This window comes from Grammomys surdaster, unplaced genomic scaffold (genome assembly GCF_004785775.1).
Source record: "Grammomys surdaster isolate TR1022 unplaced genomic scaffold, NIH_TR_1.0 202, whole genome shotgun sequence".
NCBI classification, from domain to species: Eukaryota; Metazoa; Chordata; class Mammalia; order Rodentia; family Muridae; genus Grammomys; species Grammomys surdaster.
The window spans coordinates 2,279,684-2,351,772 of NW_021604647.1; the positions used below are offsets into that span (position 1 = coordinate 2,279,684).

The following is a 72,089-nucleotide window of genomic DNA, read 5'->3' on the forward strand; positions in this document are numbered from 1 at the left end:
ACTAAAGACATTAATAAACAAGTATAATCTCAGGCCAGTGGCATAAATATTTTACAACATTAAGAAAAGGCAAATGCATAAAGACACAAAAAGTACACAAAATATCAAACAAACACGAGCAGGAAAGAAAGTCTTTTGGCATGTCATAGCTAAAACACTAAATATGACAGAGAAAGGGTTTTAAGGCTACAAGACAAAAAATATAAGGTATAGATAAAGGAAAACCCACCAGATAATAGCTGATTCCTACTTGGAAACTTTAAAAGCCACAAGATTCTGTAACAGTGTATTCCAAGTTCTAATTACCATAGATGCCTAGACTACTATACCCAGCAAAACCATCTGCAATAGTAGAAAGAAAAAGAACAACTTCATGTTTATCAATACAGTGATACAGATAATACTGAAGGCAATATTTAACAAAAGTGAGAAAGAATATGTCTACAAGACTATAGAAAGAAAACTATGACTGCTTAAGCTCAAAATATGACTAAGTACGCAAACTGAAATCAACAGATGCCCTTCCATAATAACTTTAAATAACCAGGGAATCATGTATACAATCAACAGACATGGGCTAGCAGAATATAAGAAAAAAAATCTTTCTGTTGTCTACAAGAAATTCTGCTTTAAAGATAGAAAACACCTTAAAAGGAAAGGATGAATAAAATATTGCTACTGAATATTACAGGAAGTAAGCAGGTGATGCATACTAGTGTACAAAAGCAATAACAAAAAAAAAACTTCCAACAAAAAGTAGTCATAATAGATAAAGACTTCATTCTACAAAAGGAAAAATTAATAATGAAGGCATTACTATCCTAAACACATATAGAACAACCTTTAGTGATTCAAATTTCATAAAGCATACTATTGTCACTTAAGATGTAGATTAACTCAAACTCAGTAGATGATTTTATTACATCAGTTTTTCTATTAGTCAGGTCATCTGAATAAAAGTAAGCATAAAAACATCAGAAGTAAATAACATTATGTATAAATGAACCTTATACACATCTGCAGAATATCAGAATCTTACACACACACACAAACTTCTACACAGGATTCCATGGAAACTTCTCAAAAATAGAGCATACCCTGGGACACAAAATATTTGTAAAGAAAAATTCAAGATTTTTTCAAGAGAAAGAGTGTTTAAGACTACAAAAGAAAAAATATAAATTACAAATAAAGAAAAAATCCTACCCAAATAATAGCTGATTTCTATTTGAAAACTTTGAAAGCTGGAAGATACAAAAAGTCAGAAAATTTTAAATAACTCCTTGTAGACTATCTGATCATAATGCAGTAAAACTCATGGACATTTCCATTAATTTCATAATTTCATAATTACATAAACCCATGAAAATTAAACAACTCATTATTGTATAATGAATGAGTTCATGAAGAACTCAAGAAAAAAATAAAAATTATGGAAACTAAATAGAAATTAAATAACACAACAAATCCTCTGGCACAAATTACAAAAAATCTCATAATAAAAAATGTATACCTCTAAGTGCTACGTGAAAAAAAATCAATGACTGGTTCAGTTTGAGACCCATGTCAGAAATGGGAGCTCACCTCTGACACTGCTTGGAGGGTCAGGAAGCAAAGGCTGGTGAGCCCAGGGATCTAAGATCAAACTAAACACAACCTCCAAAAAAAAAGTCAATTATAATTCTAATTATATTCTTTTATACTTATAGACAGGAGGTTAGCATAATCATAATCAGAGAAGCTTCATCCAGCAACTGATAGAAACAGATGCAGAGACCCACCACCAAACATTAAAGAGAGCTTGAGGGATCCTGCAGAAGAGGTGGAGTGTGGGACCATGAAAGGTAGCCTTGTTCTTGAGCTAAGGCTCTAAACCCCGGAGACCCTGAAAGGATAGTATGCATTTCGCCTGTTCCCAGGCACCAGGCTCCTATCACTAGCTGAAGTCCCTCATAGATTTGTGTCATGTTAGGGCAACACCCCAACCCCCTCCACAGGTAGAGGACAGGACATGACCTGTGGTCACGTAGGCTCAAGACAGATCTCCCTTTTAATGAGGTACTTAAAGACCTGGAGGCTTAGTCAATAATTTTTTCTTCCCAGACACTCCTCCCTGCAAAAGGTATTTAATCGCAGGCTCACCCTGAGAAGTGGGGTTTGGTTTTACTCATCCACTTTCCTCCATGACAATAAATGCCTTAAAACCATGGACTGCCTCTTTTCATCAGGATCTGCCATGGGGAGCCATGGAGTAGGCCTTCTCCTATAGAGCCGCTGTCTAGTCTCCTGTAGAAGGTCTCTCTGTGCTCCCAGCCATGGCTGCCACCAAGCCCAAGCCCACTGCTGTCAAGCCAAGGACTCTCCCTGTGGGACCAGCTGGAGCTTCCCCCTTTTCTCCCCAGCCCCGGGCTAGATCCAGCCTGCAGGCCGTATTCCATTCTCAGCTCTTTCATGGCTCCCAGCAGCGCCTGGGTGTCTGAAAGCCTGAGAACCAGACAGCCCCAGCCACATCACAGGCCCTAGGAACCCTGAGCCAGCTCCAGCTGTCCTGAACCTCAGACTGTGCTTCCCCACCCATGGAGCAAAATCTCAAGGCTTCCCTATGGGCCCAACAAAGGCATGGAGTAAAAGTACAGTCAACTTCCCACATCCTGCTTCCCCGAGCGGCTGAGCAGGGACAGCACCCCATAACACTACAATGGGGGAAGACTTGCAGGAGCCAGAATGGTCAAGAACATCACAAGAAAATACATAGAAACAGCCAACCTAGGCCCATAGCAGTTCAGAGACTGAAATGACAATCAAGGAGCCTGCTAGCTTGGTCTTCTTGTGGGACTTCTAACTGTGGGAGCAAGGACTGTCTCTGACTTTTTGTCTGCTTTTGGGACTCTTTTCCTCCTACTGGGATGCTTTGTCCAGTCTCAATATGAAGTGAAATCCCTAGGCTTACTACAACTTGACATGACATGTTTGGTTGATATCCCTAAGAGGACTGTCATTATCTGAAAGAAATGGGAGGAAGAGTGGATCGGAGGACAGGGGAGATGGGGAAGAAGGACTGAGAGGAGAGGAGGGAGGAAAAAATATATGAGAGAATAAATATTTTTTAGAAAATCAGAAAGACCAGAAATAAGTAACTTAATAATACAACTTAAGAATTTTGATAATCAAGAAAAAGTTAAACCCAATATCCAAAAGAAGACATGAAATATCAAAGCCACAGTAGAAATTAATAAAATAGAAACAAAAATTAATACTAAAACAAATCAACTGACCTAGGATCTGGTTCTGTGAAATTAACTAGATTGATACACCCTTGTCCCAACTAACAAAAAGAAAGGAAAAGATGACACAACTTAACAGAATCAGAAAAAATAGGGGAACATTACGACAGACACCAAATGGAATACTTTTAAAATTTATGATCCATTAAGTCAGACAATCTAAAGAAAATGGATATATTTCCGAACTCATCCTACCCACCAAATTAAACTAAGATATGAACAACATAAAGAACCCCATAACAAATGAGATCAAACAGTAGTAAAAAGCACTTTGACTAAAAGAAACCCATTCCCAGATGTTTTCAAAGCAGTGTTTTGCCAAACTTTGAAAGATCTACTGTAAATACTTCTTAAATTATTACAGAATACATAAAAGAACACAGAAAATAAAAAAAAATGGGAATGTATACCCATTTATAATGGACTCATTTTAAAACAGGCTATAGATTTAAATGGAGTTCCTGAAAGAAAGAAAGAAAGAAAGAAAGAAAGAAAGAAAGAAAGAAAGAAAGAAAGAAAGAAAGAAAAGAAACAAAAATGGCTGAAATTTCTCACAAAGTGGCCATTATCTTTAACAATTAGGGAACTGCAAATTAAACCACTATTTCATTTCTTCTCACTATTGTCAGAAGGGCGAAATTTTAAAAAGATAAATTAAATTAAAACCTTAGAACAAATGCTGGTGAGGATTGCACACTGGTTTATTCACTCTGGAATTCTCGCATTTATAATGTGGAGAATCCTCTAAAAGCTAAAAGTAACTCTGCCATATAAGCCAGTTATACCACTCCTGTAGGGCATATGGACCGTGCTATAGAACCTGCATAAGAACTAGTTGGGTGTGCTCAAACTCCAGGAAATTCAGAGGCCTGAGACTGCAGGAGTGAGTGGAGTTGCCTACTTTCTGCCCTCTATCCCTGCTCTAGAACATATAACCATGACCCTTTGCTGAGGGCAGTCAGTCATGTAATATAGCACCTAGAATGCCTCTCTATGCTAATGAAGGATTTCAGTATCCTTAGCTTTAAACCAATTTACCTTCTTCCTACATATTCTCTTGCCCTTGTAAGAAAGTATATAAAGTCTGGTTCATTCAGAATAAAACATATGCATTCACGTCCACCTCCAATTAAGAAATATAAACAAGATAAGATTGTCTCAAGACCTGTAACATTAGAGATCACCAAGGGGAAGGCCTTTGCCTTAAAGGGCCAGGACCCTAAACTCTCAAAGAAGGCCTTTTATCTTCTCCTACCCCTCTGCACTTGCTCTTACTCACCCAGATCCAAAACATTTTGGCCTCACTTCCAATGTTTAATGTTTAATGTTGGCCTAAGACTTATAAAAGATTGTGGGTTTCTAATAAATAAATAAATAAATAAATAAATAAATAAATAAATAAATAAAGTTGGTTCTAGATGTATGAGTCATCAGAGCCAAATTTCTCTCAGTGAATTCTAGAAGTCCGAGTCTTAGCCTGCTGACCCATTTTCTCTAATTTGTTCATTTTTAAGCTCTCTGATAATTTTGTGCAGTGTACTTTGATCCTATTCACCCCATCACCAACCTCCTCTCAGATTCATTCCCACTTTCCTACCCACCCAATATCACAGCTTCTTTTAAAAATAAAATCCCACCATGTACAGTTTGATACTCTTGAGTATATATATTTCCTATGGAACATGCTCAACCTACCAAAAGTTGTACCTTTAGGAAAATTGATTCTCTCCCAACAGCTATCAATTGACAATAGCTCTTTAGCTAAGGGTGAGTCATCGTGCCTACCACTTCTCTCAGCATAGGATGTGGTCCACCTTAAACTTTTGTAGGCTTTGAATATGCTGTCAGAACTACTGTGTCTGTGTCCTCTTTCCATCTTGATAGTGTAGGTATTATATAGCTGTTCCATTTAAAACTGAGAATTCTACACTTTTTTCATTTACTGTATCTGCCCAGTTGTGGGTCTCTTTGTTACTTACCATCTACTTGATAGAGATGCTTTGTGAATGAGATTTAATTTATGCACTATGAACACAACAATAAATCATTTGGAGCAAGTTAAATACTATTTACATTTAAGTTCTCCTTATGAAGAACTAATATTCTCAGCCTTATATTCTGCCCTAAGGCCTATAACCTATGAGCCCACAGGTCAGGGCTTGGATAATGATGCCAGGTTTGGATTTTAACTCATGATGCTGGACTTTTATCTAGTCAATCTGAAAATGGCAATGGCGTAATTCATACTGTTAACCCAATCTACTCCTTGTGAAAACCTTTTTCCCACATCTGTGGGCTCATACCACCAATTCAACTCCACCCATCTTCTCCACTGACTTGGCCTTTTCTCTAGACAGGCAGTAAACTCAAGCTCATAACTCCTTCCATACCTGTGACCCAAGGAGTTTATATCTTCCAATGTAAAACACTAGACCCAGAACTAGAAACTCTACTCCCTCACCACTACCTACCTGAGGAATATATGTCCTACTCATGCCTTTCTGTGCCCCTTCCCACCCCTGCTTCTACTATCCCTAGGTAAGATCACTATATTTTCTCTTACAAAATCAATTCCACCCAGTCCTACCAATGTGACTATATTCCCTCTGCTCACACTTAAACCCTTCTCTAGATAAACACTAAACTCACACCAATTCCACCTCTCATCATGATGCTTTTCAAGGAGGAGTACTAGATCCACACCTGTAATTCTACTCATCCCTGCAGCTGGTCTGAGGACCATGAATCCAGTACCTGCTTTCTGTCTTCTCCTTCAGCCTTTTCTCTTCAGATAGGAATCCTAGACTTGTATTGCCAACTCTACCACCACTCCTTGGGTGAAGATAAGTTCAGAGCACATTCTTTAAGATTCTGAAGTTTGACATAAGAACCTTTTAAGATTATGCAAACCTTTGTGAACTTAGAAACTTAGCACAAGTTGAGCCAAGACTATTTCTGACACTCGATTCAGTCTTCAATCCTAAAATTGCTTAACGACCAAATCTCATATAGCCAGTCAGTCACCTGATGAATTAAGATATAAGGCAATACAGCTTCTTACATATACTCAGTCAATAAGATCCAGATGCTTATATCTCATTGAAAAACAGAAACAGAGGACCCCTGTGGCTTAACAAGGGAAAAGCTGGAAGAAGCTGAGGAGGAGGCTAACCTCATAATAAAACCAGCAGTCTCAACTAGCCTGAACCCCTGAGATCTCTCAGACACTGAGCTACCAGCCAGTAAGAAAACACCAGCTAATATGAAACCCCCAAAACATATACAGCAGAGGACTGTCTGGCCTGACCTCTGTGAGAGAAGATGTACCTAACCTTCAAGAGACTTGAGGCCCCAGGGAGTGTAGAGGTTTGGTTGGGTGGGAGTGAAGGGGCTGGGGACATCCTCTTAGAGATGGAGCAAGGAGGTATAGGCTAGGGAGTGGTCAGGATGGACCAGGAGGGGGATAGTGGCTGGACTGTAAAGGAAGATGATAATAATAATAATAATAATAATAATAATTTATTATTATTATTAAATAAATTACAGGAACATGAAAAACTAAAATAACAAGTCTTCCCTCCAAAACATAAATAATCCCAGAGCAATGTCATTGGAGAAAAGTGACTTAGGTTTCATATAAGAAAATAATTTCAAAATGGCAATGAAGAATATGTTCAAGTAACTTGAAGAGGGTGTGAGTAAATGCCAAATGGAAACCACAAAAACATAGTTAAATGAAATGATGAAAAATTCAATATATGAAAGCATAATTTAATCAATTTATACCACTCTGACATAAAGTCAAATTACAATTAAATTTGGAATGAAAAATTTAGGAACTCAAACAATAATTCAAAGGAAAGCCTCATCAATGCAAAGGATTAAGCAGAAGAGAAAATACCATGTCTCAAAGATTAAATGGAAGAGTTGCATCATTTAATCAAAAATTCTAAATTCCCTCCCAAAATGAAAGAAAACTCAACACAAGATTATGTAGAAATACTATATGTACACTAAGTCTATTAAAAATATGTATAAAAGAAACAAACAAGACCCAGATCAAAAACAAGTAAACTATTTTCAACAAAAGCATAGATGAAATTCCTCTAATCCAAACAACAACAACAAAAAAGAGTGACCAAGGTCCAAGAGGCACACAGAAGATGAAACAAAAAGGAACAGAAAAGAAAATTCATATATCATATGATAATCAAGGGGAAAAGATCAAGACATTCAAAGGCAACTCCATCAGAATAACAGCAGATTTCTTTTCTTCTGGTAAAATTTGGAAAAACAGAAGGGATTAGAACAGGGTTCAATAAGTTCTCAAAGACCACAGAAGCCAGCCTAAGTTGTAATATACAGCAAAATCATCACTTGTAAATCACTGGGAAGTGGTGGTGCACATCTTTAATCCGAGCCTTTGAGAGGCAGAAGCAGGCAGATTTCTGAGTTCAAGGCCAGCCTGGTCTACAGAGTGAGTTTCAGGACAGCCAGGGCTACACAGAGAAACCCTGTCTTGAAAAACAAAACAAAACAAAACAAAACAAAAACAAAAAACAAAACAAAAAAATTATTATTACTATTCCCAGTCTGCAGTAAATAATGGATGAAATACATACTAATAAACAGAATTCAAGAACACACCAAAAAGAATATCTACCATGATCACTTGAGTAATACAGACTACAGAATGGAAAACCTTTTTACCAGCCACATATCCAACATGGAATTAATTCATAGGATACATAGAAAACTTAAAAAATAATAAAATAACACCAAGGAAAGCAATAATTCAATTAAAATATGGGCATAGAACAAAAAGAAAAGTTACCAAAAGGTGAAACATGATGGCTGAGAAACAAATTTTTAAATGCTCAACAGCTTTTGCTGTGAAGGTAACTCAAATTAAAGCTACTTTGAGATTTAATCTTATTCCACTCAGAAAAGCAAAAGACTGACTGAATGACTGAATGAATGAATGAGTAAATGAATGTCTCTCAGAGTTCAGAAAACAAAATCTATTCATTGCCTACACTAAATTCTATTTTTCCATTCTTTCTGCTGCAATCTTTTCTGTACATCTGATCACCAATAAGAACAAGGACACTAGTTCTGCCTAAAAGCTTTCTATCCATGTTGGCTTCATTTCTACAGGGGAATGGGTTTATGTAAAATAATCATTGAGTGAATAAAAGGAAGGTTGCTACATGGTCATGGGTCCATGCATAAATAAATGCATAAATAAATGACAATGGACTCTGGTATGGATATGGAGAAAGACGAATACTTATTCATTGCTAATGTGAGTGAAAACTGGTGCACCCACTATGAAAATCAGTGAGAAACTTTCCAAATAGATCTACCATGTGTTCCAACTGTACCATTCTTGGGAATATCCCCAGTGGATTCTGTATCTTATTAGAAGGAAACTTTCTCACTCATGTTCATTGCTGCTCTATTTATAACACCAAGGACATGGTAACAGCCTACATGTCTATCAACTGAGGAATCAATAATGAAAATATGATATATTTATGCAATGAATATATTTAACTATTAAGAAAAATTTGAAAGTAAAGTAAATAGATTGAGCTAGAAATAATCATTCTGAGTGATGTGACCTAGGTCCAGAAAGATAAGTGTCATATGCTTTCTCTCACATGTTAATATTAGTTTTGAAGTTTCAGATATGTGTATTACATTTGGAATTTATTCAGAGGTCAGGAAATCACTGAGAAGCTATGGATATGTCTTTAAAAAAAAACGAGATAGAACACACTAGTATATAGGGATTAAGGGGGAAAGCAGGACAAGAATGGTTAAATAGAGGTGCAGAGGAGGACAGGATAGTAGGGAGAGTAAGGAAGAGACAAAAAACTCTAAAGCATTTAAAAAAAAGTCATCTGGAACAGTCAGACAGAAAATACCCAGGCTAGCCTGCTGCATGACCAGCCTGAAGCAGGAGCCACTACAATGTTCAAATGTGTGGTAGAGAGATGGGAAAGAAAGAGAAACAGAATGGTTTAAGCATTGTGAAGAGAGGAGAAACTGGAGACCCAAGAGTGGAGAGTAAAAGTCTGATATGTGTAGGCTGCACTGGTACCTGGGGCCATGGTGAAGTCCCCATCCATGCTACCAGTGAGAGTCATGCATGGACCCAAGGCCATGCAGCAACCTTCCTTTCGTCCACTCAATGATTATTGTTCATAAATCCATTCTCCTGTAGAAATGAAGACAACATGGATAGAAAGCTTTTAGGTAGAACTAGTGTCCTTATTCTTATTGGTAACCAGATGTACAGAAAAGATTGCAGCAGAAAGAATGGAAAAATAGAATTTAGTGTAGGTGATGAATAGATTTTATTTTCTGTACTCTGAGAGACATCTGTAAATAATCAAGATTAAAGAAAAGTAAAGTAAATTTCTTAGGCTAAAATGCATGCTATATAAATAAGGGCCATGGTTACATAATTATTGATGCTTTTATTTATCATTTAGTTTTGTTGTCTATAGGCAGCTATTTGTTAATCTTTATTAATTATGAAGCAAGATTCATAAAGAAAAAACATGTTATTTCATGTAAAATCTAAACAATATGAGATATGCTATTTTAATAACTAAAGATATTTAAATGAAAAACAAGGTGAGTATTATGTCAGATATACATACATCAAATAAACACAGATGGTAAGAAAATCCAGCAAAATATTCTTAAAATAAAAATTTTAATGTTAGAATACATTTCTCTAGACAAACACAGGTAAGACTAATTAAAATCAATTATTTTGATGTATAGTTTTTAAATATCTACCACCTTTAAATATTATACTAATTCTGTGTATTCAAATATTTATTTGAGTAGTTAAATTTTTCCATAAAAAGCTAGAAAATACTCAATATTTTCTTAGTCTTTGATGAAATGAGCAAAAATATTCAGAATGATACGCTGCTTCAATTTGAATCACTAATAACTCATTGGTTTTAATAGAAGATATCTCTAACATTCTGGAAATAATGAAATTTTTTTTCTAAACACTATTATTGTCATTTCCTTTGGTCACAAATTAGATTCTCTGGTATCCAGATGACTGATACCTTTGGCGGATTTTGTAGACACCCAGACCCACAACACAGAGGACGACCATGATGATCGCAACCACAGGAAATGCAACTCTGTAGTCAGACAAACACTCGTCCACTATGAGAGAAAACAAATACAATATAGCAGGTAAGATTAGGTGATGACAGAGCAGAAAATAGAACAGTCAAAAGAACAAGAGCTTGGGAGTTAAACATATCTTTTCTTGACTTTTATTTTGTTGATTGGTTGATTGATTGACTGTACTTCTGGGCATCTAATCAAGACTTTATGCCTATAAGACAAGCACTCTACTACAGAGCTATATCCCCAGCACTAGTTATATAACCTTGGGAAGAATAATTTACCTTTGAAATTCTCTCATTCATAAAATAAACATATAGCATATATGAATCCTAAGTAATTACAAAATAACTCCTATCTTTTATTAATACCAAATCATTGTTATCTACATTTCTGAAATTAAGAAAACAGATTTCCAGGAGTGCTCCCTGAGTGCTCCCTGAGTGAGTTCCTATGTTAAAAAAAAAACTAAAACTAAAACAAAAACAAAAACCTTAAACACTACTAGATGCCCAAACATTCTTTCATTCTTTCAGACCATTGCTTTTACTTTATAAAGCATCATTCTCACTCTGAAGCTTTTATTGTATAACTCTTAACTGATATTTAAGAATATCTATCATTATTAGAGCTTAAATGTGAGATTTCATAAACTTGGCACAACTGTTTTGCTTCATTCCTCTGAGAATACCATATTCAGTTAATTAAAATGTAATTAATTTGATCAAAGACTAACCAATATCAACAAGAAAAAAGATCAAGTGAACTGAGAATAAATGGAAACTTGGTAGAATTCTCAGTGAAATGTGGAGTTTGGGAGAATAGATTAAATAAATGAAAAACTAGATCCATATCTTAGTCATAAGAGATAAGATGTTTGTGTGAAGTTTTGAAATGAACCAATCTTTCTACAGTTTTTATAGCCTGAGAACAATTCAATGATGATAATTACAGAACCCCCCCCCAAAATGTAAAACATCCTTGAAGTTATTAATTTCAAGAATGCTGCTCTGCTGAGCATTAATGCGGTAGATACTGCCAATAAAATTACCCATGCTCTGAGGTCAGTATTTCTATTTTGGACAAGCTTCAAGAATAGAATATATAGCTTGATCATGTTAGCCCTTTTTGTCCTGGGAATACTTTTATTCCCACCCATTGATTTAAGCTTGTCTTTAACAACATCAACATGTTGGCAACAAAAGTACATGGCTTGAACCTGAAAATAAACCCCCAGACAGAGTTATTAAATTAACAGGCTGGCAAGCCAAGGATGGGCAATATTCTGCACAGAGCCTTACCAACCTAAGACAAAAGTGCATTGCTTTGAATAATGCATATTCCATGACAGGTAAGGAAGGCATTCTTGTCAGAATGACCTAAGACATGTTCAGTATTGTTAATGAAATAAAACAAGAGGTGGAGAGCTTTGGGGTTGCTTGGCAAGAATCTGACATTGGCCAAGGACAAGGAAATAGGCTGCTTGGCAGGAATATGACATTGGCCAAGGTCAAGGAAGTAGGCTTCAGGCAGGAATCTGACATTAGCCTAGAACAAAGAAGTAATTTCAGGTAGAAATCTAAATCTTAGGCTAGAACAAAGAAGTCATTTCAAGCTGCAATCTAAATATTAGGCTAGAACAAAGAAGTAATTTCAGACAGGAATCTAAATTTTACCCTAGAACAAGCAAATAGTCTTCAGACATGAAAATGACCTTGGGCTAGCAAAGGGAAGTTGGCTCAGATATTTTGGTCATTCTGATAAGCCCTTAGAAGCAGTGATCACAGGAGTACTCACGGAATTGTGTTTAATGCCTTGGTTGTTCTTTGACTATTTGTGTTTATTGTCTTGCTTGTTCCTTGACTATTTTCATCTATTGTATTGCTAGACCCTCAACATAGAGTTGTTCTTAATACATGCATGTACTTAAAATGGTATAAAAGCAAAAAGGAGGAGGAGGAGGAGGCATGGGATAGGAGGTTCTAGGGAGGAAAAATGGGAAAAGGGTATGGCATTTGAAATGCAAATAAATAAGATATCCAATAAAAATAAATGTATAAAATAAAATATATGCACCCAAGAAATAATGTTTGCAATAAACTAATTTGGCAGTAAGAAATATTTAGAGGATGTCTTATTTAGAGTTTCTTTTATGAAAAGACTCCATAACCACAGCAACTCTTATAAAAGAAGCATTTCACTGGGGCTGTCTGTCTTATATATCAGAAGTTTATCTCATTATCATTGTGATGAGAAGCATGGCAAGCATGCAGGCAGAGAGGGAGCTAGAAAGGTTGCTCTAGGTTTGACATCTGGATTAACAAGTAGCATGAAGAAAAGGAGTCACTTGTCCTGGTTTGAGAATTAGAAACATCAAAGCCCACTCCTAGTTACCTACTTCCTCCAAAAAGGCCATCCCTACTCCAACAAGGCTATACCTCCTAAAAGTGGCTCTCCCTAAAAGCCTATAGAAACCATTTTCATTCAAACCTTCACACAGGATTATAATATCATATGTCTTATTATCTTGTTATTGCTATAAATTCTTTTCTTCTAGAGCAAAAAGTCTACAACTGAAAAATTAAGCACTGTCATACCTATACTACTAATACTTTCTCTGTGAAAAAGAATGTTCTTTTAATTTATAATCAAATGAGTTGAAAACATAAAATAAAAATGAGGGGCTAGAATGATGGTTCAGAGCACTGGTTGCTCTTCCAGGGCATCCAGTTTTGTTCCAAGGATACTCATGGCACCTCATACCATATGTAATTCCAGTTCTAGAGGCTATAACCCCATCTTCTGGTTTCCATGGGAGCCAGGTATACAAATTGTTAGCAGACATACATACAGGCAAAATATCCACACAAATGAAATAGAATAATATAAAATACAATAAAATAGTAATTTTATAATACATGTTATGATATAACTACATCATTTTCTCTCTTCCTTTTCTTTTCACCAACCACTCATGTATTTTCCTTGCTCTCTCACAAATTCATGGTCTCTTTTTCTTTAGTTGTTGGTACACATTTTCATAAGTATATAAATATAATCTGTTTATTCCTTATGTTATTGGTTTGTATATGATTTCAAGGATGGTCTCTTGGTATTCTATAGCCAGTCATCAGAGTAATCTTTAGGGAAAGCTTCATCTCCCTCTTTTGGCATCCCTTAGTCTCCTGTAGTTCTTAGTGTGTTATTAAGGCCTCCTGAGCTTCCCCTTCAATGTTAGCATGTCTATTTGTGTTCTCCTCACTTTGGGGATTGTTTAGGCACCTGTTCATGTTGATGAAACTTTATGGGTATAGCTTCTCTGACATTTCTTGGAAATACAATCTCACAGAAATCTTGCTCTTCCTCTGGCTTTTACAATTTTTCTGGCCCTTCTTCTGAAATTATCCTTGAGTACATTAATTGGGTGCAGGAGTTGTGCTATAAGTATATAAGCTGGGACTTGGCATCATATAATCTCTTGTTCACTGCATTTTGATTAGTTGTGGTTTTCTGTAATAATCTCCAACTGTTGCAAAAAAGAAGTTTCTTTGATAAAAGGTAAGAGACATGCTTATCTGTGAGCATAAACACAAATATTTAGAATGTAGTTAAAGGTTATCCTAATTTAGTAAAATGGAGGTTATAGATTCTTCCCCAAGGTTATCAGTTTAATATAACCATATAGTTTGCTAGGTTTTAATATCAGCCATGATTTCCCTTTTGCTGAGTGAGTATTAATTTTATCACCAACAGCTCACTGATAGGACTAAGAAAAAAATTGGTACAAGAAAGTAGACTATTGTGACAGATTTAAGCTTTGTTGTTTGGCACAAGATTGAAGAGTTTTGAACTTTGTTTAGAAAAGACATTGATGTTCAGAGCTTAATGTGGTATTCTGGGAACTTGAAAGATAATCAGAAATCAATATAGATTATGGACTCCTGGCGTATTTCAGAGGGAAGCAACAACTTTGTAAGACATATTTATGTGATAATTTAAATTAAGAATCTGTAGTTCTGGTCAAATGGAGATGAGAAATGACTGTGATTAACAAGAAAACAGAACAACTAAAGTCAAAAATTTCCTTTCAAGGGATAATTAATACTTGTCCAAAGTATCATTTGTGGTTAAAAACAGACAAGCATCATTCAGTTAAAATCTTCTGGCAGTATTCCCTCCCTACTTCATGCAATGCAACTCATTTATAACATTGCTCAGGTGACCAAAGAGCTGAGATTAGATAGGTAACGGACTCAGGGGAAAACCAAATACTACTGTTTTGCTAAAGGAATGCAGCAATAAGATTATTCTGCTATACTCATAGATCAGTGTCTTGCTCAGCCATCATCAGAGAAGTTTCCTTTTGCAATAGAAGAGAGCAAATACAGAGACTCACAACTGCACAATGTGCAGAGTGAGAGACCTTGGAACACACAGCCCTAAATAAGTCCCTCCCTTAGGGCTCAGAGAACTATATGGAAAAGAGGAGATGAAAACAGTAATCAAAATATATTGTATGAAAAAATAATTTCAAAAGAAAAATATTGGAGCAAAAAGAGTCTTCAGGTCATATTTTTGACATAAAGGTGTCATGGACAGCACCTTGGACATTTTACCTCAAACACCATATGGCTAGATCAGAGTCCCTGAAGAGAAATCAGCAGAGGCTTTGGTAAAGGTGCACAGTTGTAGTGCATACCTCAGCATTTTAGAGATGCTTGGATGACCCCCAAGGACAGCAGCATCTGTGGGGTGGGGCCAGCCTGGTCCAGTGAGACATACTATGTGTGCTGTGGCACAAACCCTTTGGAGTGCAGATGATCACAAGTTTCAGACTTCTAACATTGAGCTTTACACTATTGGAGTTTGCTTCTTCTTATATCTAACTGTGACTTGCCTTGGCTCTTTCTTCCTGAACTAGGAAATTACGTGTTTTTTTTTTTTTATTTTATTTTACTAAAGCTCATGGTAAAGTTATTTGGGAATTTTGGAGAAATTTTGGATAGTTTCTCGAAAATTTCTGAACACTGGACTTTTTCAGAGAGGATTTGAATTTCTAAAGAAACTTTGAACACTTTAAAGGGACTGAAACTTTAAAGTGTTTAATTTTTTTAAGACTGTGACTTTTAAAAGTTGAGATCTTTTATATCATGATATTATAGTTAACATGACATTTTGGGGACAAATGAGAAGAAAAATGTTGTCATTAAATAGATATGTGTTCATTGTATTAAGAAGGAATCAGTTGTCCTGGATAAGTTTGTTTGGTTGGTTTGTTGATTGGTTGGTTGGTTGGTTGGTTGGTTGGTTGGTTGGTTGGTTGGTTTATCACAGACCCCAACTTCAGCAAGGAAACACTGGGAATGCACAAGCCACTCTGAGCAGACAAGCAAGTATCTTAACTGTAGATCTTCACCACTCCCTCCATTCCTTAAAGTCCAATCTTCAGTCTTATCCCAAGCTCTGTTGTAAATCTTCTTTGGCCTTTCCTCAGGCCCAATTAAAAGGGACTAAACAGATCCTAATGTAATACTCTGATTGCCTCCTTCCTTTGGACACCCTTACCCCATGAGCAGCCCACCGCCATTCTTAAATGTCAGCTCCCAATACCCAAAGATACATTTTACCTGAACCCCCCAATACTTACACCTATTAGAATCCCCAAATGTATTACCTGACAACACATAGCCACCACTCTACTAAGAGCCAGAAATCAAGAAACATAATACCCACACAACAAAGGCAAAAACAAATATCAGCACCTAGAATTACAATATTCCTAATCCCAGATGCATAGATGCAAGCATAAAATCACAACTCATAATACTCAGGACAATATATCAAAACTAGATCTGAGCAACCCTACCATAGCAAGCACTGATTATTCCAACATAGCTGAAGCACAAGAAAAGACCTATAAGCAGCCTCTTAAATGTGATAGAAGTTCTTAAAGAGGAAATGAACAAAACCCCCTTAAAGAAGGGAGATATTCAGGGGCCCTACCCTCTCAAAGGAGAAGGGGATGGGTGTGGAGGGAGGAACTCTATGAAGACAGACCAGAAGGGAGGGCAGTGTTTGGGATATAAATAAATAAATAAATAAATAAATAAATAAATAAATAAATGATTTTAGAAAGAAATTTATGAAAACATGAACAGAGGAAAAAATTAATAAAACCATTCAAGACCTGAAAATTGAAATAGGATCTATACATAAAACCCAAACTGAAGGAAATTAGAAAATTACAAATTTAACCAAAGGAACTTTGGAGGAAAGCACCAACAGAATATAAAAGATGGCACTGAAGATACAAGAGAAGAAATGGATACATTGGTCAAATAAAATGTTAAATCTAAAAGAGTCCTGACCCCCCCCAAAAAAAATCCAGGAATTCTGAAAGACCATGAAAAGACCAATAGAAGAATAGTAGGAATAGAGTAAGAAGAAGAAACTCAGCTCAGAGGACCAGAAAATGTTGTTAACAAAATGACAGAAGAAAGTTCTCCTAACTTAAAGAAGGAGATATCTATAAAAGAGCAAAAAAGCATACAAAATACAAAATAGACTGGAAAAGAAAAGAAATTTCTATTAACACATAATAATCAAAACATGAAATATACAGAAAAACAACAAAAATGATTACTAAAACCTACAATGGGAAAAGACCAAGTAATATATAAAGACAAACATATTAAAATTACACCTGCCTTTTCAATAAAGATTCTAAAAGCCAAAAAATCCTGGAGAGATTGCTATAGACTCCAGGAGATCACAGGTGCCAGCCCAGACTAGTATATTCAGCCAAACATCTAATTACTATAGATGGAGACGAAAGACTTTCATGGTTTAAAAAACAATATGGATCTAGATTAAAGGCCTGTGTCTTTCTACCTCTAGATTTGGATTAGAAGTGTATCTTCCTACTTCAAATTAAGAAAGGAAAAAAAAACACCTCACAGCTATGCCCTACATTTGGGGGTTTTAGTTCCAGATGTAGTTAAGTTGACAAACAAGAATAGCTATCACAACAGACATAATGGAGAGAATGAGACACTTAGAACACTTAGGCCTAAAGTGGGACTTCTCCATCAAATCCCTTCCCTCAGGGATCAGGGAATTCTGAGAAAAATGAGGTAGAAAGAGAGTAATATGGTATATTTTCTTTTTATTCCTTAGAAACTTGTTCTTTACTATTGAAAGACAGAAAGAGAATGGATCTTTATTAGAGATGCAGATAAGATTTGAAGGAGTAGAGGGAAGATGAACTGTAATCAGGATATATTTGTGAGAAAAGTAAATTTTCAACAAAAGAGAAAATGTTGAGTTTTTGTCTTTTATTCTCTATTGTAATGCTACGTGCAAGCCCTCAAGACCTGGAGTCTGCACATAGTCCCTGTGACCCTGCCCCCAAGTTAATTCTAGGTGAATAAAGATGCCAACAGCCAATAGCTGGGCATAAGAGACATAGGTGGAATTTAGGTTTTGACAGCTTGAAGAAAGAGAAGGTCCACGAGGAGGAAGAAGGTGCAGGAAAGAAGGAAGGAGAAGCTGCCATGAGTTAAGGGTCAAGAGAATGTGGCTCTGAGAGCTGCCCAATTGGAGTTAAGAGCAACCCAGATGGCACATAGTTAATAGTAATTAATAACTTGGGGTTATCAATAGAAAAGTATGTTCTAACAGCCTAGAGGGTAAGCTGCTACCCAGTTCTTATGCTATTTAGGGGATTATTGTAACTATAAAGGCTATGAGTGTGTCTTTCATCCAGGAAGTCAATAACCAAAATTGGGGTAGAAACCCAGGGATACTATTTAAATAATTTGATACAACAAAAATATAAAAAGTGAAATCTTTTTATATGTCTTTTTCTCTCAATATATCAACGTGAAATTTTAGTTACATGGAATCACATCTTTACAAGGATTATCTTCAGATGTGAAACAATTGTCAGGGATTTTCCTGCTTCAGTGTTTCTTTTTGCATTTTATCAACTGTATTCATTTCTAATCTTCCATTATTAATTAGTTATACCTCCAACCACCCTTCATAGATTGAAGTCTTAACCACAAAAGACCACAGGATGTGACTATACAAGTTTTTAAGGTCTATATACCATAGGCAAGCACAAATTCCTGACACTATTGATAATACTGTGTTATGTTTACAGACAGAAGCCTAGCATAATTGTCCTCTGAGAAGCTGCACCCAGCAGCTGACTGAAACAGATACAGACACCAACAGCCAAACAATGGACAGAGCTCAGTGACTCATGAAAGAGTTGAGGGAAGGATTGAGTGCTGAAAAGGGGATAGGAACCCCATGGAAAGAACAACAGAGTCAACTAACCATGGTCCTTTGTGGGCTCTCAAAGACTAAACAATCAACTAAAAAGCATACAAAGGCTGAACTGAGGCTCCCGGCATATATGTAATAGATGTGTAGCTCAGTCTTCATGTGGGTCCCCCAACAACAGGAGTGGGGGCTGTCCGTAAAGTTGTTGCCTATCTGTGGTAACCATTTCCCTAACTGGGCTGCCTTGTCTGGTCTCAGTGGGAGTGGATGTGCCTAACCCTGCAGAGACTTGATGTATCACTGTGGGAGTATACCCAGGGGGCCCCATTCTCTCAGAGAAGAAGGGGAGGGGAGGCTGTGATAAAGGACTTGTGAGGGGGTAATGAAAAAGAGGACAGCAATCAGAATGTAAAATGAATAAATAAATTAATAGAAAAAATGTTTAGAGGGTCTCTAATAAATTAAATTAAAATTAATTCAGAGAATACCAGTGTAAATGTGATTAAGACAAGGACATTTGGGATGCAAATAAATAAAATAATTAGTTAATAAAAAAGAAGAGGACAAATTTAAGTACAGTTATAAATCATTTGCAAACTAAGTTATGCCTTAAAAAAAAAAAACCTCTGATACCTATACCTAAAGGGTACTTCATTCTACTACAGAGATACCTGCGAAACAATGTTCATGTTTGCTCCATTTATAATATTCAGAAATTGGAAGCAATCTAGATGTTTGTCAGAAAAAGAATTGAGTTTTTGAATGTGGTACATTTACAAAATAGAATATTACTCAGCCATTTAAAAATTAAAATCATGGCAGTGCAGTCAGGGACATGATTCCTTGTGGTTTCCATCTGTGCTGGGGAGCTGACCCTGTGCCACAGCTCTTCACAGAACAATCCTGCCCAGAGATAGCTTGTCTCCTATGAGTACTGACACACCTAATCTCACAGGTGAGACCACCACTACGGTCCCAATACCTGGCCCAAGTGTAACCTGCCCAGGGCCCAGAGGAACCAAGAACCATGGTGCAGCCAGGGACATGATCCTTCCAGTTTCCATCTGTGCCCAGGAGCTGATCCTGGGCCACAGTTCTCCGAACCCCAATACTATCTAGAGATAACCTGTCCCCAGGAGTTCTGACACACATAAGCTCACAGGTTCACAGGAGACACAAGATCCAATCAGAGACAGCAAGACCAGCCATAGATAACCAGGTGGCTAGAGGAAAGCACAAGAATATAAGCAACAGAAAGCAAGGCTACTTGGCATGATCAGAACCCAGTTCTCCTACCACAGCAAGACTTGGATACCCCCAATACACCAGAAAAGCAAGATTCTGATTTAAAATCACATCTGATAATGATGATAAATAACTACCTTAAAGAAATACAGGGGAACACAGGTAAACGGGTAGAATCTGTTAAGGAAGAAACATAAATCCCTTAAAGAAATACAGAAAATACAACCAAACAGGTAAAGGAATTGAACAAAACCATGAAGGACCTAAAAATGGAAATAGAAATGATAAAGAAATTGCAAAGGGAGAAAACCCTGCAGATAGAAAACCTAGGAAAAGAGTGCAGGAATCATAGAGCTAAGTATCACCAACAGAATACAAAAGATAGAAGAGAGACTCTCAGATGTAGAAGATACCATAAATAACATGGACACAACAGTCAATCAAAATGAACAATGCAAAAAGTTCCTAACCCAAAACATCCAGGAAATATAAGACCTAAAGATAATAGGTATAGAAGACAGTGAAGAATTACAACACAAAGGGCCAGTAAATGTCTTCAACAAAATTATAGAAGAAAACATCCCTAACCTAAAGAAATGTTCATAAACAAACAAAAAGCCTACAGTACCTCAAATAGATTGGACCAGAAAAGAAATTCCTCCTGTCACATAATAATCAAAACACCAAATGCACAGAACAAAGAAAGAATATTAATAGCGGTAAGGGAAAAAGGTCAAGTAACATATAAAAGCAGACCTATCAGAACTACAACAGACTTCTCAATAGAGACTCTAAAAGCCAGAAGATCTTAGATTTCATACAGACCCTAAAAGAACAAAAATGCAAGCCAGGGCTACTATACCTAGCAAAATTCCCAATAGATGATAAAACCAAGATATTCCATGACAAAACAAAATTTAAACAATATCTTTTCACAAATCCAGCACTACAAAGGATAAAAGATAGAAAACTCCAAAGAGAGAAACTACACCCAAGTTATACCAAGAAATTAATCTTCTTACAACAAACCCAAAAGAAGATAGGCACACAAACATAATTCCACCTCTTAACAACAAAAACAACAGAAAGCAACAATCACTGGTTCTTAATATCTCTTAACATCAGTGGACTCAATTCCCCAATAAAAAGACATGCACTAACAGACTGGATACAAAAACAGGACCCAGCATTGTGCTGCCTACAGGAAATGCACCTCAGTAACAAAGACAGAAACTACCTTAGAGTAAAAGGTTGGTTAAAAAAAAAAAATTAAGCAAATGGTCCCAGGAAACAATCTGGAGTAACCATTATAATATCAAAAAAATTCAACTTTTGTCAGGAGCCATAATGGGACAAGCTAATAATTAGCAGGTTATCATCCTGAAATGGCTTGCCTTGGATTATTATATAATCTGTGACAAGTAAGTTATTTTTCAGCAAGGCTGTAGGGACTTATTTTACGGAAGATTCCTGCTATTAATATGCTTTTCTTATTATTATCATTAAACATATGGAACAATCACTAAGCAATAGCACACCCCTTTGAAGCAGATCTCTGCAGATCCACGAAGATGTGGTGATGCTATAGACAAATAGATGACTTCTTAAGTCTTAATGATGATCCTATAAAAATCCCTAAAATTATATCAATGATTATTATTAAGCTCTTTTATAGTGGGACTGCTATTAGGTCCCTGTCTGATAATTAAAACTGCAATGAGAATTCTATCAGTCTCCCAAGTGTCATCAGCTAATTGCTCTTAGATAGTAACCAGATTTTCTCCTGCTCAGAGAACATTCCAAGAGGTTGTAAAACAATTAACCAAAGGTCATTAAAAGGGAACTAATGATTTATTATAGGTGCTAGGACAGAAGATAAAATATTGCCTAGGTTTATTTATACAAAACTTCACTAATTTCTTAGTTATAGTTTGAAACCTTCAGTGAACCTGTGGAGCTAGACGGGTGATGGATGTTTAGCCAGATAATTACTCCTAATGGATATGTATGTAAACATTCTCTGTTGTAAATTCTATTTCAATTTATGATTTGATTTTTGGTGTGAACTTGTGTTGAACTTTGTAATATGTGATCATGTATTCTGAAAGAGATATTAAGTACTGAGGTCAAAGAGATGAGAGGAGATAGAATAGAGAGATAGAATAGAGAGATACAATGGAGAGATAGAATAGAATTTTTTTACCTTTCCCCACTTAGAGTAGTTTATAGACTAGATTTTTTTCCCTTTTCCCAGATAGAAGTTTTCCTTTTCCCCACTTTAAGACCTTTCCACTTTTCTCCTTAGATAGCTTTCATAGGAAACTTTTAACAACTTAGTAATAAATGCTGTAACACATCTCTAAGTGTCTTTTCTTGCTGTGATTTCCAACTAGCAGGGTGAAAATTAGAGCCAAGCAGTTCCAGCTGAGATAGAACAAAGGTTGTTTACTTAATCCTTTGCTGTTTTTAGCATGAGGTGATAAGTGCAAGAAACTGCAGTTTCTGGCCTCAGAGGATCACAGAAGGCAGGTCAGATACAATAGCATAGTAAGTAAACTTTTCTAGCATGGATAAGTAAACTTTTATTATTCAGCAACCCTAAATATTTCATAAGACCAAAGTCTTACCCCAAATCTCATAAGACCAAGTCTTATCCCCTGCCGACCCTCTTCCCACTCTGCTGCCTCAAGAACCAAGAAGAAGAAGAAGACTCCCCCCCCCCCCGCAAGCTGGGGCTGTCCCCGAGCAAGCTTTCAACCAAAAGTAATAAAAAAAAGAAAAATAAGGATGAGAAATGACGCTTTATACTCATCAAAGAAAAAAGCTAACAAGATGAACCCTCAATTCTGAACATCTATGCACTAAATGCAAAGACACACACAATTGTAAAGGAAACACTAATTAAGCTCAAAGCACATGTTGAACCTCACACAATAATAGTGGGAAACTTCAACACCCCACTCTCCCTAATGGACAGATCATGGAAGCAGAAACTAAACAGAGACACAATTAAACTAACAGAAGCTGTGAACCAAATGAGTTTAACAGATATCATAGAACATTCCACCCATAAACAAAAAAATATACTTTCTTCTTAGCACCTCATGGTACTTTCTCAAAAACTGGCCACATAATTGGTCACAAAACAGGCCTCAACAAACACAAGATTGAAATAATCCCATGCACTCTGTCAAAACACCACTGACTAAGGCTTCAATAGCAACAAAAACATAAAACCCACATACAAATGGAAAGTGAACAACTCTCTACTCAAGGATAACTTGGTCAGGGAAAAAGAAAGAAAGAAGTTAAAGACTTTTTAGAATTTAACAAAAATGAAGGCACAGCATAGCAAAAATTATGGGACACAAAGAAAGCAGTGCTAAGAGAAAAAACTTATATCTCTAAGTGACTCCATAATGAAAATAGAAAGACCATACTGTAACAGCTCAGCAGCACATCTGAAAGCTCTAGAACAAAAAGAAGCAAATACATCCAAAAGGAGCAGACTATAGGAAATAATCAAACTCAAGGCTAAAATCAACCAAGTAGAAAAAAAAGAGAACTATACAAAGAATCAACAAATCCAGAAGCTGGTTCTTTGAGAATATCAACAAAATAGATAAGCCCTTAGCCAGATTAACCAGAGGACACAGAGACAGTATTCAAATTAACAAAATCAGATGTTAGAAAACAGATATAACAACAGAAACCAAAGAAATTCAAAAAAATCATCAGATCCTACTAAAGAAGCCTATACTCAATATTACTAGAAAATCTGCATGAAATGGATAATTTTCTAGACAGATACCAGATATCAAAGTTAAATCAGGGTCAGATAAACCATCTAAACAGTCCCATAACACTAAATAAATAGAAGCAGTCATTAAAACTCTCCAAACAAAAAAATTTCAGAACCAGAGAATTTTAGTTCAGAATTCTATCAGACCTTTAATGAAGACTTAATATCAATATTTTTCAAACTATTCCACAAAATAGAAACAGAAGGAACTCTACCTAATTTGTTCTATGAAGCCATGTATGCTCTAATGCCTAAACAAAACAAAGACCTAACAATGAAAGACAACTTCAGACCTATTTCTCTTATGAATATTGATACAAAAATACTCAATAAAATTTTTACAAGCCAAATCAAAATCAAGTAGGCTTCATCCCAGGGATGCAAGGATGATTCTATATATGGAAATTCATCAACATAATCCACTATATAAACAAATTCAAATAAAAAAACCCACATGATCATCTCATTAGATGCTGAAAAAGCATTCAACAAAATTCAACACCCCTTCATGTTAAAAGTCTAAAAAGGATCAGCATTTCAAGTCCCATGCCTAGGCACAGTAAAAGCAATATACAGCCAACCAGTAGCCAACATCAAACTAAATGGAGAGAAACTTGAAGCAATCTCACTAAAATCACTAAACTAGACAAGGCTGTCTATTCTCTTCCTATCTATTCAATGTAGCACTCAAAGTTCTAGCCAGACCAATTAGACAACAAAAGATAGTCAAAGGGATACAAATTGGAAAGGAAGAAGTGAAGATATCACTATTTACAGATGATATGATTGTATGCTTAAGTGACACCAAATATTCCACCAGATAACTCCTACAGCTGATAACTTCAGCAAGGTTAGCTGAATATAAAGAAGCTGGATATAAAATTAACTCAAACAAGTCAGTAGCCTTCTTTTACTATAAGGATAAATGTGCTGGGAAAGGGAATAGGGAAAGGACATACTTCACAATAGTCACAAATAATATAAACTATCTTGGTGTGACTCTAATAAAGCATGTTAAATATATGACAAGAACTTCAAGAAAAGCTCTGAAGAAAGAAATTGAAGAAGCCTCAGGAGATTGGAAGATGCCCCATGCTCATAGACTGGCAGGCTCAACATATTAAAAATAGCCATCTTACCAAAAGCAATCTACAGATTCAATGCAATCCCCATCAAAATTCCAACTAAATTCTTCACAGAGATAGAAAGAGCAATTCTCAAATTCATTTGAAACAACAAAAAGCCCAGGATAGTGAAAACTATTCTCAACAACAAGAGAAATTTGTGTGTGTGGCGGGGGGAGGGATCATCATCCCTGACCTCAACCTCTACTACAGAGCAATAGTGATAAAAACTGTATGGTGTTGGTACAGAGACAGACAGGTAGAACAGTGGAATAGAACTGAAGACCCAGAATTAAACCCACATACCCATAATCACCTGATCTTTGACAAAGGAGCCAAAAGCATCCAGTGGAAAAAAAAGCATATTCAACAAATGGTTCTGGCTTAAATGGTGTTCGGCATGTAGAAGAAAGCAAATTGATCTATTCTTACCTTCTTGTACAAAGCTCAAGACCAAGTGGGTCAAAGATCTCCACATAAAACCAGATACACTGAATCTATTAGAAGAAAAAGTGGTAAATAGCCTCGAACACATTGACACAGAGAAAATTTTTCTGAACAGAACAACAATGGCTCAGGCTCTAAGATCAACTATAGACAAATGAAATCTCATAAAATTGAAAAGCTTTTGTAAAGAACACTATCATCAGGACAAAATGGGAAATTACAGATTGGGGAAAGATCTTTACCAATTCTACATCCAACAGAGTGCATATATCAAATATATACAAAGAACTCAAGAAAGTAGACTTCAGAAAACCAAATAACCTTATTAAAAATGAGGTATCATGCTGAATAAAGAATTCTTAACTAAGAAATCTCAAATGGACAAGAAGCACCCAGAGAAATGTTCAACATTCTCAGTCATCAGGGAAATGCAAATCAAAACAACCCCGAGATTCCACCTCACACCAGTCAGAATGGCTAAGTTCAAAAACTCAGGTGACACCAGATGCTGGCAAGGATATGGAGATATAGGAACACTCCTCCATAGATGTTGGGACTGGAAGCTGATATAACCACTCTAGAAATTAATCTGGCAATTCCTCAGAAAATTGGCTATAGTACTATCTGAGGACCCAGCTCTACCACTCCTAGGCCTATACCCAATAGATGCTCCAACATATAACAAGTTCACATGCTCCACTTGTTCATAGCAGCCTTATTTGTCATAGTCAGAAGCTTGAAACAACCCAGATGGCCTCCAACAAAGGAATGGATACAGAAAATGTGGTACATTTACACATTGGAGTACTACTCAGCTATTAAAAACAATGACTTCATGAAATTCACAGGCAAATGGATGGAACTAAAAACAGCATCCTAAGTGAGGTAACCCAGTTACAGAAGAACACATATGGAATATACTCACTGACAAGTGGACATTAGGCAAAAAACTTAGAATACCCATAATACATCTCATAGACCATATGAAGCTGAAGAAGAAGGAAGACCAAAGTGTGGATTCCTAGGTCTCCTTAGAAGGGGGAACAAAATAATAATAGGTGGTAGAGGGAAGGAAGGGTCTTGGAAGGGATAGAGATGGGGAAGGGAAAAGGGAAGCAGAACCAGGTGTGGCAGGAGACAGGGGAGAAGTACAGAGAATCAGGAAATTGAACCAAGGTGTGTAGCAGTGGGAGATGGGGAACTAGGGGTAGCCTCCAGAAAGTCCCAGATACCAGGAAAGCAAGAGGGTTCCAGGACACAATGGAGATGACATTAGCTAAAATATCCAACAAAGGGGAAAGAGATCCCATAAGACCATATCCAGAGGTTAGGCACGGTTCCTGGTTGAGGGATGGGGACACCCATCCATCTCAAATATATTAACCCAGAATTGTTCCTGTCAAAGAAATACAGGGACAAGGAGTAGAGCAGAGACTGAAGGAAAAGCCATCCAGAGACTGCCCCACCTGGAGAGCCATCCCATATGCACACACCAAATCCAGACAGTATTGCTGATGCCAAGAAGTGCTTGCTGACAGGAGTCTGATATAGCTGTCTCCTGAGAGGCTGTGCCATAGCCTAACCAATACAGATGCGGATGCTTGCAGCCAACCACTGGACTGAGCACAGGATCCCAATGGAAGAGTTAGGGGAAGGACTGAAAGAGCTGAAGGAGTTTGCAACCCCATAGGGAAAACAACGATATCAACCAACCAGACCCCTCAGAGCTCCCAATGACTAAACTATTAACCAAAGAGTACACATGGAGGGACCCATGGCACCAGTTGCATATTTAACAGAGGATGGCCTTATCTGACATCAATGGTAGGAGAAGCCTGTGATCCTCTAAAGAATCAGTGCCCCAGCATAGGGGAATGCTAGGGTGGTGAGAGGGGAGTGGGTAGTTTGGGGGAGCACCCTCATAGAAGCAGTGGGAATGGAGGATGAGATAGGGGATTTGCAGAGTGGGAACTGGGAAGGGATATAACATTTGACATATAAATAAATAAAATAATCAGTAAAAAAAAATAAATACATTTTAAAATATCTTTATTAAATTTTTATTTAAAATAAGTTAAAATTTTAAATATAATAACTAACTAGATAAATAAAATCATGAAACTTGCAGGTAAATATATATAACTAGAAATAAGTCATCCTGAGTGAGGTAACTCAGACCAGAAAGATGAATATGAATATTCACTTATATTTGGATATTAACACTTAAGTCATTAATAAGCAAGCTACATTCCATATAAAAACAGAGGGTAGGCCAGGCAGTGGTGGCATATGCCTTTCTTGGGAGGCAGAGGCAGGCAGATTTCTGAGTTCGAGGCCAGCCTGGTCTACAGAGTGAGTTCCAGGACAATCAGGGCTACACAGAGAAAACTTGTCACAAAACACACACACAAAACAAAACAAAACAAAACAAAAAACAGAGGGTAGGTAGAGAATAAGGGACTAGGTGAGAGAAATGGATCTCTCAAAGATGGGGAAATAGAATAAATAGTTATGGAAGGATGGGGGAATGCTGGAAGGAGAAGATAAAATGGGGATGGGAGAAAGAACATGGCTAAGTAAGATAGCTCTTACTTTATGGGGAATAGCTAAAACAAAGGGCCAATTGAGGGGTTATATGGGAACCTAATACCTAGAAACGTCCTATAATGTATACATATCTGAAGGTGATCAAAGTAAAATTTCCAAATAACAAGAGAGAGAGCCACATCTAGACATCTCTAATTATCTAACAAAGCTTTCTGGATAATGTATAAGCTACATCCATCAAGTACTTGGCTAAAGGGGTCCCATGGGAACCCCCAAACAACCCAAGGTATTCCCAAGGCTATTGTTGGTTGTGGTGATTTGAAAAAATGACCCCATTTGCTCATATACTTGAATGTTTAGTCACCAAGAAGTGTCATTATTTGAAAGAATTAAAAGGATTAAGAGATATGGACTTGTAGTAGTAGGTACAGCCTTGTAGGAAGGATGTCATTAGGGTGGGCTGAAGAGATGCAGGTAATCTTCCTTGTCTCTACTTATGGAATCCCACACTCTCTTGTTTCTGTGCTGAGCCAAAATGGCCAGCATTCCCTTCCCCCAGCCTGCAATATAAATGTCTCTGGCCTTTTAAAAGGGCAGACAAAGGGAAGCCCAACCTAGCTTCAGTGCTCAGTTTCTTTCCATGGCTCTGAACATTGCTCTCATTTTTCATGGTAATTGTAACGACTAGCACCTTCCCAGTGTGGGCAGCTCCTGCCTTTGAAGGAGTTAGTATCCTCTCCAGCTGCAAGATTCCGCCTCTTTCTGAACAAATGTTATTGGGTTTGAAGGACAGCACTCCTTTGCCTCCTACCCAATCATGTAACACTAGGGCTTGAGAACCCTACCTTTTGCATCTTCATATATATCAAACCCTTAGACTCGAGCACCACATTTCTAACCTGTAGAGCAGGTTTTTACACCAGTATTGAATTTTCTGGTAATCTCCTTGGGTTCCCTCCAACTGGGCAAAACTTGAGATTTCTTCACAGCAATAGAACAGTAACTAAGAAATTGAAATCTTCATAAACTGATAACAATGGAATCACCAAAACATGGGGGAGACACAGTTCCTACTAGATATCTCTTGCCACCAAGTGAAACTTCCATAATTTAGTTGTTATCCAATGAGGCCCCATAGTAATTCCAGTACAGCTGAGGTTATTACCAAGGCTAATGGTTACTCTCCACAAACTGATGGTAAGGCCTCATTGCTGAAGATAACACTTACACAACTCATTGAACACAGGAGTCAAGCTGTGCCTACCTAGAGCCTTTACCCCCTTAGATTAATAAAATATTACTGGAAGGTGCTCTTCAAGCTACCAAAGGAGAAAATTAAACATCAACCCAGTTACAATCCCTTCCATCCATAGACGTTGTAGAAACTTAAAATTAATAAAAAGCTCCTATTTTGATTTTAAACTCAAATATTAACTTCCCCCAGGGACACATCCTGGGAGAAGCACATTTCAAAAAAACATTCCAGGAAAAAAGACCCAAGATAAGAGTTTATGAGCCCTTAGCACAGTAAAACGTAGATAAACAGAAGCTACTTAAGCTGACTCTATGTTTGTTGTAAAAGATAAGGTGCAAATTTGAGTTACTTAGGAACCAAGCCTGGGAACAGAAACAAAGCTTGAGAACAAATGTTTAAAATCTTTTTAATATTGTCTAAGAAGCAATTAACTGTCTTGTGAACTCTGTATATAAACCACCCTTTACTCCAATTCGGGGTTCCCTCTTGCCTGCAAGCAGAGGGGCCCTGGTGCACCGGCCACTGTCAATTCTTCAATAAACCTCACAAAAACTGCAATGAGTCCTGTCCATGAGTATCTCTGGGGGAGTGCATCCCGTGGGTTTGGATCTTTAGCATCCAACAACGTGACCTGACTACAAGATATGTTGGTGCAATTGTGACACAAAGCTCCCACCCCAAGCCACAACATGGTTGGGGTTCCCTGAGCCTAAAGAAAGATCAAGGACCCTAGGTTGACTGCCGGTAGAACAGTCTTCACAGCTGAGGATTGACTATTGAAACAAACAAACAAACAAACAAACAAACAAACAAACGAAAAGGTAGTTAACATTCTAAAGCCTTCTCGCAGGCACAGCTGGCAGATTCAGGCATCTCCACCCAAGGTTAACCTTCCTATGCTCACTTTGCCCATGTCCTTCACATCTAACCAGGACATGGGACAGATATACGCTCTACCAACTGCTTGCACTAGATTATTCAGCCAATGAGTTTTCTGCAGCCTGGAAGCCCATTCCTTCCTTGTTGCCTAAGGAATGGCCTATCATAATTATTAATCTAAAAGACTGTTTTCACAATTCCTCTACATAAAAGTGATAGAGACAGTTTTGATTACTCAGTACCTACCTTTAATAGAAGTTGTCCAATTAAAAAGATATCACTGAAAAGTCCTGGCACAGGGACTGTTAAATAGCGCCACCTTGTGTCAATATTTTGTACAACAGCCATTGGAGATGATTCATAACAATTTCATCAATCCATTATTTAATCTTTATATGGATGCTATTGGCTAATTCAGGTATGAATATCCTAGAAGGAATATTTGATAAAGTAAAAGAAAACTTGCTTTGCTGAGGATTGCAAATAACCCCTGAAAAAATACAGATAGGGGATTCTATTAAATACCTACAATATACTAAGTGTATAAAGGGATAAGTCACAAAAAAGTGCAAATCAGAAGAAACCAATTAAAGACTCTTAATGATTTTCAGAAGCTACTAAGAGATATTAACTGGCTGTGGCCTGCAATTGGCTGTCTACTCAGTCAAAACTGAGAAATAGCTATGATAGAAGGGAAATTACAGGATACACATCTAGATCATATTTATTAAAACTTGGACTGCATCTTAGTTATCTTGTCCTCTACTCATTCCTCTACAGGACCTCTTATGCAGAGTAAGGTTATATCTTAGAATGGATATTTTTAGCACATAAACAGAGGAAAAAGTTTAAAACCTACATAGAAAGGGTTTCTGAATTGATACTAAAAGGAAAAGTGGGATGTTGACAGTTAGCTTGAATGCATCCAGCTGAAGTTGTGATATCTTTTACTAATGCAGAGATTGCCTTATTATGGACACAGTATGAACACTGTCAAAGAACATACAGTAATTTCTTGGCAGAGATTAAGAACAAATATCCTAAATGCAAGTGACTTCAATTCATAAAAAAGAACTGGATTTTCCCCCTTATAATAAAAAGAACTTCAATTTCTGGAGCCCATACATTTTATACTGATGCTAATAAATTATAAAGACAGGATATAAATCATAAGATATAAATAAAGTGGTTGAGAATCCCTATAAGTTGGATTCAAAATTTTTAATTATATGTAATATTTATGGTTATCAGATTTTCAAGTCTCTTAATATAGAAACTGACTCTAAATATACAGAAAGCATTGTTTTATACAGAGAAACTGCTGAACTTATCCAGGATGATTCTGAATTGACTTCAATATTTACTCAGCTACAACAAATGATCAGAAAAGGGAGTCATCCACTGTATGGGACACACATAAGATCCCATACAGGTCTGCCAGGTCCTCTGGCATAAGGTAATAATGAAATTCACCAGCTTTGATAGGAAGTGTACTAGAGGTGCAGGAACTCCATATAAAACACCATGTTAACAGCAAAGGTTTAAAGAAAGAAATCTCTATAACTTGGCAGAAGCCAAGGAAATTGTGTGGCAATGTCCTACTTGCTCATTATATAACCAAACTCCATTACCCACAGAAAGTAACCCTAAAGATACCTAAAGAAATGAAATTTAGCAAATGGATATGGTCCACTTTACAGAATTTGGTAAACCGACATGTGTCCATCATACTATAGACATATATGCAGGATTTCAATGGGCCACTGCCTTAGCTTCAGAAAAAGCTGATTCTGTATTACACATTTGTTAGAAATTATGGCCATTATGGGAATGCTCATACAAATTAAAACTGACAATGGTCTGGCATATGTCTCTAATAATATGAAGTGGTTTTTTTTAACCTATATTACAGGACAAGCAATTGTGAAGAGGTCTAATTGTACTTTAAAAGAGATGATTAACAGACCAAAGGGGACAGCAAAGACCTCCAGAGAGGCCTTACATAATAATGCTTCATTGACTCTAAATTTTTTTAATGCTAATGAACAAAAAAGACATTGGATTATGGAAAAGAAACTGCTGAACTGAACCTGTTGTTCACACATCAGAATGGAAAACAGGAAATGTGTTATGCAGGGGAAGAGGTTATTCCTATATTTCCACAGGAAAAGAAAGGCTATAGGTTCTTTCCAAGTTGATAAAGATCAGACATGACAAAAGGAGAGACCATGAAGATCTTGGCTATGAACTAGGAAGATAAACAAGATTGACAAGATAGGTGATGCTTATACAATGATACATATGTCTCAATACACAGAGAAAGGTCTGGGACCAGCTGAGATTTAAATGTCTATAATAGCCAATAACTCTTATTGGGTACAAAATTCCCATGACTTATTGTTACAGACCATCCTTCAAGATGAAATGAATGGAAATTTATGTTGTAATTTGATTCTGTGGTCAAATGTGCCCTCTCCCCAGCCTTGAGCAGGCTGGAAAGACCTTGTTTACCACAATAGACCTAGTAATAGGACCTAGGTGGAGTTATCCACCTTGGCTGTACTTACAACTTCCTACAGGAACTTAGAATAGACTGCTCGCTGAGCTTGCCTTGAGACATAATCCAGCTGAGACAAAGCATTGGTTCTCTGGCTGAAACAAAGAATAGGTTTGGTGGGGCTTTCCCTTTAAATAGAAGAGCTGAATACTAAACTTTGAGCCTTGATCAGAAAACTTTGTCTTGGCTTCATGCTTCTCTCGCCTCTCCATCCTTTTTCATTTCCAGCTCTCCTTTCAGGTGAACGCAATTCATCCGTGGCCACAGATGGCTACAATCAAACTAACCTCTAAGAAGGGCAGTTGTCTTTCTTTAATGACCTTCCTTAACTGATCTGTGCACCCTACATGTTCCATGAAAATGTCTTCACAGAGCTATGGGTTGCTTGCAAGTTTTATATATTGCAGAATGGAGAAGGAAAAAAACAGCCTTGACAAGGTTCACTCTCTTGGATGCTGGGAATCTGGGACCATCCATTCTAGCTCTCTGCTTTATCCAACCTCAAGTACATCAAGGTTGTTTTCTCTAAAGACTTGCTTCCAGAACTTTTCCAGAACAACTAAACCATGAACAAATGGCATATAGAAACTGGACAACAAATGATGCCAGCTAGCCTTCCTTTGACAAAATCAGTTTTTCTATTCTCCATTGGGCACCCAGAAAGGAATTCTTTGCCCCAGTTCAGCAAGAAGCAAGCAAAAGAAGATCATTGTCCTAGTCACTTTGGTTGGCGTGGATGGTTCAGGTTTTTTTTTCTTTTACAAATTATAGATATGTTGTCATTTAAAGGGATAATTTTAAAATTTTGCACCTTTGGACATGGAAGAAATTAGAGAGCTTAGACTCAGGAATTTCTACCTTTCCTTTCCTTTCCTCTTATTTGTCCTTCTTTCTTCAGTAAAAGGAGGGGAGAAAAAAAGAGGGATACAGTAATATTATAGAAAAATAAGAATAGGATATTAAATTTACTCTTAAACAAAGCATTGTATAGCCATAATCTTACATTGGTAGAAATCTTTATATTTGATACAAAATTAAAGTTATAATTTCTTACATTGGTGAAGAAATTATATATTGGTACAGTTTTTAATATTTTCATTAGTATAATTCTTTGTATATTGATACAAAATTTAAAATTAATATTATTTCTCTTAGAATGGTACTAGGCCTATGAAACTCATTTGAGAATACAAGGCTTAGACCCAGTCCGTTTAATAACTGTTACTATAAACTACTTATGATGATTGTCTTTGTTAGGTTTTTACTGCTGTGAACAGACCCCATGACCAAGGCAACTCTTATAAGGACAACATTTAATTAGGACTGATTTACAGGTTCAGAAATTCAGTATAGTGTCATCAAGGTGGGAACATGGCAGCATGCAGGGAAGCATGGTGCAGGAGGACCCAAGAGGTTAACATCTTCATCTGCTGGCCTCTAAGAGTGACTTCCAGACAGCTAGGACTAGGGTATTAAAGCCCATGTACACAGTGACATATCTACTCCAACAAGGCCATACCTCCTAATAGTGCCACTTCCTGGCTCAAGAATATACAAAGCATCACAATGATTAAGTAATGCAAGTTAATAGTGAGATAGTAAAACTCATGCTTATATTAGATTTTAATGTAGTTAATTACAAAAGATGTTTTCAAGATTATTTAAATAGTGAATAGCTGAAAATAACCAATGTTTGACAATTTAGTTATGCCAGATAGATAGATAGATAGATAGATAGATAGATAGATAGATAGTCTTCAAAAGCATCAGAGATCTACAGAATGTGACATTAAATGTTATTTCATTATTAAGGATCATCTGACTATGAGACATATGTGCTCCTAATAGTATCCCCATTCCACATCAGGGAAGATAGTGAGCATCATTACCTCCAGGTAGAATTGCTTCAACTGTGGAAAGGGAGCCATATATATATATATATATGGCTTTCTTTTGCAGGGTGGGGATGTCATATGTGATTCCTGTATATATAAACCTGTGTTTCTGTGTCTATATGTGTTTCTTGTGCTTTTTCTATGGCTTGGTTCCTTGTTTGGTTATTTTTGTATTATTCTGATTTGTTGATTTTGGTTTATCTTATCTTATTGAATTGTACTATTGTTCTTTAGATGCCTGCTTATTTTCTACAGAGAAATAAGAATGGTGTGGATCTGGAAGGGAGGGTAGGGCAAAAGGAATTGAGAAGATTAGGGGGAGGAGAAACCATATTCAGAATATATTATATGAAACATCTATTTTCAATAAAATAAAAAAATTAATGACTCCAATACTGCCAACATATTGTTCTTGGCTTTCAACTCCCAGAACTGTTAGAACACAAATTTTTATTACTTAAGATATCCAGCCTGTAGTACTTCATTATGACATGCCTAATCAAGCATTACTCCTAATACTTCATCTACTTAGTTTCAAAATATTTTTATATTTCTGCAGTGCTTCTGCCAGTGGTCATACCTTATTTTTGTTTTGCTAACACTTAATCATAGTGGTCCAAAAACTTAATTTTCCTTGATAATATGTGGATGACTTACATACCTTATTTCAATTGTACTGGAAATCTCCCAATAAATTCCTTGAGTTCTTGTATTCTATTATTTTTATGTAGTCAGGAAACTAACTATGGACTGCTTTTATCCTGTTGTTTGGGATGGATGTCAGCTCACTTCCTTCAGTCCCTCTGTTCACTCTTTCTATTGCCTATGTTTGAAAACAAAGACTATGAAGCAATTCACTCTTATTTATTACAAACAGAAGGAAGTCCCTACAGAATTTTGTTCGTTTATTGAAAGTTTCTTAGAGTGACTATGTGTGTGTTGGATGGGAAGAGGGAGGCAGAGTTAGGAGTCTGCCACAGAAGATCCACCACTCTGTATGGAAGAAAGTAAGCAAAGCTGTGAGAAATGAACATATTCAAGTATTGGTTTACTAGTTATTCCAAAAAAAACTCCTGATCTTCATGGTTGCTGGAATGTTTATCCATGTTAACATGGAGGACAATTTATGTTAGTACAGATAGATAACAGAAGTCTATTAGCCTAAAGAAAGTGGTGGAAATAAAACTTACAATTTTACAAAACAGCTACTGCTCTAGTCTTTACATTAAGCTCTGTCCCTGGTTCCGATATGTTTTGGAAGCCACTTCCACAAACTAAATATACTTTAGTGTGGTCGTTTCTCAAGATGGCTAGTAACATCATAAGTAAACATCTCCAGTCTGTTCTGTAGAGCTTTACAAGAGCCCCTGACACTTTAAACCTGGAGTCTAGAAAAAAAAGTGTTTGACAGTGGACCAAGGAAACCACGTCTCTCCAAGCCAGGTGTGTGCTATTAACTCTGAGTCACTTAGAAGAAAACTAGGCCTTTTAGGCTTTCTTAAATCTTCCATATGCTTCCTCAACCCCTTAGGAATGTGAAAAGAACTAAGACACTTCCAAAAAGATGAAGTGCATTTCGTAAGTAACCATCAACCACAGAGTAGTTGCCAAGATTGCATGAGCTTCCTGCTTAAACTAATGATTGGGAAAACAGAAACTGTTGAAAACTTTCCTTCTTTGATCTACCCCTCATCAAGAGCACTGTGCCTATGGCCCTTGTACCTGTGTCTTTAAATTCCATTCACACAATAGCTTTCTCCTTTTTAAATGGCTGTTACTCATAAAATATAGCATTTAAAGAATTACATATATCTTTCCACTTGATCATCATAAAATTTATTTTTCAGAATTACAAAATCTAGAATGTAGACTTGGGCTAAGGCAGTGACCAAATGAGGAACTTTTTGGTGGTAGAATGGTAGGAGTTTGTGAGAGTTCAATGAGCACATGAATAGCAACAAGAGTGAAGGAACATTGGTCTCTTGCTTAGTAAGGTCTCTTTAACAAACGATTGTTTTTTTCATTAGGAAAACAAACAAACAAAAAAGAGCATTTATGCATCTGCCTGTGAGCATTCACAATGGTAACCAGACATGAGACAGGTTTTGTTCAGCAGATCTACCCCTTTCCTGCTTCACAGAGTTTTTTTTATATATATATACAATTATACAGACAACTGTGTGCCTCATTCTGAAATGTGACTAATGTTAGAGTATGTGTGCAAAGAAGTAAACATTTTTGAGAAGTTAGACATTCTAAGAACAGTTTTGACAGCTTAACTATGGTGGTACTTACTAATTAACCCTAAGACAAAGACAGAAAACAAATGCAGAAACTCTAAGACAGAAAGAAACCCTTCAAAAACACAGGATATAAAACAAACAGCACCTGAATTATTAATTGGACAAATAAAAAAGAGTTTGTTTCCCTAAACAACACCTGGATTATTAATTGAACAAATAAAGAGTTTGTTTCCCTAGATACATCTTTAGTTGTATAATGGAACCCAACATAAAATCAGATTCATGTTAGAAGTTCACATGAAGCCTCTAATAGTGTTTGAAAAGTACCTATAATATGTTTGAGTTTCTACAAAAAAGATATTTTAGGTGATGTTTATGACTATTCTGGTCAAACAGATGTCTGAGTAACATTGTTTTCTAAACATTAAAAGGTGGTTGTGGTGGGTTGAATAATAATGGTTGACATGGGCTCATATATTTGAATGCTTACTCATCAGGAGGTGGCACTATTTGAGAAGGATTAAAAGGATGAGAAGTTGTGGCCTTGTTGTAGTACATGTCATCTTGTTTCAGGAAGTGTATCACTATGGGTGGGCTTTGGGTTCAAAAGTCTGTGCCAGACCAGGTTCTCTCTCTCTTTTCTCTCTGATATCTATGGATCTGAATGTAACCCTTCCAGCTCTAGAGCTGTGACTCTCTATGTGCCACATGCTCCTCACTACAATGATAATAAACTAACACTCTGAAACTGTTGAATGCCCTTTTTCTGAGTTGCTATGTTTATGATGTTTCTTCATAGCAAAAGAACAGTGACTAAGACAAGGCCTTTCTAAAAAGTGACCTATCTAGCCCTGGCCTTCATCTAAGGGCTAGTTTCTACAATGGGAAGTTCCAGCTGAGCTCTGTGTTGTGGTTCAAATGCAAAGAAAAAGTCAGATTATGTAAACCAAACTAGCTGGGAGAAAATGTCCAATGATGCCTTATATTCCAGAAAAGTGATTCTGACAGAACTTAACTTCATTCTTGAATGTGGACAAAGCACATTTTTCTTTTCCCTCTCTACAAATGGGAACAATCAATTACAAAACCTTTTTAAAATCTCTTACTGAAGATGTTTAAAATATTGTTTGAACATGCTGGAGTTGATTAGTCTTCAACAGCATTTCCAAGATGAGTCCACAACATTTCCCCCTCTTTTTTGGTGTGTGTATGTGAGCATGCATGTGCACACACATGTGTGCATGTTTATGTGCATGTATGTGTGTTTAAATGAGTGAGTCAGATGAAGAGTCCCACTGTAAGTTGGAAGACATGGGTGTAATTATATATACAGTTTTCACATGTAAGCATAGGGTGAGTACAGCCCTTAAAGCTTCACAGAGTTAGACTATTATAGTGAACCATGTGCTCTGGCCCCTTGACAGCTTCAGAATAAAGATAACTTAAAACTCCCCACTAGGCTTTTTAAGGCTGTTTGTGACTTGAGGACACATAACTTACCATTTCCAAAGGAGTCTCCTGCAAAATCAAAGGCCTGAAGATGGATATTCATTGTTTTCATTTGAAGCTGAGCTGACAGCTGGATGCTCTGCTCACTGACACACTTGAAGGAATGCCCAACTACTGTCTCAAACATCATTATAGTATTCTTCTTTCCTTGGTAAGTCTTCTCTGAAGACAAAGTAAAATATGATATGAGAGAATCCTGACAATATCAATTGAATTCCATGTGCCACTACCATGCTCATGAATAGCCAGCTACCTTCCTTCAGATGGGGTAATCTTGGAGTCCTGCTATCTTTTATTCATGAAAAGATATTCTATGTGTGCAGACTATTTTTGTGGCTCTGTTTGGAATATATATGAGATGTTTCACATAGATTCCCATGTGGTAATGGTGAACTGAGTGTTTTTCTTCTAGTTTTGTTTCACGTGATTAGAGATAGAACTGTGAATTCCTAGGGCTATAAGGAGTTTCCTAAAGATGTTAGAAAGAGAAATGAGATTGTTCTGACACTTGGAGTATATGATAATGAAGCAGAACAAAGATAGACAAGTGCACAAATAATGCATCTGCATGTCATAAGACTGGGTTGGTTGGTAGAGAAGGAGGAAGAACTCATCAGGAAAGAAGTTACATCCATCCTTGGAAATATATCCCATCCCTTCTGTTTACTGTGTGGGAAAGGGGCCTACTCATTATGTTAGGTATACATTTTTCAAAAAAGTGATCTTTAAGGCAGATGAGATTAAATGTATGACAAACTTCATTTACTCCAACTCAACACTCACCAAGCACTCTTCTAATAATTCTTTGACTTCATGAATGACAAAAAAAAATCTAATGAGCAAGAAGCCTATCTCACTGTTGTCCCATTTCCAGTTACTGTATAGTCTTATAAAAATTAACAAGTTGCTCTGAGATAATGTACTAAATTATCTATTTATACTACTACTGTATCATATCATGTGTGTGTGTGTGTTTCTATTTATCTACTGTCTCCCTACACACATATCATTAGTCTATACTATTGCTGCCCTTCCCATTAATATTAAATCTGATACCAGTACTATAATGATAATGAATTACTGTTACTAATACTAGCACCAGTACCACAGAGACATGAAAACCACCATTACTGTGTCTACTATTTTTCCTGCTAACATTGCTGATCCCTTAATCATATGAACCTAGAACTGGTTTTCCTATCAGCCTGTAAGTTAATCTCTAGTCTGATATTCCTTTCCCACCTTTCCTAAGAGTTGATTACCATATTACTGGCTAAAATCTTGGCCATCCCTCAAGATAATGTTAAACAAGTTCTATTAGCACACATAATACTGATTCTCTAGTCTACGTGATGCAAATATAAGTAGAAAATTATTTTTAGTTGTTTTCTTTTATTTGCATGTAATTGACATCACTAACAAAATCCCCTTTGATAATATCAATAATAGCAGTAAAACACAGCACCCACACATATGATCATTTTATTTATTTACATTTTAAATATTATCCCCTTCCCCATTTCTCCTCCACAAACCCCCATACCATCCCTTCTCCTCCTGCTTGTATAAGGGAGCTCCCCTGCCCACCCACTCACTCCCACCTCACCACCCTAGCATTCCCATATGCTGGGGCACCGATGATATGGCAAACATTTTAAACAGACTGTCCACAGTTTTATTTCTTGGCAAATATCATTACTGGGAGATCATTAAGTAATAATCTTTAAACCAATCAAATAATAGTACTTTTTTTTAAAAAAGAACATTTCAAATGTAGTGACTGGCATAATAGATGAGCTTAGTACAAACATGATACCTAAAGCTAGACTTTCTAGGGTAATATCTGAGGGCTTCCAGAAGCTCATTAGATTTTTGGGGAGAACATTATCTCTCTAAACATGAACATTTATGAATGTGTTTATGTCTTTCTATGGGTAATTTTACATAAGGTAAACAAACTGAACACTCATAAATGCAAATCTGTTATACCATTCACTTAACCCAAATCTTCCCATGGTATACTTAAATGCTTTAGAATGAAATTTCAAGTCATTAGCTGACCTTCCTAAAGGCTCAAGAAGGGCCATCCATGGACCACATCTACTGTGTGTTCACTTTCTAGGACACTAGAAACAGCACTATTGTTCCTTAACTGCTATGGTAGCTTAAATGAGAATGTCCCTCATAGGCTCTGACATTTTAATATTGGTTTTCAGATGGTAGCACTGCTCAGGGAAGTGGCCTTGTTGGAGGAGTACATCTGTTCAGACTTTGAGGTTTCAAAGCTTTATGCCATTCCCAATCCCAGTGTTCTATCTATCATCTATCTATCTATCTATCTATCTATCTATCTATCTATCTATCTCTGCCTCATCTTATAGATCAAGATGTAACTCCTCAGTTTCCTGCCCCATGCCCCAGTTGCTATGCTTTCCTGCAGCCACACTTCTCTGCCATGATGTTAATGAACTCATATCTTTGGAGCCATAAATCAAATATGACCTTCCTTTTATAAATTACCTTAGCCTAGCCATAAAGCTTTACTGCACCAATATAAAAGTAGTAAATATAGCTACTTTAACAAGCTCACTCATTTAAAACCCATGTATTTTTTATTACTACCATCTGGGAAAGTTGCCTCAAATCAGATGTCCTTAAATGTAAATACTGTGCTCAAACATCCCATCTTAAAATTCGTCTTTCTCCTCTGGAGGGTTCCCAAAGAACATACTAAATAGCTCTCCATTCTTTGACATTCTGGTTTGTGCTTACTCATAGAACTGATCACTTAAGAATATAATTTAATATGGCTGTATAAGGTGCTCTTTCCTTCTGGAATGCAAGTTCTACTATACAGAATTTTGTCAACTTAGATAATTATGGTTAACACAGACAAAGCTTGGTACCTACCTGGATCATAATTCCGTAGAATAATATACAATTAAGAGTACAGAATAAATTTCACTCCAATAGCAAATCAGTTAAAAAGGAACTGAACTTTTAATTTGATATTGTTAATATAACCTAGACTATTATCATTAATGATCACATAAACTGAAGTACACAGAGGTTTTGAATTCCCCCAAAGTTTTAGTTCCATTTTGTTTATTTTTTTAAAGCATCAAAAACTATCAGAGTCAGTGATAAGAAAATAAGCTAACCAGAGAACAGTGATATGAGAGCTGTTCTCTTACTAACCTGTATTTGAGATGGTCAAATAGGCTCCAACTTCACTAATATAATATAAGTTTTCATCCTGTAAAACAGCAACGAGTTAACCTTTGGGTAATCTCAAGGTTTATGCTTATAATCATGGCTACCAAATACTTGATATGAGGGGCTAGGGTATGTTTGTGTTAGTCATAATTATATTTAAAATTTTTGGTAAAAGTAAATAAGTAATGAATGACTCCCAGACCCAGATTTCTCTATTTCTTATTTGATACTAGAGTCTGAAACTAAAATTTCCCCAGGAGAATTTCAGTTTTACCAAGTTTCCAAAATGCAGTTACATCTAGAAGATGGAGTGGAATGATTAGTAAGGGTAGATGGTATTAACTTAGAGTACCCTTTCTCATGATTGTATTGGGTGGAGTTTGAGGGGTTCATTTACCCTCAGATAAAAATAACATCACAAAATTGTATGTGCCCTTTTCTTTGTAGAAGGTCAATTGGTAGAGAGATGAATACATCAGTGTTTTCAAATTGGTTATATGGGTCACCAGGAGGGATTCTAGGAAGACTCAATTCTTCCTAGAGTCCATATTTTACCCCCAATTTTTTTCTACAAGTTTTCATTTGGAAATCAAAGAAACAACACAATGGCCCTGCAATCCATTGAAAGACTGGAGACTCAGAATGCTCAAGAGAATTTAAGTTGGATATGAAGGAGTCAATTTAAAAGGAAATTTATATATTTTCTTGGTGATGAGAATTGGATCCGGGTCTCATGTATAAAAAATGTATACTCTACTACTGAGCTACATCCTTGCCCTCTTTCTATTTCTCAGTTAGTGATTTACATTATTATCATCAGAAATTTGTAAAGCTCATTATAATGTAATCAAAATCAGTATGCAAAATCAAATTACTTTTTACATGTAATCAAGAAAAAATTTAACAATAATAATTATGATTACATTGACATTATAGTTCAAGTTCCTGTTATCCATAGATGAAATGATAATTCATTGCACTGCACAACCTACTTTAGTAAGAACACTGGTTATATACAGGAATTCTAGATCCTGCACTGACTGGCCTATTCTGATGCCTTCTTAGTTTCCACCAGGCTCTGTAGCAGATGCTTCCATGCATTGTCCTAACTCATCCTCACAACTATGAGAATAAAATGAAGATTGCATATTACTCAAGGTCACAGTCTAAGGGTGAAAAGGTAAGATATGGCCACCCAGTGCTAAATTCAAACTAGAATTAACCTGTCTTTAGCATTCACTCTATATGAAACATTGTTCAAGGATGTGGCAGAAGAACAGTGCTGATCTGGAGGGAAAGAATCTTGCTCAGGGCAGGTGAGTGCAATTCAGGGCCTTGGTCAGCTGGTGAGTACAAGAGCAAAGAATACATACATACAAGAACAGCTTCAGAGAACTGGTTTAATGTAATAGGAAGTGGATATTTATGCTCCTGGTGAGGTGGGCAGGGTCTCTGGGGCAAGGTTGGTGTGGCTGTGTACCATTGGCCAGGACAGGAATGTTGGAAGATGTTGGAAGGTGGGGAACCTTATAAGGACAAACAAGGAGTGAAGTATGATATCTGTCAGGGTAGTAAATTCTTACTAGAGTAACTAGGGCAACTGACTTTCTGGCACCAGGTTGGAAGAGGGGAGGGAGCCAACACCTACTGTCTTCATCTGAAATATTCAAGGTTAAAGTTCTCCTGGATCCTTCCTCTAATGATCCAGGGACATTACAGTCCCACAATTAATTCCCTCGTCTTAGAGGCAAGAAGAACAGCACACTATTTGCTTAAGGAAAAACTATCTATAACCCAAGATCTGTCTGGGTTGCTATCATATACCATCTATTCAAGTTTTTCTTTACCTAGTACTAATTTCACCATAAAAGAGACCTTTACTTTTCCATCCATAGTTCAGCGTACAAGATCCCTGCCACAGCTGAGTATGGTGGAATCCCACCACTTTAATCCCAGCACTTTAGAAGCAGAGGCAGGAAGGTCTCTGTGACTTTAAGGCCAGCCTGGTCTACACAGTGAATTCCAGGCCAATCTGTGAGAACCTATCTCAACCCCTACCAAAAGACCCAACTTCATACTAAAGGCAAAGAGAGAATTTGTTGATGGGTTTTAAGTATGGTAATATACTGGATATTGTGTTTAGAAACTACTTAGTCTATGGAGTTAGATTAATTTAAGGAGTAGTAGAAGAATGATTACAATACTACTATGAATATTTCTAGAAGCTTCCTTACCATTGGTATCTCCATGACTTTACATGTATGTATTTGGCATTTCTAGAAGGGTGTCATAGTTTCCCAAGTACAGTATTTCCATTTTGTGCCTCATTTGACTTTCACGATAATCCTCTATGACACAATAAATATCATAAATGAGTTTTAGAACTGACTAATCAGAAAGTTCAGAGCAGTTATTCATTTCTCTCAGATTCACATAGCTAATAGGTAAGACAAAAGAGATCCTAGAATTATTCCCTACCTTACCCTCAAGAACTTCACAGTAAGACCCTCCCTATTTCTGAGTATACTTAAGTCAAAGAACGTGAAGAAACCAAGCTGCTACTCATCTGTAAGTTTCATCCCTATTAACTATCTTTCACAGCACTGGAAATTTTTGTACATGCAACTGAAGGAGAAATTTAATCATTAATCTCATCCAACTTTGAATCCAAACAGCTAAAATTATAGCCAGCATGGTAAGATAAACAAACCACTGGTGTATTAGTGGCAAAAAAGTTTTAGAAGTATCCCACCACTTTCTGGTTGGATTTAAGACACTGTACACAGGATAAAACCTGTACCTAGCATGGCTATCATGGGTAAGATACACCATGTGGCTAGATATATCATAGGCCAGAATGAATAACCTGTTACTATCATTCCTCTAAATGGACTTTAAACTGACTTCTAACAACTTACTGCAGACCTATAGTTTAGTGCATTTTCTCATCAGAGAAGATACTCCTTACACTGTATTTTTATTACCACAAAGGCCCACAAATGGTCAATATGCAGAGAATAAGAAACTGAATAATAATTAATAATAATAATAATAATAAATTTTAAAAAGAAACTGCATAAGACATCTGGGTTTCATCCTTTCTCACAAAAGATTTTTAAATGTTTAAATCAAATTATTGACCATATATCATAGTGGAAGAGGGAGCAGAAAGATTGTAAATATAGTCAGTGGATGCCTACAAATGAAACAAGTGGTTTTTGAACACCTCAGCTCACTTACACATGTATATTCACAGCATGTGTGAAAACATACACAAGATCTGTGAAAATTCAAGCCAAAGTCAGAATTTACAGAGGATATGGACATAAAGTATTACCTCTAGGAAACGAACTATTGGTAATAATTAGCTACTGAGAAAGGTAAAGTCAGTTTTCCTTAATAAGTGACCAGACTATAAGTACTGTCTCCACATCCAAATGTATTTTAGAAATATAAATTGGACTTGATGTGTTTTTATTTTTATTGGATGTTTTATTTACATTTCAGATGTCATCCCCTTTCCCCATTCCCCCCTCCCAGAGCCCCCTATCCCAACCCCCTTCCTCCTTTATGCTTTTGTACCATTTTGATAACATGCATGTATTAAGGTCAGTTCTAGGTTGAGGGTCTAGCAGTACAATAGATGCAAATAGTCAAGGAACAAGCAAAACAATAAACCAAATAGTCAAAAAAAAAAAAAAAACAAGCAAGGCAATAAACAAAATTCCATGAACACTCCCGTGATCACTGTTTCTAAGGGCTCAGGTTGATCAAAATATCTGAGTCAACTTCCCTGTCATAGCCCAAAGTCATTTTCATGTCTGAAGCCTACTTACTTGTTCTAGCCTAATATTTAGATTCCTGTCTTGATGTGTTTTTGATAACAGAAAACAAAACACATATTTGAGTCAGTAGAGAGGTAGGGGATTTGGGGGGAGTTGTGGAAAGGGAATAATTGCAGTCAAAACACATTGTATAAAATTCTCAAAAAAATCAATTAAGATATTTTTAAATTATGAATAGAAAAGATTTTTTTACATATTTTAACTTCCACTTAATAGACTGAGAATACTGAAAAACATGTCAAATGAATTTTAGCTTAGGATAATGTTTTATTCATTGTTTCATGGCTATGAGGAGACACCAGGGCCACAAAAACTTATAAAATAAACCATTTTATATGAGGCTGGTTTAATGTTTTAAAGGCTTCATTCATTATCATCATAGTAAGAAGACTAGTGGCACACATAACTGGGCATAGTACTGGAAAAGTAACTGAAAGGTCTACATCCTTATACACAAGCAGCAAAGAGAGAGAGTGTGGCATGGGCCCTCCCCCATGACCTACTTCCTTCAACATGGCCATACCTACTCTAACAAGACTGTACCTACTCTAAAAAGCTTCATCAACTCCAAGAAGGCAACACCAACTCCAATAAGGCCACACCTATATGAGTCTATTAGGGTCATTCTTATTCAACCACCACAGAAAAGGACAGAATTTATAAGAATTAAAGAAGTGGCCTTGATGATTTTTAAATCAAATTATTTATCAATTCTAAAAACATTGAAGATGATCTATTTCCAGCAGTATCTTATATTCAAGCAAAAGTTTGATTCTTTATACGCAAATATTAAATAGAATATGCATCTCATGAGTATGAAAATTTGTTCCACCTTAAATAGTGATAAAATTCCATAACTCCTGGCTCAAATTGGGAGTCTTAAGCCCTCAGAACAAGTCCCACACATGCTGAGAGTTTCATATAGCACTGAAGAGAAACCTGTGGACCTAGGAAGAGACCCAAATCTGACTCAGGAGAAAGCCACGGCTATGCAAGGGGAGTTCCAGTTCCACAACATGATATTATGGAAACTGTGAACCCCAGGATGTACTTGAAGGAGACATGAGGAGTCTCTCAACTCCCAGGACAAGCTGGAGACATGACCCAGGATGATAACTGACTCTCAAAAGACTAGAGATAACACCTTTGGTTGCAAATACCAATTCAACAGAGGATATCTCAACCTTACTGTGACTTCACCCTCTCCTGAACATTGTAAACAGCTACACTGAAAGAAGCAAAAAAGATTTGTTTTTTGTAAGTGAAATGAAAACTGAAAGAAAAACTCAACTAATAAACTATGTTCAGATATGCAAGCCTCAAAACAGAAACAAAACACTAAGATAGCATATCTTCCTCCATAATTAATCTATTAATGATGGCTGCTAATAGAAAAGAACAATTATAACTATATTCAAACAACTCAAAGAAGACAAATGAACAAGAGACAAAAATAAACAGTTGAGAGGGTGGAATATCTGGGCCTAGTGGAAGCTATGGTTGCTTATTCTGAGGACATGAAAACTCTACTGAGTCACAGGTGCCACATGAAAACTTCACTATTCACAGGTACCATGAGAAAACAAAAAGAAAAACAGAAGCTAAAAGTCACTGGTCATTAATATTTATCAACAACAATGAACTCAATTTCCCAATAAAAACACAGGCTAACACACAGGATATGTCAACAGTATCCATCATTCTGCTGCATATAAGAACTACACTTCAGTAGCAAAAATAGACACTACTTCAGAGTTAAGAGCAAAAAAAAAAAAGTTTTGCACACAAATAGTCCCAAGAAACAAAGCTGGAGTAGTCATTCATGGGAAGGTGATGGGGTGAGTTACCCCAGGTTGACATTCACTCACAGAAGAAGAAGAGGGAGTGGTAGAAGGATTGTGGGAGGCAGTGACCAGAATGAGGGTAGTGACTGAGATGTAAAGTGAATAAGTAAAAATTAAATTAAATTTAAAAGAGAGAGAGAAGGAAAAAGACACTTCATACTCAGGGAAGAAAAAGTCCACCAAGATGAAGTCTCAATTCTGAACATCTGTGACCCCAATGCAAGGTTACCCACATTGGTAAAAGAAACTTTACTAAAGCTCAAAACACACATTGAACCTCACACAATAAATAATAGTGGGAGACTTAAACACTCAACTGTCAGCAATGGTCATGTCATTGCAACAGAACTAAACAAAGACACACTAACAGAAGTTGTGAACTGAGTGGATTTAACAAATATCTATAGAACATTTTACCCCAAAACAAAAGAATATACCTTCTCAGCACCTCAAGAAAACATCTCCAAAGTTGACCATGTATTCTAACACAAAACAAGTCTCAAAAACAAACAAAGATTGAAATAATCCCTGGTATTCATTCTCTCAGATCACCATGGACAAAGACTGGACTTCAACAATAACCAAAACAACAGAAATCCCACATACTCATGGAAACTGAACAACTCTCTACTTGGTCAGGGAAGAAATAAAGACAAAAATTAAAGTCATTCCAGAAGCATACCCAAACTTATGGGACACAATAAAAGCAGTACTAAGAGGAAAATTCATAGTATTAAGTGCCTTCATAAAGAAATTAGAGAGATTCTATGCTAGCAACTCAACAGTACACCTGAAAGCCCTAGAACAAAAAGAAGCAAACACACTAAGGAGAAGAAGGTGGAAAATAGTCAAACTCTAGGCTAAAACCAACCAATTAGAAACAAAGAGAACAACAATACAAATAATCAACAAAATCAAGAGATGGTTCTTTGAGAAAATCAACAAGATAAAAAACCCTTAGCCAAACTAGCTAAAAGGCTCAGATATATATATATATATCCAAATTAACAAAAGAATAATAGAAAAGGGAAACAGATATAACAACAAAAACTGAGGAAATTTAAAAAATCCTCAGGCCTTACTACAATAGCATATATTCAACAAAACTGGAAAATCTAGATGAACTGGATAATTTTCTGTGGAGATACCACATATCAAAGTTAAATCAAGATGAGGTAAATTATCTAAACAGTTTCATAAACCCTAAGGAAATAGAAGTCATTAAAATCCTTCCAACCAAAAAAAGTCTCCGGTCCAGAAGGTTTTAGTGCAGAATTCCAACAGGCACTCAAAGAAGAGTTACTAACAATATTCCTCAAATCATTCTATGAGGCTACAGTTACTCTGATACCTAAACCACACAAAACACAACAACAAAAAAAGAGAGAACTTCAAACCAATTTTGCTTATGAACTTTGATGCAAAATATTAAATAAAATTCTGACAAGTGGAATCTAAGAACACATCAAAGACAAGGTTCACCACAATCAAGGAGTATTCATCCCAGGAATTCAAGGATGGTTCAATATATGAAAATCCATCAACACAGTCCACCATATTAAAAACAAAAAACTCAAAAAAAATCACATGATCATTTCATTAGATATTTAAAAAACTTCCAACAAAATCTAACACCCGTTCATGTTATTAGTCTTAGAGAGATTAGTAATTCAAGCCACATACCTAAGCATAATAAAAAGTAATATACAATAAACCAATAGTCAATAACAAATTAAATGGAGAGAAAATCGAAGCAATTCCACCAAAACCAGGGGCAAGACAAGGCTACCCACTCTCTTCCTATCTATTCAATATAGGATTTGAAGTTCTAACTAAAGCAATATGACAACAGAAAGTGATAGAGTGGATACAAATTGGAAAGGAAGAAGTATTGCTATTTGCAGATGATATAATCATATACATAAGAGACCCAAAAAATTCTACAAGAGAATTCCTACCGCTAACAAACAACTTCAGCAAAGTGACTGAATATAAAATAAATTCAAATAAATCAATAGCCCTCCCTTATACAAATGATAAACTGGCAGAGAAAAATATAGGGAAATAATACCCTTCACAATAGCCACAAACAACATAAAATATCTTGGTGTAACTCTAATCAAGCAAGAGAAAAATGTGTATGACAAGAACTTCAAGTATCTGAAGAAGGAAATCAAAGAAGACCTTAGAAGAGGGAAAGATTTATTATGCTCATGGATCCATAGGATTAACATAGTGAAAATGGTCATCTTACTAAAAAGCAATCTATAGATTCAATGCAATTAACATTAAAATTCCAACATAAGTTTTTGAAGATATTGAAAGAGCAATCCTCATCTTCATATGGAGAAGAAAAAAAAACAAGGAGAGCCAAAACAATTCTAAAAACAAAACAAACAAAAAAAAAGAAACAAAAAAAAAACCTCCTGAAGAAATAATCATCCCTGACCTCAAGCTGCTATACATACTGATAATGATAAAAACTGCATGGTATTGGTACAGAGACAGACATTTGGATCAATGGAATAGAATCAAAGACCCAGAAATAAACCCACACACCTTTGGACTTTCTATTTTTGACAAGCAAAAAAACAAAAAGTGCTGCAGAAAAAAATGAAAGCTTCTTCAACAAATGGTGCTGGTCTAACTGGCAGTCTGCATGTAGAAGAATCCAAATTGATCCATATTTATTATCCTGCACAAAGTCCAAGTTCATTTGTATCAAGGACTTTAACACAAAACCAAATGTACTGAATCTAATAGAAGAGTAAGAGAGAAATAGCCTTGGCTGCATTGGCACACCAGACAATTCCTAAACAGAATACCAATGGGTCAGGTTCTAAGATCAAAAATTTATAAATGGGACCTTATAAAACTGTAAAGCTAAGGACACTGTCAATGGGACAAAAAAGCAGCCTACAGATTGGGAAAAGATCTTTATTAACCTTACATTCAATAGAGGGTTCATATACAAAATATATAAAGAACTCAAAATGTTAGACTCCAAAAAACCAAATGACACAATTAAAAATGGGATACAGTGCTAAACACAGAATTCTCAACAGAGAAATATCCACTTGCTGAGAAGCATTTAAAGAAATGTTCAACATCCTTACTTATCAGGAAAATGCAAATCAAACCACTCTGAGATTTTTACCTTACACCAACCAGAATGGCTAAGATCAAAAATTTAAGTGACAGCACATTCTGGCAAGGTCGTGGAGAAAGAGAAATGTAGTGAGATATTTTCCCACCACATTATATTTGTAGTAAATCTCAGTGATTGGGCAGTATGAGAGGTAGGTGGAATGAGGAGTTGGGAGGAGAGAAGGAGAGGAAGGGGAGGAAAAAAAAGAGGAGAACGAGAGAAGATGGCTGTGGATGTATGTGTGTCTCTAGCAGTCGAAGGTAGTTATACTATCTAGGTTAGATAATTGGGTAACAATTATAATTGTGCGAGCATCTAGTTAATTGAACATTTCCAAATATATAAATCTATTGGCTAATCTTTAAGCATTAAGAGTCTATATTCTATTGCGTACAATGAGTATGGCAGATATGATCAGGGGCTCAGTCGAGCTGTGAGGCCAGTGTGGTGGATTGACAAAGCCATCTGCCACCCTTGAGTCTTGTGGGTGCTAGAGCTGGTGCTTCTAGCTAACCAGAGCCACAGTCTGAGTGAGAATAGTGGGAACATGCTGGCTGCCCAGGAATGCTGTTTATTAAATATCTTGTTTCAGGTGGCACACCAACTTTGACCACGAATTCACTAGAAATTTAAGATTATTTACGTGAGAGCTATAGTTGTATTTTTTTCTTTAAAAAAAAAATAAAATGAATGAATGAGTAGCCCTGAGACTAGTCTCGTGACTCCAGAGCAGGAACTTTTAAACAAGAAACTGCTTGCAGGCAGAGGTCCCCTGCTGTGAGAAATTGCTGGCGGATTTTTAGGAAAAAAAAGAATCAAGTAACCTACTTGTAGGACAGAGAGATTATTTGCTTTTAAGAAAGAATTATAAACAGTTTTGTCCAATTCACGTGGGTTATCTAGCCCATGGTTCAGAACAAAGATAGGTAGAGAAAAGTTGTGGTTCTAGGAAGAGACCTACAGTTTAACATAGTTGGCTGCTCTGAGTCAGAAAGCCAAATGAAAAAGCCTCTGTATTGGGGCAAATATTGATTTAACTGTGAATTTATAATATAGAAACTACCTTTAGGAAGAATTTATAAACAGATTTGTCCGATTCACGTGGGGAATTTTGCCTGCAGTTCAGAACTAGGATAGAGCAAATTAGTCACTGAATCTTGGTAGAGAGTACAGTGTATAAATACAGACTGCTCTGGGCAGAATGCCAAATATAGAGGTGTGAGTCAGTTGTATTAAGATGGTATAAAGTTATATTGCTTGAATATGCCTCACAGGATACTTGGGTTCTGTCTAACATGGGCCTCATGGGAATTGTGGGTTTAAATCCTGCTTGGCAAAATAGGAAAGCCCTGAAAATAGGCATATACAGTACTGTAGTTACATTTGTTTTAGATTGATTTAATTTTCAAAATGGGTGTGATTTTCAGTTTTGTTCCAGTTTTTCCTCTGGAAAAAAAGGTCAAGATAAAGGTTTTTCTGGTTACTGGCTCAAGGATATGATTTGGGGAAAAGGTTTTGTCTGTTTGTTTTTAGAAAAGATAATTTGGGTATTTATATGGATCAGACATGACAGAGGTAGGCATCCTGAAGACTAGATTCCAGAGAATCAAACAAAACATTATCTTGATGATACTAAAATTTGTTTTGAGATTTGTATATTACTGAATATACAGCCTTGGTGGATCTCATTATCAGATATGCTGAACTGATCTGCTTGAACTCCTGATGTCCTGGACTTCCAGCTGGATTCAGTTAAGACAGACATCAGAGGCTTATCAATCACTGGTATGGTCTTCTTAAGGCCAACTAACTCCCCTATTTACTCTTCTCCACACCCCTCTTCAACTATCTCGATGCCCAGATTTAGTTTGAAGAAGTTATGAAGAGTCGACACCCCAACTCCCTGGGCTTGGGGGCTGAGGTTATTATTATTAGGCTGTCTTTCTAGGGAAAAGTAATGGTTTTTATTAGAACAGGGAAGAAGAGCTAGAATTGATTGCATAACCATATCTATTGGTAGAAATCTGTATAATTGTTACTAAGCTGAAGTCATAATTTCTTAGATGGTCCAAAATTTATTTTGATACAAATTCAAGGGTTTCATTGGTATAATTTCTTCTATTAATTAAAAATTTTGTGGTTACAAGGCTTAGACCCAGTCCTTCTTTAACATTTTTAACTGATCTGAGACAATTAAGCAATGTGAGTTAAGAGACTATAACAAATTCATGGCTCTGAGTTTATTGTTAGGGTGTTTTTTAGATTTTAATTAGAAATACCTGTCAGGTATTAACTGACAAGTGTTCAGATTGCTTTACATAGATAGTTGGTTTTCAAAAATGTCAGAAGTCCACAGAATTGATGGCACAGACATTTCTTTATAAAGATCATTTGATTAAAGACCTGTCTGCTCCTGACAGCTTCCCTGTCTTAGATTCTAAGAAGAAATTGAACATCTTTGGAGTCACTCCAGTTGTGATGAGACAGCCACTAGGCAAAAATTGCCTCTTTTCATCTACAGACAAAATACTGTCTAGAAAAAGGACACATTTGCAGAATAGTAGACTGACTATATCTGCCAAGACAGAGTGATCAGCCCTTAAATATTCTGCATTATATGTCTGTTAAATGATCCTGGGCCAAAAGGCTGAAGATCAGATGCTCCAACGTTTTGAAGTATAACATTTTGACTGTCCAGGTAATCAGAGGTCTTATATTTTAGTTAGGTTTTAGAAGCTATTCTTTGTACTTCCCACATTTTCAGTTAATTAATTAATTCTGAATTTCTGAAGAAATTGAAGACATATAGTCTCATAGCCAACACAGGCTATTTATTTAGAGACAAATTTGAGAGGATGGTTTTCAGACGGCATTCATTCTAAACCGGGACTTAAGCCAGGTACAGAACTATAGTAGGTCTATCCTGTACCTTACAATAACATTATGACAATAGTTGTGCTCAATTTATATCTGAGATAAAAGAGTCTTTCAATTGGACAGAAAGAAGGAAAAGTTTTTTTTTATTCTAATAAGAAGGGTGATATGTAGTGGGATATTTTCCCACTACATTATATTTGCAGTAAAGCTCGGTGATTGGGCAGTATGAGAGGAAGGCGGAGTGAGGAGTTGGGAGGAGAGAAGGAGAAGAAGGGGAAGAAGAAAGAAAGAGGAAGAGGAGGAGGAGGAGGAGGAGGAGGAGGAGGAGGAGGAGGAGAGAAGATTGCTGCAGATGTACATGTATCAAAGGTAGTTACACTATCTAGGTTAGATAATTGGGTAGCAATTCTAATTGTGCAAGCACCTTGTTAATTGAGCATTTCCAAATATATAAATCTATTGGGTAATCTTTAAGCATTAAGGGCTTTCATTCTACTGGGTACCACGAGTATGGTGGATATTATCAGGGGCTCAACCGAGCTTTGTGGCATCAACATGGTGGATTGGCAATCTTGTGGGTACCAGGGCCAGCACTTCTAGCTAACCAGAGCCACCGTCTGAGCAAGAACAGCAGGAATATGGTGGCTGACAGGGAACAAGCTGGACTGGGTGCCGTTTATTAAATATTACCCATTTCAGAGGAACACTCCTCCATTGCTAGTGGGATTCCAAACTTGTACAACCACTCTGGAAAGCACTCTGGCAGTTCCTCAGAAAATTGGAAATAGTTCTACTTGAAGACCTAGTTATCTTGCTTCTGGTCATATACTCAAATATTCTCCACCATATCACAGGGACACATACTCTACATAATCATGGGAGGCAGACTGAGGGATCTGGGTGGGACAGGGGAGAGTGAAAGGATAAGTGGGCAAGATCTGATATGGGGAGAAAGGAAAGAAGCCCAGAGGGCCAGAAGAATGAAATAAAATATGCAGCTGCTGGAGTGGAGGTTGGGGAAACTCTAGACAGTGGGATAACTAGATTCTTCTGTTTGCCCTTCCCCAAGATATGGGACCATTGTAGTCACTTCAATTACAGTAGGTAGCTATTGAATACTCACCATTTTCTCTAAAATAGGTACTCTTGTATAGAAATGATTCCATTTCTCATTTTTAAGTAATAAAATAGAACTTACAAATATTAATGAGCATTACCTACTTACTGTCACAAAACAAGTCAGTGGTCAAGTAAAACTTACATTTGACTCAGACATCAGCATCCAAGCCTTTCCACTGTATTTTGATGTCTCTATCTCCTGTCAGAAAAACTCATAGCCTTACAAGTTAGTGAGCTTTGCCTTCAGGGATTGGAAAGAACCCATTCTGTTATTTGATGTTGGTTTTAGAATAACCCCACTTATCTGATGTCCACTGGAAACTTCCACAAATCTTTTCATCTATGCCGCTTCCTCCTTGTGTAATCTGTAAAGAGCACTAGTGAGTAGAACTGGCCTGAGAAAAGCCAAGGTTCTCCTAAGGGGCACTGAACCTCTTCTTGGACTGATCAAAGTAGGCTGAAGGAGAAGGCAAACACAATGTCAATATTTCCTGTCATTCCCTCCCAAGCTCTTTATTCTTATCTAAAAAGACCCCAAGGGGCTCTTGGTTACTTCTGCCAGAATCTATCTTGAAATTTAGCACCAAAGTACTGGCACTAGATTGAGGAGAATCCAAGCCTTACTAGAGGTAATCACTGAAGAAATCAATGCCTTACCTTGGTAAATGTGACATTCACAGATCCACCCTGGAAATTCAAGAAGAGGTTGGATTTTTGGAACCCACATTTCCCAAATGCATGTGTTAAGCTAGGGTCAATGTTGAAGTTTCTCTGGGTTGCAGAATCCTGAACCAAATAAGATAAATCCAATCAGTAAGGGACAGAAGAAAAAATCAAGCCAGAAGTATAGGCTATTAAATGAGTAAGTGGATATTCACTTAAAAAAAAAACACAAACTCTCCAGTTGTATGGCATCATTTTACTTTCAAGTATATGTTTAAAGGCTTTCTTAAAAGAAACTCCCCCCATATTAGGACGTTTTAATGGGTAACTAATAGGAAGCAAACTTCATGAAATCAAAATTTTGTTCAGTTCAATGTACAGAAAGGTGATGGAGATAAGAGTTTGGACTCTAAGGTACTTCTGTATCAAACATGGATGTAAGTTTTCTTTGGTTAAACACTATGAAAAATAATAGTTTATTATGACCCCTTTATAAATAAAATACTTTATATAACCCCTTTCCAAAATCTTGTTAATTTAGATTTTTATATTAATATTACAATGGGCTAGAACCAGGAGAATATCAGATTCCAATAACTCATGTCAGAAAGGAACTCGCTAATTACAGAGGAACAAGGACAGGCTGTGATTGTCATCCAATATTGCTAATATTGCCAGTGCTGGCTCCAAGTGGGATTCACATTGAAGTTCTTCTTGCTTTCTCTATTTATTTTAACTTATCTTCTGGAACACGTTTCTTATGATAGCCAACACTGGAAAGATGAACCCACAGCTACCTGTCTCACCTAAAGACACAGTGTAGAGAACTTAGCAAGACAACTTCAGTCAGACTTTGAAGACAGCCTTATTGTTCTATGATCCCCAACTTACCAAATCTTTTTCTTGAACAATCAGTGTTATTCCCATCTCTGCCTTTATACAGAGCCTGCTTCCATTTAGAACTTCATAAGTTCCAATCTTGGCTGGTGATGCCCAAGTTAAAAGAGTGGGCCTAGGAACTAGAGGTACAGGTGAGGTTGTTGATCTGTACTTGTGTGTAGGTGGTGATGTTCCTGAGACATTAGTGGATAGAGTTGGCCTCTGGCTGGTTGTGCTTTTATGTGATGCTGTGAAAAATGTTTTAAGAAGGGTAGTCTGATCACCAAGTTGGGTAGTTCTCCCAGTTATATGGTTGACAGTGGCTAGACTAGCTCTGATTGTAGGAATTGGTAAATGTGCAATTGAGCCAGAGCCAATGGTATCTTCAGTAGATGAAGAAGCTATATGTGAGTTGTTAGATCTGACAAAGTTGTAGGTAGCTGAGCTGATGGGTAGAAGGCTCTTTGTTGTTACTGGGATTGCTGTTTTCATTGTTAGGTGGGCTGTGTTTTCAAAGGTGGAAGTTTCAACAGCCATTTGAATGTAATCATCTTTGGACCTTTCTGCTAAAGTTACATGAAATGTTTGGTTAATCAGTTGTAATGGAGGCTTGGTTATGGTCTGTTCTGTTGCGGTTGCAGTATATTGAAGGTAGCCTCTGACTTTTGGAAATTCTTTTTCTCTTACTTGATAGCCATATAAAATTCCTGCAAATTAAAAAAGCAGAAGTATTATAAGCAGTGACCAAATGCTTAAAAGATCCTGCCCCCATCTTCAATTTAACGTGCACATTAGTAAACTGACATATACAGCTTCAAGTCTAGGGAAAACTTTCAAGGGTTTCAATAATAAAGTGAAGATCACCAAAGATCACCAGGCCATTACTGTGGTATTTTGACTTGTACCTGTGTTCTTTACATGTTTATGATCGCATGGCAAATGGTTGCATGTAAACAAACATAGGTTAGGGTACCAATGCACACTGAAGCAATCACATTCAACTGTGAAACAAAGAGGAAGTCATAAAGTGCTCCAAGGTCATAAAGAGCAGCTATAACAACTTCATAGACTGAGGCAGCATAGAGTTATAACATTTTATATTTTCATTGAAACATGTAATTTTAAATTTTGAAGAAGTCTCACAAGCCATTTAGTGTAAACCATAATCTAATGGATAAATTGTGGCTAATTGATACATATTCATGCAGTCTTTACTTAACTACTCCTGATCATAAGAGAATATTTTCTTGCAAGATATTCCCCTCCACATTCTTTTTCTAAATATAAGCCAACTTCTATTATTTTCTAAATCTTTTGAGCTATATAGTCTTTATTAACTAAGAAAAATCAAGGTTCAATTTCTCTGGTCCTACATGATTTGGTTTAATTGCCAGCTCTTCAGAGTATCTTCCCTTGTCCTCCTTATAGTCAATAGCCTCTATCTCCATGGTTCTCCATCTCAGTGATAAATTCATTGTTTGACTTCACCTATCACATTTTGTACTCACATGTGGGGATAGTATAAAAACATTTTGTGATCACATTGCCAGTAGGAATGAGTACAATTTCATTCTTAAAAAATCTTTACTTACTAGTGTATTTCTTGGTTATACAACTCATCCACTAAATTAAAAGCTTAAAATTAAAGATCATGTGTATAGTTTTCACAAGTGCCTATGCATAAAAAGTGTTCAGCAAATATGAGTTGGATATGTGAGTAAAAAAGAACAACACCCTTAAAGACATTCTAGAATTATTAGAAAGTTTGAGCAAGTTGTTTTCAGTGAGCACCGTCAGGACCATTGAATATATAGTGTCTACTGTTGTCACAAATTGTCTCCATGGATATCCTTTAAGGAATTAAAGACTGCTGTCTCTCTTTCATCCAGATTCTATCCTTGCCTCTTTTTAGGCACATGTAAGTCCAGAAAAGTAGACAAAATTCTTAAACTGGTCCTTGGAAACTCTTTGATGAGGTGTGCTGGCAACCAGCTCTATCCATTCAAACTTCATTAGTTATATTTTATTTACTCAGACATTTATAGGAACTGTAGTAGCTAGGTTCTGGGATGAGACTTGAGAAAAAAGAACATGGCTCTACTGGCATTTATGACATCCTCAAGTTCATAACTGTCAGTATGATCTGTATGTATCTTTAGGTCTCCTTCTTGGATTCAATACATTTTAAGTGGTTAATTGTTCTGTATTGATAGGTAACAGCAAGGCTTTTGGCACTTTTGCAACCAAGATCAAACTCAATATATGGTGGCCCAACACTGGACTACTAAGTTACATTCCTTAGCCTTAAAACTTTCAAATTACTGGAATTTTATTACATGGAAAATTTAATCCCTATAGCCCTCCCTGTCTCACCTTTGATCCAGGATATACATATGCACTTAGATTTAAGAGAACTAGATAAAGAATGGCCACCACAGAAATGGAGAGTGTCACTTACCAACCAGGGACAGGAAGAGTATAGCTACTGCAGAGGTCTGTCCAGGCATGACAGATGAGGTTAGTCTACTGCTGTTGTGGGCTTGGGTCTTCTGAACAGTAGGAATGGAGTCAATTTCAGAGCAGATCCACAGAAACACCAAGGAATATCAAGCTCCTTGTATCTCATCCACTTGTGGCAGGAAAAATGATCTCATATCATGAGAGGTAGCTAATAGAGCTAAACATTGTTCTGTACCATGAGGAAAGCCACAGGTACCTCATAGTGGAAAGTAAACATTTACCTCTTCCTGGAGTGTTTGAAAGAGGTAAAGGTATTTGTGGGGGCTGGTTAGGGTAAAAGGCAATAGAAATTATTTCTTCAGGAAAGGTTACAGATCTCAGGAAGCTCCTTCCTTTATGAGATGGGCCTCCTCTTTAATACCTTGAGGCCATTTCTGTAAATTCTTGCCAGCCACTCTCTCAAGCACAAAGTTGTAGAATCGTTCTAAAACACTTTCTATGTGCAAGGCATGCCAGTGTGATGTTGACAGTTTCCTCACATAGGAGTGTATCTTGGTGTGTATGTGTGTGTGTGTGTGTGTGTGTGTGTGTGTGTGTACTACAGGATATTTATGAAAAGCCAAGAAGCTACAACAGAGTTAAAGAAGTTTTGAAAGTAAATGTATCTTTTCATTGTAATCAGTTCTATATATGTGTATTATTTAATTTGTAAATATAGAGAAATTTTGCTGATATCTTATATTGTCTTCTAATTTAACTTCATGGTTAAAAACAATTCTAGAACTCAAATCTTACAAATTTTTGAGACTTCTTTTCTGACCAAGACTGTGACTGTATTAGTTTTCTAGATTGTTACAATGAAGTACCATGAATGAGGCAACTCAGATGCCAGAAATTTACTTTCCTGAAATTCAGAGAGTCTGAAGTCTGAGATCAGTCTGTCACTAGGCTTATGTTCTCTAAGTCTAGTAGACTGGAGCCTATGGTCATCCACTGTACATGCCCATGGCCTGCCCTCCACTTCTTATGCCTACGGTTATGGCCTCATTTTACTTTTCAAAGACTCCTTCTCCAAATATAGTCACATTTCAAGGCAAGGGAGTCTTTTACCTGTTAATCTGTTGGTGGAGAGGAATGACACATTTCCCATAACACAGTGGGTCAACTTACTAAACTTTAGCTATACATTTGACAGGAATATATTATCATAGTTTGGTTCCACTCCTGTAATAATCACCATCACCAAAGCAACTAGAAGAGGAAAGGATTAATTTCAGCTGATAACTCCCAGGTCACAGTTCACCCCTGATGAAAATTGACACAAACTCAAGGCAGAAAGATGAAAGCAGAAACATTGAAAAATGCTACTTACTGGCTTGCTCCAATGACTTTCTCAGCTTACTCTTTCATACAACTCAAGACAACCTGACCAGAGGTGGCACTACTTCCAGTAGGCTGGGCCCTCTTACATTGCCCTACAAATCTGTTCACAGGCTAATTTTAATGGAGGCTGAAGACAGACAGTTCTCTAGGAAATCTCCAAGATTCTAGTACCAGATTAGGACTGCTAAGTCCTCCAGTCTCATGAACTGAACAACTACTGGATTCTTGTCCTTTCTGTCTATAGACAGCAATTGTTGGGCTACAAAGCCTGAAAGCTACTTTAAAATTCTATATTTTTTCACTCTCTCAGTTCTGTTTCTTTAGTGAACACTGACTAATATAGTTTGTAGAAACAGAAGTGGTTCTACAGAAACAGAATTCTAGAGATGAAAGTTTTAAGTATTTAAAACCCAGTCTACAATTTGGCAATGCCTATAGATTAAAGAATACCATAGTAGCATGAATAACATTGGAATCACATGGATTAAATATTTAAAGGGATAACTGTGAGGGACAAGAAATTCAATGACTTTAGACAATTTGTTGTAAAATAAGGAAAACAGTGATGGTGCCTGGTTCCTTCTATAAGCTCTGGACAAACTACACAACAAAAAAGCATAAGCTCACAGAAAAACATCAACTGGCTCTGGATTAGCCTAACAATCTAAAAGTTTCTAAGTGTGCCATGAAAGAACATCTCTCCAGTGGTCATAGAATTCAAGTTGCACAAACCCAAGCTCTCATTATGAAATTAGCTGTGAAAATTAAACTCCCAGCTTCAAAGAGTGTGTACTATTAAAGTAAGAACACTGATTGGTAATGACAGGAATCCTGCAATTCTAGGTGGAAATGTGTGGGAAGACCCTAATGACGTTGAAGACTTTGAACCCTCAGATTCTTAAGAGTTTTTTTCATCTGAGGAAGAAGTCTTTCTACCCTTAACAAATCATGCATCTTCATTGCCACCTCCCCACCCTGTAATATTGCCCATTCCACCATTGCCCCAGGTAATTATTCCTTCATTTCTTCTAAATCAGGAGAGACTTTTTCTGAAATAGATGCCAGGTGTAGCAATACTGATGTCTCTCAATGCCCAACAACAGTTACTTCTAGATTGACAAGGCTAAGCAAATTCCTGCTATAAGTGAGATAGAAACTGTAGTCCATGACAAAATTTACTACTACAGCACTAAAGAACGTAGTAAATGTACTAATTCATTCAAGCAGAAGTCTGTGGAATGTGTGTGGTCATGGATTTTAAGAGTGTGAGATAGTGAAAGGAACACAAAACTGGACCAAACCAAGCCCCTACTGAATGGAAATTTAAAAAAATAAATGTGTCAAAAGTTTGATTAGTTCAAGTACATTTTTTAAGACGGATGACTGAAAAGAGATTTTATGGGTCAGGGAAATTGCAATGCTAGGGAGAATATTGTATGTAAAACTTAATCCTCCTGTGCTGTTTAAATAAGAATGGCTCATATATCGGATACTTAGTCACCAGGGAATAGCACTACTTGAGAATGATTAGGAAGTGTGGCTTTGTTAGAGTTAGTGTAGCTTTGTTGAAAGAAGTGTGTTACAGTATATATGCTTTGAGATTTCATAAGTTTATGCCATACCCAGTTTTTCTCTCTAAGATACTACAGATCATCAAATAAAAATCTCAGTACCAGGTATGGATTACTTCTTTGTAAATTGTTGGTCAGTGATGTTCCATATGCAGCCCCCCCCCAAAAAAAAGTTTACAAGATATTGCCTAGAACTTGATGTAATCATTGCTAAAAACACCATATAGTTGAATGAAGAAATCAAGGACATGGAAAAATTAGGCTGGTACCAAAAACCTATAATCTTTATTTCAAACAGCTAAATTGTAGTGTTGGGAGGTGCTATGCACACTACTGAGGGAGAAAAGTTATCAAAACCCTGTGTACTGTTAATTGTCAGCTATAATAACAATCATCCTGGCAAGCTATGCACACTGGTGAAATAGCAAGACAGATGTTATACAAGTAACCAACTACTTTTTGGTTAGATTTCAAGCCAAGTATACAAAATAGAAGTCATACCTGCTGTGGCTAGAAATCTATGGCCAGTTAAGTTGTGGGCTCTCAGGAATAACCTAGTATTATCATTCTGCTAAACATAGTGGTAGTAATAAACATAGTAATAAACTAAAAATAGTCCCCTGAGTTTTTATCTTTATACCCAAAGATTAGTTCATCGCTCAAACATCATGAGAGAAACTCTTTTTTGTGGTAGACAATTAATTAGAACATTGTGTAATTAGAACATTGTCCAATAATTAGACAAACTACAGAAAATAAAAAACTACAGAGGGCTCAGCTCTTTTTTTTTTTTTGAGAAATACAAAAGAAAGCGTTATTGGGCTATACAACGTCTAATCTATAGTTTACAGAAAGTATCTAATTTTATAATTTTTTTCTCAAATCATAATTAATTCACACACGGGTTATAAACACAAAAAGGTAGGATTTGGGGAAGGGAATGACACTGGAGTGTGGGTGTTCAAGGGGAATACAGATATCTTCAGAACCGGGTATTGGCTGGGTGAAGGTTCAGGGGACAAGTCACTATGACTCTCCCTAAGACTTGCTTGTCCTTATCTAAGTTGGTATTGTCTGCCAAGGCTACGTATTTACAAGGTCTATGACTACTCAGGCTTATAAATTTCCACAAAAGCTGCCTGTTGACCTTAGCTTATAACCATCTGTTTCAATGTTTTTCCACTGAGATCCAAGACTTGGTGTTAGTATACATGTATGGCAGGCCTATTGCTGATTTTAGGCCTATGGCTGATTTTAGGCTTACCTTGTGTAAGCAGGGCTGCCCCTGACATCTCCTCCCTTCTCTAAGTATAGAAGGGCTGTGGCAATTCTAAACTTGCGAAGGCGGGGAAAGAGGCCTGACCTCCAGTATTTGAAGGGGAACTTGTAATGGCTCCCGTCCCCCTGTCGTCCAGTGAGGCATGAGGGCCATACCCGTCCCGATGTCTTTTTCCTGGAGAGGGGATACTTTTGACATCAACCCCTATCCAGTCAGGCTTGTCCCTCAGGGAACCCAGATAGATATTTTTATCTTTTATTTATATTCCCTTGCAGTGCTTAGCCTCGCAGCCTAAGCAAGAATTCAGATCGCCTGACAGAGGGGGTTCTGGGTGGCCCCTCTCTGCCTGGTCTAGGGGTGGAAGTACCCTCTTTTAGGTTGGGTGGAGATGGGTTTTGGAAACACCCTGTATAAAGTAACAACCTCATCTTGAGTCTTGTGGTCCTCCATAGCTAACTTATGATAATGTATCTGAGTAGGTTTTGCTACCAAATTATTTATCTGTTGTATCACAGAGTTAGTCTGCCTATATGAGGGCCAGGGACCAGCAGAAAAAAGCAAAAATAACCCAAATAATGGTCCCAAGATGGAAGGAAATAGGGTTGACAAATTGGAGAGGCTGCAAACCAATTCTTGTACCAGCACTCATCTGTCTCTTTCTCTCTGATTTTTCTTAGGGCCTTCACTACCTATTTCGTGCTCTCTTTAACCCTCCTTGTCTTGTCTATGTAAAGGCAACCTTCTTCTTTGAGGGTTGTACACAGTCCAGAGCTGTATACAGCCTATTCTATTGTACTAGAGTGAATCAAGTCCAATAAGGATCTTTGCGATATTAGGAGGTCTCTTCAGACAGCGAAACGAGGGATTTCTTCAGATTAGTGATGTCAATCTCTAGCTGTTTGATGTTCTTGTCAGTGGCCCTTCAAAGGTCTGAGTAGTATAAGTTTGGAGGCCAGCATCTGGATTAGAACTTCTAACAGCAGACATCTCGGGTGAATCATTTTTACCTGGAAAAAGGAAAAAGAAGGGGATTCTCAGAGAGATTTCTCTTCCCTGGATGTAAATTGTTATCCATGTTATTTATGGTTGGGCCTGGCTTTGTAGGGGTATCTATTTTTTTTTCATTAATCTTTTTGGTAGCCGGTTAGCTGTGCCTTCTGTGGTATTGGACAGGCATATCAGTCCTTGGCTCCATAAGGGAACTGGGTCTGGGCCATTCCCTTTAAGGGTAAGAGGGTCCTTCTCCATATCTGTGGCAAAGTTTTGTTGGTCTTGGTGGTACCAGAGGCAGTCAGCAGCAGATTTGCCATGAGCTTTCAGCTTTAGAGAGATAAAAGTGAACAAGGCATGATGTAGAGTATTTCAGGGGGACTCCTTCTGAGGGGGTACCATTCCCCCTCTTTTGTTTTTAAAGCCAATTTTTCAGAGTTCTTGTAAAATCAGGCAAGAAGCGCCAACAGTCGCTCCTTCCACACTCAGAGAGGCATGAAGACCCTATTTAAGGATATATAAATCTATATTAATAATCTTTTGTCAAAGGACTGTTATAGCACCGCTGACAACTAATCAGACTATATAATATATCGATTAGTAATAGCTTCTTCTACTTTTTGTGAGATTACCTCTCTTTTGTCAATTAATTGTTGAGGAAAATTAGGGTTTACCTCTCTCTTGAGATTATTGAACAGAGACTTAAATTCTTTTGTGGAGAGCTTAAAATAGGATTTTAGCCAATTAGCAACTCCTAGAAACTTTTGAAATTAATTTAAAATAAGCAAACTCTCTCCCTCTCTTTTTTTTAGACCCTTTATCTGTGTGGTTTTTTACTGGATATTATACGAATTTACCTTTCAATGTTATCTCCTCTCCCATTCTCCCCCCAAACCCCTTATCCCATATCCCCTCCTCCTAATTTTTGTGAGGGTGTGCTCCAAACATCCTCCCAGTCCCATCTCCCTGCTCTCGAATTTCCACACAGTAGGGGATCCAAACTTTCCTGGAACATGGCCCTCCACTTTCACTGAAGTCTAACAAGGTCACCCTCAATTCCCTCTACAGGTGCTCTCTGGCTGGCAGTTTAGACTTTGGGATCTCTGGTTGAAACTTTTGATACTCCTTCTAGAAAGGACCAAAGCATCCACACTTTGGTCTTCCTTCTTCTATGTGAGTTTTATGTGGTCTATACATAGTTTCTTAGAAATTGTGAGCTTTGGGGCTAATATCCACTTATCAGTGAGTGCATACCATGGATGTTCTTTTGAGATTGAGTCACTTCACTCAAGATGATATTTTCCAGCTCCATCCATTTGCCTAAGAATTTTGTGAACTCATTGTTTTTAATAGCTGAGTAGTACTCCATTGTATAAATGTAGCACATTTTCTTCATCCATTCTTCTGTTGAAGGGCATCTGGGTTCTTTCCAACTTCTGGCTATTATAAATAAGGCTGCTATGAACATGGTGGAGCATGTGTCCCTGTTGTATGTTGAAAGGTCTTTTGGGCATATGCCCAGAATTGGTATAGCTGGATCCTCAGGTAACACTATGTTCAATTTTCTGAGATACCGCCAGACTGCCTTCCATACTGGTTGTACCAGTTTACAATCCCACCAACAGTGGAGGAGTGTTCCTCTTTCTCCACATCCTCGCCAACATGTGCTATCACCTGTGTTTTTGATCTTAGCCATTCTGACTGGTGTGAGGTGGAATCTCAGTGTTGTTTTCATTTGCATTTCCCTGATTACTAGGGATGCTGAACACTTCTTTAGGTGCTTCTCAATCATTCGAGCTTCCACAGTTGAGAATTCTTTGTTCAGCTCTGTGCTCCATTTTTTAATAGGGTTCTTTGATTGTCTAGAGTCTAATTTCTTCAGTTCTTTGTATACCTTGGATATTAGCCCTTGATCAGATGTAGGGTTGGTGAAGATCTTTTCCCAATCTGTTGGTTGCCGCTCTGTCCTATTGAATGTATCCTTTGCTTTACAGAATCTTTTCAGCTTTATGAGGTCCCATTTGTCAATTCTTGGTCTTAGAGCACAGGCCATTGGTGTTCTGTTCAGGAAGTTTTTTCCTGGGCCTATGTGTTCCAGGCTTTTTCCCAGTATCTCTTCTATTAGTTTCAGTGTGGCTGGTTTTAGGTGGAGGTCCTTAATCCACTTGGAATTGAGCTTTGTACAAGGAGATAAGTATGGATCAATTTGCATTTTTTTACATGCTGACCACCAGTTGGACCAGCACCATTTGTTGAAAATGCTATCTTTTTTCCACTCCATGGTTTTAGCCCCTTTGTCAAAGATCAAGTGACCATAGGTATGGGGGTTCATTTCTGGGTCTTCTATTCTATTCCATTGATCCTCCTGCCTGTCTCTGTTCCAATACCATGCAGTTTTTATCACTATCGCTTTGTAGTACAGCTTGAAGTCGGGGATGGTGATTCCTCCAGAAGTTCTTTTATTACTGAGAGTAGTTTTCACAATCCTGGGTTTTTTGTTATTCCAAATGAATCTTAAGATTGCTTTTTCTATCTCTGTGAAGAATTGAGTGGGAATTTTAATGGGGATTGCATTATATCTGTAGATGGCTTTTGGCAAAATAGTCATTTTTACTATATTAATCCTGCCAATCCATGAGCATGAGAGATCTTTCCATCTTCTGAGATCTGCTTTGATTTCTTTCTTCATGGGCATGAAGTTCTTGTCATACAGGTCTTTTACTTGTCTGGTTAGGTTCACACCAAGGTATTTTATATTATCTGTGACTATTGTGAAAGGTGTCATTTCCATAATTTCTTTCTCAGCTAGTTTATCTTTTGAGTAGAGGAAGGCTACTGATTTGCTTGAGTTAATTTTATATCCAGCCACTTTGCTAAAGTTGTTTATCAGGTTTAGGAGTTCTCTGGTGGAAGTTTTGGGGTCACTTAAGTATACTATCATATCATCTGCAAATAATGAGATTTTGACTTCTTCCTTTCCAATTTGTATCCCTTTGACCTCCTTGTGTTGCCTAATTGCTCTGGCTAGGACTTCTAACACTATATTAAATAAGTAAGGGGAGAGTGAGCAGCCTTGCCTACTCCCTGATTTAGTGGGATTGCTTCAAGTTTCTCTCCATTTAGTTTGATGCTGGCTACTGGTTTGCTGTATATTGCTTTTACTATGTTTAGATATGGACCTTGAATTCCTTACCTTTCCAAGACTTTTATCATGAAGGGGTGTTGAATTTTATCGAATGCTTTCTCAGCATCTAGTGATATGATCATGTGGTTTTCTTCTATGAGTTTGTTTATATAATGGATTACATTGATGGATTTCAGAATATTGAACCAACCCTGCATTCCTGGGATAAAGCCTACTTGATCGTGATGGATAATTGTTTTGATGTGTTCTTGGATTCAGTTTGCTAGTATGTTATTGAGTAATTTTGCATCAATGTTCATAAGAAAGATTGGCCTGAAGTTCTCTTTCTTTGTTAGGTCTTGTGTGGTTTAGGTATGAGCATAATTGTGGCTTCACAGAATGAATTGGGTAGTGTACCTTCTGTTTCTTTTTTTGTGGAATAATTTGAAAAGAATTGGAATTAGGCCTTCCTTGAAGGTCTGATAGAATTCTGCACTAAAACCATCTGGTCTTGGACTTTTCTTTGTAGGGAGACTTTTAGTGATTGCTTCTATTTCTTTGGGGGTTATGGGACTGTTTAGATGGTTTATCTGGTCCTGATTTAACATTGGTAACTGGTATTCATCTAGAAAATTGTCCATTTCATCCAAATTTTGCAATTTTGTTGAGTGTAGGCTTTTGTAGTAGGATCTGATGATTTTTTTTAATTTCCTCGGTTTCTGTTGTTATGTCACCCTTTTCAGTTCTGATTTTATTAATTTGGATACTGTCTCTCTGCGCTCTGATTAGTCTAACTAAGGGTTTATCTATCTTGTTGATTTTCTCAAAGAACAAGCTCCTGGTTTTATTGATTCTTTGGATAGTTCTTTTTGTATCTATTTGGTTGATTTCAGCCCTGAGTTTGATTATTTCCTGCAGTCTACTCCTCTTGGGTGTATTAGCTTCTTTTTGTTCTAGGTCTTTCAGGTGCATTGTCAAGCTGTTAGTGTATGCTCCCTCCAGTTTCTTTTTGTAGGCACTTAGAGCTATGAATTTTCCTCTTAGCATTGCTTTCATTGTATCCCATAGATTTTGGCATGATGTGTCATCATTTTCATTAAATTCTAAAAAGTATTTAATTTCTTTCTTTATTTCTTCTCTTACCTGATTATCAAGGAGTAGGGTGTTATTCAGTTTCCATGTGAATGTGGGCTTTCCATTGTCTTTGTCATTTTTGAGGACCAGCCTTAGACCATGGTGATCTGATAGGATGCAGGGAATTATTTCAAGTTTTTTATATATGTTGAGGCCTGTCTTGTGCCCAATTGCATGGTCTATTTTGGAGAAGGTACCATGAGGTGCTGAGAAAAAGGTACATTCTTTTGCTTTAGGGTGAAATGTTCTATAGATATCTGTTAAGTCCATTTGGTTCATAACTTCTGTTAGTTTCACTGTATCTCTATTTAGTTTCTGTTTCCATGATCTACCCATTGCTGAGAGTGGGGTGTTGAAGTCTCCCACTATTATTGTGTGAGGTGCAATGTGTGTATTGAGCTTTAGTAAGGTTTCTTTTATGAAAGTCGATGCTCTTGTATTTGGCACATAGGTATTCAGAATTGAGAGTTCATGTTGGTTGACTTTCCTTTGACAAGTATGAAATGGCCTTCCTTATCCTTTTTGATAGCTTTAAGTTGAAAGTCGATTTTATTCGCTATTAGAATGGCTACTCCTGCTTTTTTATTAGGGCCATTTGCTTGAAAAATTGTTTTCCAACCTTTTACTCGAAGGTAGTGTCTGTCTTTGTCACTGAGGTGGGTTTCCTGTAAGCAGCAAAAAGCTGGGTCCTGTTTACGTATCCAGTCCATTAGCCTATGCCTTTTTATTGGAGAATTGAGTCCATTGATGTTAAGAGATATTAAGGAGAGGGTGTTGTTGTTTCCTGTCATTTTTGCTAATACTGGAGACATCGTTTGTGTGGTTATCTTCTTTTGGGTTTGATGGGAAAGGATTATTTTCTTGCTCTTTCTAGGGTACAATTGCCCTCCTTGTATTCGAGCTTTCCTGCTATTATCCTTTGTAGAGCTGGATTTGTGGGAAGATACTGTGTAAATTCGATTTTGTCATGGAATATCTTAGTTTCTCCGTCTATGGTAATTTAGAGTTTTGCTGGGTCAAGTAGCTTGGGCTGGCATTTATGTTCTCTTATGGTCTGTATGATATTTGTCCAGGATCTTCTGGCTTTTATAGTATCTGGTGAGAAGACAGGTGTAATTCTGATAGATTTGCCTTTATATGTTACTTGACCTTTTTCCTTTACTGCTTTTAAAATTCTTTCTTTGTTTTGTGCATTTTGTGTCTTGATTATTATGTGACGGGAAGTATTTCGTTTTTGATCTAGTCTGTTTGGTGTTCTGTAGGCTTCTTGTGTGATTATGGGCATCTCATTCCTTAGGTTAGGGAAGTTTTCCTCAATAATTTTGTTGAAGATATTTACTGGCCCTTTAAGTCGGGAATCTTCACTCTCATCTATACCTATTATCCTTAGGTTTGGTCTTCTCATTGCGTCCTGGATTTCCTGGATATTTTGTGTTAAGAACTTTTTGCATTTTGCATTTTCTTTGACAGTTGTGTCAATATTTTCTAAGGTATCTTCTGCACCTGAGATTCTTTCTTCTATCTCTTGTATTCTGTTGGTGATGCTTGTGTCTATGACTCCTGATTTCTTTCTTAGGTTTTCTATCTCCAGGGTAGTCTCCCTTTGTGATTTCTTTATTGTTTCTACTTCCATTTTTATGTCCTGGATGGTTTTGTTCAATTCCTTCATCTGTTTGTTTGTGTTTTCTTGTAATTCTTTAAAGGATTTTTGTGTTTCTTTAAGGACTTCATCCTGTTTTCCTGTGTTCTCCTCAAGTTTTTTGATAGTGTTATTTATTTCCTTCTTATAGTCTTCTAGCATCATCATTAGATGTGATTTTAGATCTGGTTCTTGTTTTCCTGGTGATATGGGGAGTTCAGGACTTTCTAATGTGGGAGAACTAGGTTCTGATGATGGCAAATACCTTGGGTTGCTGGTGCTTGTGTTCTTGCACTTGCCTTTTGCCATCTGGATCACCTTTGTGCTGGTTTCTGTGCTGTCTCTGACTGGGGCCTGTCTTTCCTATTATCTAGGTTGTGTCAGAACTGTTTGTGATGGCTTTTGCTGTTGGGGTTAGACCTGAGGCCCAAGATGTGCTCTGTGCTCAGGTAGAAACTGGAAGGGGCCCGGGCTCCAGGTCAGGAGTGGATTCCTGGGACCCTGTGGGTCCCGGTTGCTCCCTGATTGGGGGCAAGTATTGCTGCTTCCTAGCCTAAGATACTGCTTGAATTAGAGCTACTGAGAGCACCGCTTCCTCTAGGTTCTGTGAGATTGAGTGCAGAGTTGACTCCTGGGATCTGCCGAGTGCTCAGGCTCAGACTGGAAGGAACCCGCACTCTGGGCCAGGAGTGAATTCTTGGATCCCAGTGTGTCCCGGTTGCTCACTGTTTGGGGGCAAGTATTGCCACCTCCTAGCCTAAGATACTGCTTGGCAGAGATGTCCTGAGAGCCCCGCTTCCTCTGGATTCTGTGAGATTGGGTGCAGAGCTGCCTCCCCTGATCTGCGAGTGCTTGGAGCCCAGACCAGACGGAGTCCGTGCTCCGGGCCAGGAGTGAATTCCTGGGTCCCAGTGGGTCCCAGTTGCTCCCTGTTTGGGGCAAGTGCTGCTTTTTCCTTACCTGGGATGCTGCCTGAGTTAAAGCTCCTGGGAGTCCCTCTTTCTCTCAGTTTTCTGGAGTTGGGTACGGAGCTGCTGCCTGTGACCTGCTCTATGCTCAGGCCCAGACTGGAAGTCCCTCGAGGGCTCAGCTCTTAATGGGACATCTATGTCCCACATGCACACATACTTAAGGCTCAGGTATCATCATGGAAGACAGCAAAAAGGTTGGAAGAGTCCAACAGAGCAGACATCTGCAATGAATCAATATTTGCCAGACTTGACAGCACCATTGCCCACAAGCACTCACAGCAGCTATAATTGTCTGTACATGACCAATCTGCATAAAGTCATCCCAGCCAAGTTTTCAGAATGAACGGGAAAGTGTTAACTGATTTCCATCCCATCTCAAAGAAATTTGGCAGTGTATAAAGGCAGTTTGATTTTCATAATTTATAAGCAGATGAAAGATGTGGAGACATCTTATGGAGGATTAGTGGAAAGAGGCTAAAATTGCTACTAAACATCCTATACTACATAGCCCAGATTGAGCAACAATTTATCTGGGCCCACATGTCAAAACTCACAACCAAGAAGCCCCTGTCTGAGCTTCTCAGAGTGTATTGTGCTTTGAGTGAGTCAAAAACCTCAACTGGGGCAGGATGCAGAGTCTGTTCTTCACCTTAAGTGCCCATGGCCAAGTCCATACTGCTGCCTCCTTCTCCTGAGAACAACCCACATCCAGGTAGGGATGATAGTCATCTGCCATGAGAGTCAAGGGCAGGATTTCTCCTGTCCTGCCCTCACCGACACTACCTGCACCAAGCCATCAGTCTTTACCTCCTTCACACACAGAAATGGGAGAGCCAGACAACACCTTGAAACCCTCCTCCATGACACTTGTGGCCCTAAAACATCAAGAAGAAAGTCAGAGATCCACTAACCTGACTATCCAGTGGTTAGATTTTCTCTCTTCTTCTACACTGATCTTTCTTATATCATTTCCATCATTACCTTTGGAACTTTTCTCCTCTCCAGGAAAATAGACTTGAAGCTAGTGTTTTCACACCTGTTATTCAACTGGAAAAAATGCACTAAATGAGGTGTGGGGACAAGAGTAAACCTTATATTAGCAATGAGGGAATGGCCTTGACCCAGTCAAGGCCTACTGGATGACATCCATGTTCATCAATGGAGTTTCTTCCCATCAGGATCCATTAGTAGTGACAGGAACCCAGCACTGTCAAGAAGGTGGTAGTGGGTGGCGTATAAAACTCAGTTTCCTAAACAAGCCAGGTGTTAATGAGGAGAATCCTGAAAAGAGAGGGAAAGGAGCTGAGGAGAGAGGGGCAGTTGATGAATGTTGGCAACAAGGAAGGGCATGAGAAAGGCAAGAAGAAAGTTTCACTCAGAGTATTCTTCTCCTTTTCCATAGTTTGTGCTTCTTCACCACCTCTACATGTTTCCATGGTGATAAGATACCTGCAAAGGAGCTTCCTTGAGGAGCCAAGTAAAGAATTGGGCACATAGAAGGATTTTAGCTGGTGCCTCTGCTAACAGCAGCAAGCAATGCTGTCTCATGAATACAGCCTCACTATATCTAACTTGTATACTAACTTTCAGTGAGATGGCATTTCTCATTGTTTGATCTTAGGAAAAAAGGGCTCCCAGAATCATTGGTTGTTCTAAAGAAGAATCTATAATGCTCAGACAGAAAGTCCAGAGATCCCTGAACTAGAG

At 37.2% G+C, this 72,089-nt stretch overlaps 1 protein-coding gene across 1 annotated transcript; it reads right to left on the minus strand.

The window, feature by feature from the left end:
- Window positions 1-9,784: 9,784 nt before the first annotated feature.
- Lamp3 (lysosomal associated membrane protein 3) lies at window positions 9,785-58,429 on the minus strand. The gene is made up of 6 exons (XM_028770567.1): window positions 58,290-58,429; window positions 55,844-56,538; window positions 54,947-55,075; window positions 41,439-41,496; window positions 38,232-38,402; window positions 9,785-10,484 (listed from the first exon to the last, which is right to left on the minus strand). Exons 1-6 carry the CDS (start codon window positions 58,336-58,338, stop codon window positions 10,351-10,353), a joined length of 1,236 nt encoding a protein of 411 aa, XP_028626400.1. The 5' UTR covers window positions 58,339-58,429; the 3' UTR covers window positions 9,785-10,350.
- Between the last annotated feature and the right edge of the window lie 13,660 nt (window positions 58,430-72,089).

Excerpts from the sequence above, each read along its gene's own strand:
- Lamp3 (XM_028770567.1), bottom strand. The coding sequence starts at position 58,338 with ATGCCTGGACAGACCTCTGCAGTAGCTATACTCTTCCTGTCCCTGGTT. Across the intron at positions 41,497-54,946 it reads TGAATGTCACATTTACCAAG|GATGAAAACTTATATTATAT; the intron begins GTAAGGCATTGA and ends GCTGTTTTACAG. Across the intron at positions 10,485-38,231 it reads AGGAGACTCCTTTGGAAATG|TGGACGAGTGTTTGTCTGAC; the intron begins GTAAGTTATGTG and ends TTTCTCTCATAG.